Below are 72089 nucleotides of genomic sequence, written 5' to 3'. Positions count from 1 at the left end.
CTGTTTTTTGTTTTGATTTGGTTTGGTTTTTTGGTGAAGGGAGGGGAAGCAGACATTAAATAATTGTATTTTCCTTTTCCTCATCCAATGCACTTAATATGTGCTTTTAGGCAAGTAAATATAATTTCACACCTATCAACCACCTCTGTTTCAAGAATCACTGGGGAGAGACAAGCTTGTTTTCCTGGAAATGTCCATGCACTACCACTTTCTATCCCTTGAAAATCTTCAGTGCAAGAGCTGCCTTGAAATAAGGCTGTGCTGTTTTCTGCATTCTATGAGATAATTCTCCTCTGCCTGCTGCTCTGCCCCTGGGAGGCCACCATGGTGCTCAGTGACCTGCAGAACCACAGGTTTCAGGGCTGGAAGTGGAGATTCTGAGCATCCAAATGGATTTTCCAAATTATATACCACGTTCCCCATCCTGAGCCTTAAACTTCCTCTACAGCCAGGGCATAGCCAAAGTCAAGAGCTGAATTCACAGCTTTTGGCTCCTTGCATGTTGCCAAAATAAAATCAGTGGTCGTTTTGTGCTGCCCAGCTTTTTACAGTTGGAGCAGACCTATGTTTTAAAGGCAGTTGCTTAACATTTTGCAGACCAAGGGAGGGTGCATGGACCACTGAGGGAGCATGGAAATCTCTTCCCCTCCATAACCTGCCCTGATTTCCTACAGAATTCCCCTAAAAGATTCTTGTGTGGATTTGAGCCCACCTGGAGTTGTTGTTCCTGCTCTAACTCATTCAACCACTCTTTTGCTTCCATCTCTGGACCCTTAATCACTTCTGTGGTGGAGGCTGTGCTCCTACACAATGCATCGCTATGGGCAATTGGCAGCCTTGGGAGCTGCTACAATAAATTCCCACCTGAGCCCTTTGGCACAAATTCAGCCAGGCATTTTCTTCTTTATTTTCCTTCTCCACACTCCCAGTTAAAAGTAATAAGTCATTAAATTGTCTTTATATTTGTGTTGGTGGGCCCTTCAAATGCTTTCACAACAGCAGCTCTTATAAAACGTGAGACAGAGTCCCACTCGAGCTGGCTGCCCTCTGACACTTCACTACAAAAGTCCTGCATTGTACGCTAGGCCTTAATAAAGAAAACCTAATGAAACATCGGAGGGGCCCCCAGAAACATGGGGGCTGAGGTGGGGAAGTGTGGTGGAGGGGGCTTTCAAATCTCTGAAGCATAAAGTAGCAGGAGTTATTTAACTGAGTGGAGCTGGTATTCACCTCCAGGAAAAGCTGGCTGAGCTAGCTCAGGACAAGGATTTCCAAAACCACCTCATGGTGGAGGCTTGATGTCTCCTCTTCTGCAGAGTAAAGCAGCTCCCCATCATGTGTCTGCAGAACAGGAGTGCAGCTCTATGGGATCTGTGGGGGAAGATTTCCTACTGAAAGCTTTGGCATATCCTACACATGCTGCCTTATGAATACCTTGCAGTCCACCAATGGAAGATGGAAGGATGATTTATTCCCCATTTGACTGAAAAGAAATCAGAGAATGAAGAGATTAAGGAATACCAGAAAGAAGACTTTTACCCTCCTCTCCTGATTTAGACGTTAATTAGTGTCTCTGGGTGTATCTATGTGGTGTCTGGAAACACAGATGAAGTCACTGCCCATGCAAAATACTCTGGACACAAGAAGAACCAGATCAGAGCAGGACTTGGGCTCTACAGCTGGATCATGTCCCTGATATTTTTCTCTCATGCTATGGCACAGCACTGTACTGTGTGGGTTTTGGGTCAGGGCTGCCCAAAAGCTGATGGATCAGAATGACAGTATCATCAAGGCTGGAAAAGACATAGAAGACCATTGAGTCTGACCACTAACCAGACACTGCAAGATCCACCACTATTCCATGTCCCTAAGCACCACAACTGCATTCTCCTTGAGGCATTGAAAATCTAGTGATGAGGAGGGTGCATCTGTGGTGGCTTCAGAACTGCAATCTGTGTTGACAAGATGGTCTGATTGGAATGCACAAAGATACATGGGCAGAACATGGTCAGCTGAGGATGTGACTCAGAAAGCAGCCCAGAAATAACTTTTATGTGTTTAGGGCAGGCAGTCCTACTCCTGAGCTGCAAACCCTTCAGCCTCATAAGTCAGACCTTGTTGCCCTGTTGGAGTGTTGTAGCTGGAATCAAATGTCTGGCTGAAAAGGTCTCACGTGCACTGGGCCTGTTCCTGAGCAAATGAGCTCTGAGGAGCTATGAAGTTCTACTGAGATCAGCAGGTAGGGGTTCAAATCTCATCTTTGAATTTGCACTCAAATCTGTCTCAGTGAAGCACTTAGGTCATGTGGAATGTTTGAGGTGATCAGTGAAAAGTGCTGAAAGTGACTCATGTTAATTTTCAAGAAGTAGTGATTAAATCCAAGATATTCTTTTGCCAGAAGTGAAGGAAACCTACTCTTTTTAGGTGGAGGTTGTGTCAGGAAGAGGGGGGACTGACAGCGCCTGCCTTCACCCGCTTGTCATTGTTTTTCATAACAGGAATGAGCTAATCATAGCCTCAGGTACATATCGCCCTTGTGTACTGGAGAATCAGGGTCTGCATGTGGAGGCAAAACAAAAGAACAGCTGGACAAGCACATGTCTGCTGTCATAGATCTCTTGCTGAAAAGAGGCTGAATCCCAGTGCCCTTTCCTGTCTACTAACCATCCTTAAAAACTCTCCCCATGGAGAAGCTGGGCCAAGGTGTGGTTTGCTGTATGAAGTTACACAGCGTGATGCCATCGAGTATCTCTGCCAGAAACCAAGAATTTAATGACTTCTTGCATTATCCCTGTTTTATGAATTACCAGAGTTCTGTGTTTGCGTAGCTGTCATGTAAAAAATATGTTCCTGCCCCACCCTAGCAAGGAGATTTGCCTTATGGTGAGCTCCCAGCTCTGAACCAAGTCTGTTGAATCAGCCCTGCAGGGACACAGTCAAACCAAGCCAAGCAGCTACTCCTGCACAATTCATGGATATTGTTCTAGTCCAAATCCTACTTCTAGAAATTGTCAAGACTGGTTGTATTGAGGGCGATGCATCAGCCAATGCACAGTGCACATTGCGCACGGGGAGCTGAGCACATCATCATCATGTTGGGCAGCATTTCATGTAATTTCATTTTCAATGAGACCAGTCAGCATCATGCTCTGGCCAGGAAAACTGGATCCTCCTCCTTCTGGCATGCAGATGTTTTTAACAGCTGCAACATTTTGCAGGCTTTAAAGCCTGCAACCGAATTTTAATTCAGCTTCTGTATCACTCAATGACCAGGCATGAAAAGCTAAAGGAGAGGATGAGCTATCTTTTTGCTTCAAATGTATTTTCAGTGGCTGACCAACATGTTGGAAGATGGTCACAGGGGGAAGTGGACAGGTCCTGTGACTCACAGATCAAGTCTGGCAGAAAAGTAGTTTTGCTTACAAGGAGCTGATATTCTTTGTTCTCTCTCATCCCTGTTTTATAGTTGCAGAAACTGACTGAGAACAGACTCAGATCTGTTCTGTTTAACAAGCCCAGTTTAAATTCAAGTGTACAAATGTGATCAGATCTCTTATAAACAGATTGGTTTTTGCTGGCAAAGGTTTCCAGAGGAACTTTTGGTTTATGGTATCTGGCAGTTAAAACCCGGTGAAAGCTCCTGGAGGACTGGACATTCATTCCTCATCCAAACTGTAAAACACACCCAGCACTATAATCCATCACATGTGTTTGAAGCCAATAGGCAAATTCTGCACTGCTTTATATCCTGTTCCTTGCCCATTGCCTCCAGGCAGTCACTGTGCTGTCCAGAACTTTGTATCTGTTTTGAACTTTGTTTTGTATCTATGAAATTTGTTTCCTCTGGTGCCCTGAGGAACAGGGCTGTGCTTCACCCAGGTGATGAGCTGTCTGCCTGGGCAGAGATTTGGAAGAACTTTGTAACCAGCCACTCAGTGTAAAACAAAGCCCAGCACAAAACAATTCAAGGGCTGTATCCTGAGGATCTTGGCTTTGATTCAGCTGGATCCTAGGACCAAGGCTATAGTGAGAAGCCCCCTTCCAGACCTTGCCCCAGAGCACTCAGTCAGACCACCACAGTCCATCACTAGAGTTTATTTGAAAACTACCAACTGCAGTCATGAATATTTAAAGATTGTATCTATTTAAAACACACACACACACACACACACACACACACACACACACGAAAGGGAGCTAGAAATAGCAGGGGTTGTGAGGAATGGGGGCTGAGCTTGAATTCTTCCCTGTCTGAACACATGGCAGCTTGGATGCTTTCCATGGATGGTCCACAGCCACTGCTCCTGGACTGCCAGTAGCACGGAAAGTAACATCACCCACACATGGTGACAGCCCCTCTGCCATTACACTTTGGCCCTTTGGTTTATTTGCAGGTTGTTATCGTACTATTTATAGCTGGCTCCTATTTCTAACCCCACAGACTTACTTGCCACTTCCAGAGTCCTTAGAGAGCCAGATATGTTTGAAGTGTGACATCTGTGAGGACAAATGAAGAGAAAGCCTGACACAAAAGAGAGATGCAGAGGGCAGACAGGGCACAAAGTATCTTAGGACCATCACTGAACTGATACTGAGGGAGTATCTCCCTCTATATGATGCCATCTGTCAATCCTGCCTCATGGAGTTCACAGTCTGACCATGGTGACAGGAGAAGAACTACCCTGGGATAACCCCCAGGGTCTTTTCTTTTTGCAATATTCTTCTCTCTGTCTCCTGGCTTGTCTCTTCAGGCTCAATTGCTTCTCTCAACATTTCTGCCACTTCTGGAGACAGTGATTGTTGTGGCCCAGTAGGATGAACCTCCCTTGGGAATGAGGACCACCTTCTCATTCCAGGTACAGCTGGGCTGTCTACAAGCACTGGCTTCCCCTGTGAGATGTGCTTCCCCAGGAGCTGCCTGACTCCCAGCCCGAGCAGCTGCAACCCACAGGCTCTGCACCAAGCAGAGACGCGGCATCCGGCATCCGTGAAAATGTTGGCTGCTGCCTGAACTTCTCCCTGCCCGTTATAGCACAGCAGCTGTGAAATGCATTACTCACAGATGTCTATAATTAGGGTCTGCCACTGCCTTCCAATGGCATCTGAACCAAAAGGACCAGTGAAAATTGAACAGATTCTCCTGACCCACTGGATGAAAGAGTCATGCCCCATAGACCCCAGTCATACAGTTTTACTGACTTAGCTTCATCCTAATTGTGGCGATCCATGCGAAGAATCCTGAATCCAAAGAGACCATAGCTGAGCTGTTGTTTGCAGCAAGGCATTCCCATAAGTTCAGGAGGCTTTATGTCCTGGAGCTGTATGGAATCCTAAATGACAGAAGTAGGTCTTTATTGCTGAGTTTTGGGATGATTATTTGTGCCTTCCTTCCTGACATGGAAAACTAATTTGCATCTTGACTAACACCAGCTGTTTGCTACTGTTGATGAGCTTCAGTCATCTGTAAGTTTTGTCAACAACATCCCATTTTATACATAGAGCATTTTCCAACATGAGCACCAAGAGCCTTTCCATCCACCACAGTATCAGAAAATCTATAGAAACAGAGAACACAATTAAAAAATTTCACAGTTATTCTAAATAAAGGCTACTTAAAATTGTGATTAAATACCTACATTTGTACCTATCTACATTAAATGCCTACTTAAAATTCTGAATAAAACCTATGTTTGTATGTGATTTAAGAATACAAGCAACCCCAACAGAGGGTCTTTGTTGGGCTAAGATAACTGGCAATTGGTGGGACAGGCAGTAGTGCAAAAGATGGTATTTCAAGCTTGGTGGTATTTTCTGATGAGTATCCGTACATTTTTGGGAGGAGCAGGAAAAGGTCAGCATGAATTCAGAATGAATGATGAGGAACAAGAGGCAGGAAAATGCCAGCACAGAAGAGAGATGGTTAAAATGAACTCTCACCAAGGAGCCAAACCAGAGATTTTATCTTTATGTTCCCTGCATGCCTCATCTATGCACTATTATCTCTATCTTTGCTGCCATTTTCAATTTATTGCTGCAGTTTTATAGAAGCAAATAATAAAGCCATGTTGTGCTTTGGGAATTTTATTTTATTTTATTTTATTTTATTTTATTTTATTTTATTTTATTTTATTTTATTTTATTTTATTTTATTTTATTTTCTATTCCATTTTGCAAATAGACTATGCTAACTTCACAGCCGTGGATAATTCCCATTTGTGGCTCTGCTATTTCCAGAGATAGGATATCCATCATTCTTGGAAGTATATGCAAGCTGACATTTTCTGTTAGACCAAAATATAATTAGATTTTCACATATCAGGCACAAGGTTATTGACCACAAAAACAAAAAGACATCACACACGAATAGGGAAGAACATCTGGAGACACATCAATCCATCTAGGGACCAACAGAAACAAAACCTGAATAATAGATGGGCTAACACAACACTACCAATGTCCAGTCTGATTAAATCTACTTCATCAAACATCACCAAGGACAAAAATGTCCCCTTTGCCCATAGTTGGATGCATGATGAGTAAGAAAAAAATAGATGACTTCTTACACATTGCCAAGTTGCTTTAAGTCCTCTGCATTTTGCAGTTAAGTGCTCACAAGGTACCTCTGTACCCTGGGCATCAAACTGATTTGCAAGTATCCCAGTTTTAGGGATGTTAATTTGTTAGATATTGCATCAAACTGGGAAATTTGCAGGCAAACTCTACTTTCCAGTCTGCCATGCTGCCTGTCAGTGGACTGAGGTAATGCTGAAAGCTGGGAGAACTTGGGATCTTCTGGTCGTGTACATCCCGGAAGGTATTCATGTTTGTCTTGATGTCTTCATGTTTAATGTTTGTGCAGTCACTAAGTTTGGTCTCTCTAAAAGTGTCAGGCTGCCTCTGCTAAAACAGTATGAATTCACTCAGTGGGTCTGTGGCAATTGATATTGTACCCACTGTGTGGTCTCTGCCTCAGGCAGGGGGGCTCTTGGTTTGGGGGGACACATGTGATATCACCAGGGGAAAAAAATCAACCTCAAACTAGGTCAGATTAAAAGGACAGAAAGTGAGTTATAAAAGTCAGTCAGTCAGCAATTGACCAAGGACTTTGTTGGCACACTTTTGCTTTCCTGGGGAGCCAAGGAGGGATCTCTCTCTGCCTGCAACTTGGTGACTGACAGAGATTATGCTCATGTTCAGCACATCTTGGACAAGATGAACTGGCAGGTAAATTGGAAGTATTGGGTGAGACAATAATTCAATTTCTCTCATCAGTTCAGTTAATGGCTTTCATTTAGAGGGTTCATGGAGGATCATTACTCTCCATTAAGCTGCCACAGCTAGACACAGACAGATGGCAAACCAGTTCTCTCAAAGCACTCTACTAAAATTGTCTACCTGGGCACAAATCCCTAAACCTGGGTGTCAAAAGAACCTGTCAGGCGCATGGATGAGAGTCTGGGAAAATCCCAGGAGCTGGTTCCAGTGAGCTTGGATCTTGGTGGGCCTGCAGGAGGTCTGCAGCGTACAAAGGTTGAAGATGTCTGCTTAGGACCAGACATGCTGCAAGGTAAGGGTGGACAGAAACTCAACCCAGAAGCTCTGATATTCCACTGCAGAGAACTGTCAGCCTGAAAATCCTTTGATGCTGAGTGTGTGAGGCTGCAGACAGCAGGAGAGCCCCCTCTATGGGTCCATGTGTGCCATCCCTTCTGTATCCCAGGAGACAGTCAAGAGTCCTTAAACCCAAGATATTCTTCTGATCTGTGTTTTAGGTGTTTAAACAACCTCAGAAAATTAGAAGCTCTGCTGATCGGAGTCCCTGGAACCTCTTAAAGCAATGATGTCTTAGTGGAGTGGACAAAATATTGAGTTCAAAAGACCTGCAGTCACACTCTTTCTACTACGAGGTGAGTTTGAAAAAAGCACATTTGCTTTGCATGAAGGATGGACAAAGAAGTACAGTGCCCTCTGCTCCTCTGCTTTGCCATGTGAGAGCTGGCCTGGGTCTAGTCACAGTATGAGAATAGTGTAACTAGCTATAGAAAAAGAATCATAGCTTCATTTTTGGTGCCTGATCCCTTGGCTTCCCTCCTGCAGTTCCCTCATCATAGCCCAGGGCTAGTACAGGCTATATGGCAGAGGACAGAGGCACCACACACTTTCCTCGAAGGATCTCTTAGGAGATTTCCCGGGAGGTAAGTTTTAGCCAAGCTTTACTAAACTCTCAGAAAAGGAAATTTTAAAAGGCTGGTGTTGTATTTTCACCATCACATTGTGTGAGGTTTCTTGGGTGGAAAGGATTTTCTTTGAGTTGTTTTGCACTGTGCTACTCAAAATTGCATCAAGCGCTTTTGAATGGCTCCACCTTTTGCAACATGAGGTCATATTTCCTGGATGGGACTTGTCATTGCTGAATTATCCTGGAGGAGAGAACTCTTCAAGACTTCCAGAAGGCTTTGTTAGGGACTGTTGGGGAAGGCTGTATCAACACACTAATAAAGGATGTCTTGTGTGGGCAAGCAAATCCAGAGCCAGAGCTATGCCAAGCTTAATGACAAAAGATTCAGACTGGGATTGCAGATGCAAGTGCTAGAACGGCCCAGTCCAGATGTCTTACAACTCTTTGTAACCTCACAGCTTCTTGGATGGATTTGACAAAGATCTCTTGGACATTCCTAAGAAATGAGATATGCTGTGGACACAAATAAAGGCCTATCTGAGCAGCTGAACTGGACTGAGGTCACAGAGCAACAAAAGCCATGACAAGGGGGTGATCTGTGCAGGATAGATGCTCAGAGATTGCTGTTAGAAAGCGTTCTCCCTGTGGACACCCCTCTGCCATGTGACCTCCATTTCTTCATTCTGTGACCTGATGCATGGAGTCAGGAAAGCAGCAACACGACACTGGAGAGAGAGAGAGAGATATGCAATAGGAATATCCACCTTTAGAGTCTCACACACACCCTGCAAGTATCTTTTTACGAGTAAAACTCACCACAGCCCCTGAAGGCTGTCGTTAGTCTCTATGTCATGTACTGGAACTGGCAGACAAGAAATTACTTCTGCCTTGGAGGTAGACATCAACTAGCTCTATAAAAGTCAAACCAAATTCTCAAAGAGTGTCACTTCACAGGAGCAATACCCTACCCACTTACTGCAGGACAGGGCAGCTCCAGGGTAACCAGAGAAGGGCAGTGCGGGTTGGGCTGCAAGGGACCTTAGAGATCACTTTGTTCCAAACCCTCCTGCCATGGACAAGGACATCTGCCACTATACCAGGTCACTCCAAACCCCATCCAGCCTGACCTTGAACACTTCCAGGGATGGAGCTGGGCAACATGTGTTAGTGCCTTACCACTCTTGTAATAAAGAATTTCTTCCTAATATCTTATTTAAACCGCACTCTGTCAGTTTGAAGCCATTGCCACTTATCCTGTCATTCTATGCCCTTGTCCAAAGTTCCTCTCCATCTTTCTTGTATCCCCCTTCAGGTATTGGAAAGCCACAATAAGGTCTCCCTGGAGTCTTCCCTTCTGCTGAACTTCTCTCAGCTTGTCTCCATAGCACAGGTGCTCCAGCTCCCTGATCATCTTCATGGCTTCCTCTGGACTCATTCCATCATGTCCACAATTTTCTTATGTTGGGGATCCCAGAGCTATACTGCAGGTGGGTTTTCACCAGAGCAGACAGGGAGAATCCTCTCCCTTGACCTGCTATGGCTGTGCTGCTCCTGATGCAGCCCAGAGTACAGCTGGTGTTCTGGGCTGAGAGCACACATTACTGCTTATATCCTCCTTCAATGTGTTATTTTTTAGTTGCCTTTTGCTCAAAGGTTACTTCATCAGTTGTTTGTACCACATTTCTTTTAGGATTGCAGGGGTTTGTTACAACTACCACAATACTACTAAAAAACCACTGAGTTAAAGGTCCTCTAGATCGACTGTAATGACTTACACAAATGAGAAGAAAACCCAAAACAAAATAGAGAATTGTCTCTGCAAACTGCTAATATTGCCTGAGGTGAGTTGACTTGGACATACCATTTTCCCAATGGAGACAAGAGCTTGTAGTGTTTCTGTACTTCTTTCCTTCAGCCATATTCAATACAGTGATGGCTCACTCCAACATGTGGTGTTCTCAAAACCTGCCTTCCTATGGATCTATGTCTTGTAGTTGATCCTCTAATGCCTTGTGAGGTTTCAGGCTTTTCTACAGAATTTCCCCCTGGACAACCAGTAAAGGTTTTCTCCATTGACTATGAGCAGAAAATCTTTAGCTCTAGAGTACCTCTGAGGTATCCTACTTTCTGTCAAACGTGATTGAAATTTTGAAGCTTGTTCAAAGGTACTTTGGGAAAAAAGAAAAGGACTGCAAAGTTAAGCAGGCAAAGACACTTACAGGGAAGCAGTCGCAAAGGTAGGAAAGGATGGTGCTCCTTTCCCTATGAAACTAGGGCAAACAACATTTCCATTGCTTTTTATTATGTCCTGCTGTGCACTGCCATCTTCCATCTGCAAACATCAAAGAGCCACTGCTGTAGTAACCACACATGACATCTGATGCTGAACAGGAGGAGTTGAAATCCTCAGCAACAGGGGACCTATTTCTATCTAAACATCCCAGGCAATAACACTGGAAAAGTGTTTTATAAAATGTGTAACATAATGAGAAGCTGAGAAAACATTTTCCAAAAATTTGTTTCCAGTCTGCTCTAACAATTGCCATCAAATCCTGAAATTTTTTTCTCATTTCAGCACAGAACAAATTAAGTTTTAAATAAGGCCTTTATTATGGCCTGAACGAATAGGACAATGTTTGCATTGAGACCTCTACCTTCACAGGGTAGGAGAAACAGGCTCGTGGCCAAAAAACCAAGACTGGGCAGATGGTAATGTTTCGTAGTGCTGTCGCTAGACAGCCCCATATCAGTTCCACGAACTACTGTGCAACTTGACATATCAGAAGCTGCTGAGCATCACTGCAGAGGGAAACTGCTACAGGGATGTGAAGGTAGCATAGAAGATGTGATAAGCAGTCCTTCCTTGGAAAGAAGCTATGTTACACAGGGATGGATTTTGATCTTGTTGCAGATGAATGTGTCACCATCACTTTTGCTATGAACTATCTAATGCCTCAGGTAATTCTACATCTTTCTTAGCCAAAACCAGGGAATAAGTGTGTCCTTTACTACTGATTTGCAGGAATGTTTAATTTAAGTGCCACATTAACAGGAAGAACCAGCAGGGAGCCCTTAAAAAGCACAACTGATCTATGTGCTTCTTCATTTCAAATCTTGCCTCTTACAGTGGTGAAGGGATGGATTACATACCCTTTATGATGCCATGGTGTGCTGAAATGGGAAAATTTGATCACACATATTTCTGTGTATTAGCAGCCTTCTTGAGAAGGTTGTTCAAGTCCTCCTCTCCTGAGTGCAAATTCTTTCCCATTGCACTTATTATTGCAGCTGGACTCACCATTTCCATCCTGACTCAGACCTCTCCTTAGCCCAGGAGATGCTCAAGTGAGTCCTGTAATTGGATGAAAGAAACTGCACCTGGGCATAAGATTTCCATTGTGTACCTTGGAAGAGGTGATTGTGCAGCTACAAGCACATCTGTGTAAGCCCTCAATCTGGAATAGGAACAAACATTGAAGAAGCAGCTTCATTCTGTGGCAGAGAATATAATTTGTTTCCTGATGGAAACATATGGCCACATTAATAATAATCATTGATTATGCCAGTTTCTAATTGGGCACAAGACACCTTGGCATGCAAAATAGGATAAAATTACATTAGCAGATGATCTAAGGAGACAAAAGCGAGAATTGCGTGGGTTTATTTGGGGATGTGAGAGTCTAGTAGAGTGAACCAGAGTCTAGCTTGACTAGTCATCTGCCAATCACACCAAGATGTCATTTTTTATTGCAGCTGAAGAAAGGCTTGCTCACTATTTCTTTCTTACATTTGAACAATACTCTTTTCAAAAGTATGAACTACATTGTGGAGTCAGACTCATAAAGGAAGCCAATAATTAACAAAATTATTGGTACATCTATTAACCATGGAGTCATCCTCCCAGGTCTTGGCAGTTGCCCATCAGGGTCATAACTTCCCAGGCTGTTTCATTTTGGCAGAATTTTCAGACATTCACTGCTGGGACACAGAATGACACATGTTGTCTGGAATGACAGCTCTAAGGACATTGCATTCATCACTTAAAAGTTTTTATCACAGCTAAACACTCTTAATTTCTTCATATTATAGTAGTGTTTCGGATGGTGATTTCTGGGAATGAGAGAAATTTGGAAACTTGGAATAAAAAGCCAGAAAGTTTTATCTGGGTCAAGTTGTCCTTTCTCTGACATGTCAAGAACCTGTAGGATAAAGTGTAATGGATAAAGTGAACCTTTCCTAACAGACCTTCTCAGCTTTTAGTAGTGTTTTAAAGACCTCCTGAGCTGGAGTTTGAATATGGGCTACACTTTGTGTGCAGCTACCACAGACACATGGAGTTTTTTATGCCATCTAGAAGCAGATTTCTGTGCACCAAGTGAAAAAGAAACCTGCAGTTCCTGCTTGTTTTAAACCTGACACCAGGAGCTTTGTCAGAAGTCCATTCATCGCCAGTGAATAATCTCACCTTTCTCTGCACCACCCATGGTGGTACAGATGATGATCCTAAGAGCAGCCAGGTAAACAAATTCCTCTTCAAATTACCTAACTAGGATTTTGATAACCTTCTTCCCTTCCAAATGATTATTGTTATTTATATTTGGATTTTGGTTTCAAACCAGCTTCATCTGACTTGGCAAAAGCTGCTACTGTGCTTTGTTTCCAAGGAAATATTTGGATCAAACATAGCAACCAGAAGCTGCTGTTACTATTCTTTAGCAAAGAGCCCAGACCTTTGTTTTCCATCCAAGCATCCCTTAGATTTTTAAGAGTTTGGAAATCTAATCCCACACTGCATCTTTGCAAACAATGCCTCTCTTTAAAATGGGCCAAGCCACAAAGCCAAATCCAATCCTGCCTAACCTTCACGTTGCTCAATACTTGACATGAGCTCCAATCACTGCCATCTGTTTCGAACTCTGTTATCCATTACTGCTGTTATGCTGTGCCTCCTGCCCCCTGTATCCATAGGAAAATGCATCAGACCAAAACTGAGGAGGCTTTCTAATACTGCCAATGGTGTTATTGCGAACTGTATTCTTTATGTACCTTGAAGCTTATTAGAAGCATCTGGAAAGTTATGCTTCAAGGGTGTCAAGAAAGGCTTCTGGGATTTCACCTTCTTCCTCTTACACAAGCCTGTTTTAAATTTCTTTTGGGCAAACAGCTCCAAAACACCTCTGTTTCTTCTCTAGTAAAAATATCACAGTAGGTAAACATACCCCATTTATATTCAAAATTTCGCTTGCTAGCTTGTTTTTTTATTTTTGTTTTTTTTCCCCCTCCAGAATTGCACAATAAAAATTTAATGATCCTCTGCATATATTATAGACTTATATGGAGATCTATGCTGCTTAAAAGTTAAGCATAAGTGTTCGCTTCATAACAAATTGCTGCAGAGGTTTAGAAAGTCTGCAAAACAGCTCTCAGCATGGGGCAGTGATAGCCAGGAATAGGCATTTATCCTTTGCTCTTTAGAGATATGACCCACTTTAACCAATGTTAAATGGAAACCCATCCTCTCATACATGAAAAAGTGTAAATCGAAAAACATAATCAGGGCCTGGTTCCTACATACGTGCATGTCATTGTTTCTTTCTGCCTTCTTGCTTTATGAGTTTCCAGTTCTTGTGGGATTGGGGCTTTTCTGCTGAATTTTAATTTTGAATTTTTCTATAATCTTCTGGGAAGATGTGCCTTCTCCTTGCTGGTTTTCCCTCAATCTCTTTGGACTATGTTGTTTCATCTGTTCTACTAAGGAATATTCTTCACTTCTAAGGCCAAATAGTACTGCTCAGACTGTGTCCAAGACAGCAATGCCAGGACAGTTATCTCTACCCCTCTTCCAGCTCTGTTCCTTCCTTCTTCCCTTATTTCCTACATCCAGAGTGTGCCATGTTCAAGCTCCCAAGGAAACCTCGATGTTGGTAGTAAGCCTGAGCCACAATCTTTGCCTCCAAAAAGACCCAAAAACCTCAGCCTGATGAATCTGCCCTCAAGCATCACATTCACATAGCACAGAAGTCTAAGCCACCACTGTTGAGCTCTAGGCTGCTGCTGCTTAGTTTCCTTCATCATTATAGACTTATATGGAATCAGTCCGCTGTCCTCATTTCCCCCGAACTATACTAAGTGATAATTGAATATAAATACGCAGGTTTTGACACTGAGACCATGCAAGCTAAAATCTGGTTAGCAATAAACTTTATCCTCCTTCATTACTACACCTCATCTTTGCTTAGTCACTGCTTGGTGTCAAGGGTTTGTTTCCCTGGAACAATGTGTCTTCTTCCCTGGAACAAGGCTTCCTTGTGATGAAATGGATGCTGTAAATAAAGATGTCCACCCAGCTGGAGGGTTCAGCTCCAGGGGTGAGGGTTGGACAAGTTTTGTGCAAAACAGATCCTTTAACATGGTCCTTTCCCCTACTGCAAAAGTTCGCTCACAGCAGAGCACAGTCCTTTCTGTATTCCTTGCTGGGAGCTCCTTCAGGATCAGCACAGATGTCCACTCAGGGGAATTAGTTGCCTTTCTTCTGTTTATCTGTTTTTCTGCCAGACAATGAAATAGCAGGGGTTAGCACTAAACAAACCATGGGGGAGAGGTGTATATTTTACAAGACCTCAGAAACATAGAATGTTGATAAAGATAGATAAAAGCCTTGTGGGAGACCATGCCCTCTGGCCAGGGAGTGGAGGCAACCTTTTGTGTTCTGTTCCTGGAATAGCACAGAACAGGAACCAGTGGGAAAAGACCTGTATAAACAGTGAGCTGGAGACACAAATGCATTTCCATGATCATTTTGACTTGACTACATCCACCCATAATTCAATGGCTTCTGTTGCCATAGCAATGGAGTGTCTCATCATTTTCATGTTTTTTTCTTCACAACAGCCAAAGGAGTTGAGGAGGTATTGTCTACACGTTACAGACATGGCTGGAGGTGTTTTAATCTCCCTCTTTTATCACTCAGTTGAAGGGGTGCTTTCATTTCCATACCTTGGGTCATGGCAGGGAAGGAGCCAGACACCAGCACCCCATCCCAGTGTCTCCCTGCTCAGGAGTGGGGAATTGCAGGTAGAAGGTGCTTTATGAGTTAAAGAAGTCTAAGCCGAGTTCTGAGAGACAGCAGCTCTGGGCTAGGAGGATGTTTGAACATTTCTGGAAGATTTCAAAGTTGAATGCTGACTCAAAGCAATCCCTCCTACTACATCCCTGATTGCTCAGATACAGCAGTACTCACAGTATCTGTGTGTGCTTGGACCTGGAGCCACCATCTCAAGGAGATTAACTTGTAGTCCCTCCAATAGCTCCATCGTAGTAGTATGTGGTAGGGTTTTCTTTTAAACCCTTCTTTATGGGCAGCTAAGCTATGTCAGACCCTCACCTTAGGGCAGTATCCAAACTCCAATTACCATGCACATACTGGGCCCTCAGCTTCGAAAGGACTAGTTAAAGCACTGTATGAACAAGAAATTAGAAGATTAGAGTAATTAGAGTAAAACAGAATGTTGAACCCCATGCCATCAAAAACTCAGCAATTAGCATCTTCACCCTTTTTTTCCAACAGTGGTTTCAGTAAAATCTGAAGATGATCCTTCTGAAACATAAAGAGGGTGCTTGCAGCTGTAATTTGCAGAAGAAATCTCTTATTTATACCCCTGCTTCTATGAATTTAGTGTTTGTCTTGGTATATGAGCATTGTAGCTGGTTACTCAGCCTGGCAGGACAGCAGGCCGAGCATCCCAATGCACAGGGACCTAGAGGCTAGAGGCTTTGCCATCTGCTCTCATCCATAGCTGAGCCATCCCTCTCTGGTTTTCTCATTTGAGGCTGTGCTTTGTAGAATCACAGAATGTTTTGGGTTGGAAGAGACCTAAAAGATCATTTAGTTGCAACCCCTCTGCCCAACAGCAACGACACCTTCCACTAAACCAGGTTGCTCAGACTCCCACCCAACTTGGCCTTGAACAGTTCCAGGGATGGGGCACCTGCAGCTTCTTTGGGCATGGTGCTGATGATAGGTGTGACACAGCCTTTGAAAGAGCACCGGCTTTTTTAGATGTCAATGGCAGGCAAGGTGGGACACCTTGGGGAGGTCAGAAGGCATTAGGGAGCAAAAGAGGGTTGATTTGTGAGACCACTCAAGTGTGGGACAGAAGATGGTCTGGGGCAGTGAAGGCCCAGCAGAGCTGGTGATTCCTACCTAAAGTTTGTCTGACACCACTTGGATATGTTAGACCCAGAGGACATCATATATGTCACTATGTTTTAGCAGGAGCTAAGCTACTTTCCAGCTCCCTGATGGCTCTAAAAACTCTCGCTTACATGGAGCTCAGTTACCCTGTGGACAATGAAATGCATCCTGGCATCAGCTGGAGGGTTCGAATCCCAACAGTTTCACTGCAGGGGACATATCTACCAACAGGCACAGCTGGGAGGGGATTTCTTACAGCTAAAGGGCTGTACTGGGAGGAAAAGAAACTTCAATGGATGTTGGGAAAGGAGGGTCAAACTCAATGTCCAAGGCATTTTCGGAGGCCCTGGCTTCTGAACCGATGGCCGTTGGTGTTTATCCAAAGAGATGAAGCCCAGGCCAGCCCCAGGACCCACTGCTGGGCCCCTCATCTTCCCCAGTTTTATAGCAGAGGCTTACCTTGCCATCCACAATGTCCTGGCTGCGCTGCTCTGAAAAAGACAGACCTTCTTGCCCTTTCCCAGTGCAGCAGGATCATGGATCAACCACAGGCTCCACTGCTGTCCGACGCAGAGCCGTGTGCGAGAGACACAGGACACCAGGCAGACTAAACCATCCTCTCCCTAGCCATTAATCTAGTAATTCGCATTCCCTGGAGGAATGAGCGAGGTGTTTTTCAGGCATCATGCTTCATTAAGAGTTGTCATAGCATCACTTTGCAGCTGCAGGGTGCGGTGCTGGGGGGCTGCAGCTCTGACTTTCTGATTAGCGCCAGGACTGTTGTGCACACAGCTCGATGAGACCCAGAGATCGTCTGAGCGGAGAAAAATCCTCAGAATAACATAAAATCAGGAGTGGTTATAAGCTTGGAATTTAGGGAGTCCTCTGAATTGTTTGTCATACTCAGATGTTCACCAAGTGGGAAACTTAATTAAAATGAGTGCTGAGAGAGGCTTGTCACTTTTCTCTCCAGAGCACCTCACTGCTTAATTGGAGAAACAAACTGTGTTCAGTGACTTAGTGGAACAACCAAGGCTTTTTTGGACAGGAATATGAGAAAGAAGGCTGAGGACAGTGAAATATATTTTACCAGCACTGATTTCAGCTTGGCTTAAGTATCAAAATCCTGCTAGTGATGGTTTAGTCTGGATGATGAACTGGAAAATCACACTTACACATGGAAAAATGTGTGACTGGGATAACAGAAATCCCCTCCCTTGTCACGCTCTCTTGTTTTGCTTGCAAGTGGTTGTACCCTGCAGAAATCTCTTTCCTGGAAAAAAAAAAAAATCCCCCTCTGACAGCCCCGATGCTGATGCATTATGTCTGATTCCCAGGCAGCTGGTTTTGGTGGTATTTGAGCATGATCAGGGGATTAGAGGGGAGCCCAGGGATCAGACTACCCCAGCTGAATTGCTTTCCAGTCTAACCAGTTGGGAAATGTGCAGTCTACCAGCGAAGGAGCGCTCTCTTGTGGGCTACGCAGAGTGTGAGTAGAGCGTGTGTCAGCTATGTTGGCTCAGAGGTGATTAATAAAGAAAATAAGGACTGAGGAAGAAAGGCATGACATAAACCGGCACAGCAGCTAAGTGCAACCAGATGTTAGGTTGTTTTGATCTTCTCCTTGCAAAACCAAGGAAGAAGGAGCACAAATAAGCCCCCCTCAAAGTCAGAGCCACTTTAAGCACCCACTGTACTGCTTGAGGCCAATTGAGATGAAAGGTAGGGTCCAACATGTCACATACCCCTGGCAGGGGGCCGTGAATTGCACAAACATGTACAGCTGGCCACAAGGCATAGGCACACTGGGTTTGCTCTAACTACTCCTGTGTTGGGGCTTTGGTAAAGCAGCCAGCAGCTTAGGATGGCAGCTGGACCAGGCAATTAAAGGGGGATATTCTTCTGCCTATAGTCACGAGAATGTGGTGAACACAAGGAAGAAGAAACACAGATGATGAATGAGAAGAGCCTCTTAATTGACACAAGATGGTTTGTTCAAGGCTGACAGTCATACTTGTCTTTGCTGGGTGTGTGAAATAATTTGCCTCTGGACTTAGATAAAGCTTATAACAAAGTGCAATAGCCTGAAACAAGTTCTTTCACCCCCTGGAGTACCCTCCACCTCTTTGGACCTTCCTTGGTGTACTGAGAAGAACTCTGTTCACACTGTACCCACATAACCATCTCTGCTGCATCTCATGGCCCAGGAGTGTTTGAAAACTAGAATAGAATCATAGAATTTTTAAGCTTAGAAAAGCCCTCAAAGAGCATCAAATCCAGTCATTAACCAGGCACTGCCAAGCACACCACGCACCCAAGTGCCACAATTACATGCATTTGAACACATCCAGGGATATGACCCCATCACTTCCCTGGGCAGTACTTGAGAACTCTTCCAGGGAAGATTTTTTTCCTAATATCCAGTCTAAACTGTCCCTGGTACAAATCGAGGTCATTTCCTCTTGCCCTGTAGCTTGTTATTTGGGAAATAGCCACCAGAAAACTCCAGGGAGAAAACTAAAGCCTTTCCCAGCCCAGATGCAATATGGATGATCCATGGAGCTGAACTAATGTGCAAAATACTGATTCTTACAGTTAAGCATATCCTTACACACTTCACTGTAGAATGCTTACATACTTTACTGTATTGACATTCCTCCTGGCTCAGGAGAATTTCTCCCTGGCCTTTCCACTCAGAGGATAATGCTCAGAGCTTGGGATAGGACCAGAACCAGAGTTTGATACTGCTGTAGATGAACATCTTCACTCCTCACCAGCTGAAAGCTGGTGGAATATTTACATTGATATTTACCTTATATATTACACAGATACCATATATATCATACAGATGGAATACTGTTGGCATATTTACACTCCTGCTTGACACCCCTCCTCCCAGTCAACCAGATAGGAAATAATTTGGCAGATCCTCATCTGAACAAGTCTAGTGCTCAGGAAAAGCAGCATAAATTACTCAAGAGGGGGTAAAGCATGGCTTGTACGTACACCCATGGTATTAGGGAAGAAGTAGAAGTGACAGCTCTTTGCTGCACCTGCTGCATTATGCACTTGGTATTTCAGTCACTCAGAGTGATGTTGATCCAGGTGCAGGCTTGGTTGTGTTTTGTGCTCTTTAAAACAGAGGAAAAGGTAACCCAGGTTCCAGTGCCTTATTGCACAAGACCACATGGTCTGCTTTAGAGACAGCTGCAGAAGGTAAAGTGATAGAAGAAAGGAGGCAAGGACTGTGTCCCTGTTTCACAGTGTGATGCTGGCAGTGATAGTAGGAAAAGACAAGCAGTCCTCCCCTGTGCCTTGCTCCTACTAAATCCATCTGGGAAGGAGGCAGTTCTAGAACCCGGGGAGGTGGTTTCTCACCAGACAAAACACCAGGTGTTTTACCCACCTTTGAGCACTGCAAGCCTCACAAAAACACTCTGATGTGGTTTGAAAGGACAAATGAGAACTGCCCTTGCAAGGGTTGGAGTCTGGGCTCAGATGCTTGTGGAGCCTCTTCATCTGTAATGGGAAGAAAAGGCCAATGAATCTGGAACCATGGGAAGTTTGAAACAGACCATAAGAACCATGGACAATTTGGGACAGGGCTTTTCTGGTCATCCGCTGATAAATCTCCCTGCAGTTCTCTCTAAACTACCTGCAGACACTAGTGCCACTGGATCTGCCCATGGCAAGCTCAGTGGTTCCTAGGGCAGCAGTTTTGCTGCTTTCCCAGACCTGGATGCTGCCCTTTTTCTCTCGTGGCTCTGAGCATTCAAGATTTCCATTCTGGCTTGCAGAGCTCCCAGCAATGACTGCCTGTGCCTCGTGTCTGCTCCTCATCCACAGCAATGCTGGAGGTATCAGAGCAACAGACCGTCAGCCTGAGAGGCTTATCATTATCAGCTTAGGAGATGTAGGTCGTCAGGGAATTTTAATCAGCAGAGACACTTTCACATCCAAAGAGACATAGATATTATCAATTCCCTTAAATGGGCACCAGAAGAGATGAGCTGCAGCTCTTGGGACTCTTCCTTTCTTCATCCTGTCTGAAATAAATTGTTCCATGAAACGCAGTGATGCCGTGTTGATCCCCAACCGTTAATGCCCTGGTTTTCAGCCACAGATGTGCTTAGAAAGTCAAATTTCTCTGAAGGCCTTTCTTTTCCATGAGGAACATGCTGTTTATTTCTTTCACTGCTCTGGAAGGCACCCTTCATGATGGCCACCTGGAAAAGCTGTACCAGGACACAGCAGGCTGCTGGTATTTAAAAATGCCTGTCTTCTGGGTCAGTGCTTATTTCCACAAACAGTTTTGATCTGTTTTCCTCTCCTTCTCTCTGAGGGCATTCCTCACTTGCCCTGCTGTAGCCTTCCATGCTGTGCAGCAGCAGCTAATGGGGACTTAGCGAGGTGTTAGCCTGGATGTGTGTGTTTCAGATGAAGGGATTAATACCTGGGGGCTTGTTTGGGACTCCTGCAGACAGCAGGTTTGAAACATGGCAAGGCTTATCATTTGTCTTGCATTATATTACAATTCAATTTTTAAAAATCACACTGTTGGCATGAAGGAAGATACAAACAATTGGTAACAGTATTTTTTTCTCCCTTCTGTGGTTAGTTGAATTGCAGGTATTGCACTTTGGGTGGCAGTTAGGACTGATTAATTCTATAATCCCAGAAGGCAAAGAAAAAGTGAACCTGGGATATGTTTTATTCTGTTATCTCTGGTCTTGCTGAAGAGCTAAAGCATGTGTTTAACAGATGTGTTACTCTAGATGGGTTAACTAAGTTTGAGTAGCACTGCAAATAACCATCTGCAACCATCCATGTGGTTCGAATGTCCCCTGGAAATAGTCATGTCAAGGGTTGCCTTTATAAATGACAATTAATAGGCACTAAAAAGTAGTTGTGCTCTGATGCCAGGTACATTAACCCTCGTTAAGCTTTGTCCAGGCTCTGGAAATGATGAAAATACTTCCTTTATAGAGGGAGAGTTGTCAGAAGGGCTTTAAATACAGTTTTTAAAAACTGCCATTAATCCTTCAGATTAGCTTTTCTGTCAGTCTGAAATAGGGCCAGTTAAATTCCAGCAAATTGAGCAGGCACTGGTCCAGCCCTGTGGATGTAGAGGGGATTAGTGGGAAGGCTGGGGCAGACCATAGGTTTTTCATGGGAGAGGGTTTTGGAGGGAATCAACAGAACCAGAGTGCAGAAAGGTGGTGACTCTCCTGCCACAATGCAATGCAAAGCTGTTGTCAGGCACTGCAAGAACAGCCCAGAGGATATATATACATATATGTATATACACACACACATAAATAAGAAGGATGTAGACCTGTTGGAGAGAGACCAGAGGAGGCCATGCAGGTGCTCAGAGAGCTGGAGCACCTCTGCTGTGGAGACAGGCTGAGAGAACTGGAGAAGGGATGGCTTTGAGGATCCCTTAGAGCCCCTTCCAGTACATAAGGGGACTACAAGAGAGCTGGAGAGGGATATCTGACAAAGACATGAAGAGAGAGGACAAGGGGGAATGGCTTCAAACTGATGGAGGGCAGGGTGAGATTAGATTTTGGTAAGACAGTTTTCCCTTGTGAGGGTGGTGAGGTACTGCCATGGGTTGTCCAGAGAAGCTGTGAAAGGGTTCAAGGCCAGGTTGGATGGGACTTTGAGCAATCTGATCTTGTTGAAGGTGTCTCTGCCCATGGCAGGGGAGTTGGAACTAGAAGGTCCCTTCCAACTCAAACTACTCTGTGATTCTATGACTCTATGAACTGAAGATATATATATATATTTATATATATACATAACTGAAGCAGAAGAGATGAAGGCATTGGGTTGCTGGAGGCTGCTACCTGCTGAGACCTTCCATCTACCCAGGGAAGTTCATACCTCATAGCTCATCCTCCATAGTAATTAATTAGTTAATTCATTGATATGTGGATTTTCTGTAGTTCCTAATTATGGCTAGACATCTGGGTATCGTGATAACAGAGAACAAATTTTCTGATAGGCAAGGTGAGAGCTGGAGGAAGGTATTATACCAATACTGGGTGGCCTGTGCTGTGGTTCTGTATCCAAGTTATAGTCTGTCCCAGCAGATATTTGAAAGCTCAGATATTTAGATAAGATTGCAAAACTGGCTATTTTCTTCAAGATGCCAGAGGATGGGAAAGACCTATTGGTATAGAAGATGTTCTAGTGTAATTTCCTCTATGGGGTTTGTAAAGCCCTCATGCAAAGAAAATGCAACTCACTGTTGTTTCCTGGCTTTATTTTAGGGATAAGTGCCAGTTATCTGATCTGTCAGGATCTGATGAATGCTCCAGTGAGATTATGTGGTTATGGGAAATTTTGCAACATAGCATAGGCTAAGACATCATGCAGAACGTCAGCAATCCATGAGACCATTGATGCATTTGGAAGTCTTGTCATTCACTGTGTGCACGCTTGGCCAAAACCCATCATTCTTTGTCTGCCAGATTTATGGTGATATTTTTTGTTGTCATTTTTTTGTTTGTTTGTTTTTGGTTTTGGTTTTTGTTTTTTTTTTTTTGGCCATGCTTCATTTAACCCATTTACTTTTAAAATATGCAAGAAAAGACCAGCTTCCTGAGCACTACAAGTGCTGTGTGGTTTTGCTGTTCCCCTGAGGCTTTCTGTCGAGGCCACTAATGAAATTGCAGTTGTCACTGAGTGTGCTGGTTTTGGCTGGGGTGGAGTTATCTTTCTTCCCAGCAGCTGTTATGGGGCTGTGTTTTGGATTTGTGCTGAACACAGAGTTGATAATATGGAGTTTTTGTTACTGCTGAGCAGGGCTTGCACAGAGCCAAGGCATTTTCTGCTTTTCACACTGCCACGCTTGTGAGGAAGCTGTGGGTGCCTGGGAGGGTGGGAGGAGACACAGGCTGCACAGGTGATCCCAACTGACCAAAGGGATACTTGAGACGGTGTGACATCATGCTCAGTGTATAGAGGGGGGAAAGAAGGAGGAAGGAAGCAACATTTGGAGTGAGATTTGCCCAAGTCACCATTATCTGGAGCACCTGCCTGCCCATGGGAAAACATCTCCTTCAGTAGGTGGCTTTAACTTGCTCATTAAAAGTCCTGCCTGGCTAAGCCTCATGTAAAAAAAAAAAAGAAAAAAAAAAAAAAAGAAGAAAAAAAAAGAACAGTAGCCACTTCTCAGACTGAATAATATTCTAAAATGTTTGGAAATGCCCCCTGGAAGAGGAGTGAATTTGAAGGCTGTCAAATTCAACACTCAGGTTTCGATGCCTAAATAAATACATGTATAAATATCTCATCTGGTGTTATGAGACTCTTTCCTGCCAGCTCTAATATTGACAATCTAAACCTGCAACATCATATATTCCACAAATGCCACTGCCAGAGACATCAGATTTCACAGGCTACAAAATCTGTTTCAAATAAAATCAAATAAATCTAGCCTTTTTTGAAAGTGGACTCGCTTGAACTTGACTCTGCAGGACTCAGGGATGACCTGTTGGCATTCTGACGCAAACCAGATAATCTGGAGAAAAAGGGCTTCCAAATGCTTGACTGTATATTGCAAATAGGATAATATGCCACAGCAGGACAATCCTTCCCAAAAATTCCAGTCCCACCAAAACCATGGGCTATCAGATACTTCCTGTGCTGCAGAGTCAAGAAAGTGAGCTCAGATTGGGTTGGCATCACGCAAACTCAATGTCATGGAAAGGACAAAGTGGAGAAGAACTTCTAAAGAATGAAAGAGTGAAGGTTTACCAATGCCAGACCATGAGGCTGGACTGAAAATAAATCTTGTCAGTCAGACTTTATGTAACTTTTGTGGTTAAGTCACAATTCTGGCATGTAAAGTCAAATGGTGATGCTGTCTTCCTGAATACCTACAAACTGGCATCCTACTGAAAGGTGATACTGAAGAGAAAATTAGTGTTACACAGTCACTGTATCTGCATCATAGAAAAATAAATTAATTGCTATTTTGACATAAAATAGTAGATGAGGACTCTCCTTTGTTAGTGTTTTCTAGTGGTGCCTCTGGGATATAATTTTTTTCCCCAGTGCTGTTCAATAACTCTACCATATTACCTGGAAGAGAGAGAAAAATCATTATTCATATAACTTGCAAATTGGTCTGGACCTTTGATTAAATGGAAATATTTGAAAAGCACCTAGTAAAGCAGATGTGTTTGTAAACATCTGGGAAGAAAAATGTACACCACACTTCCAAGGCAGATGTTTGCACTAAGGAGAGCAGAGAAGGGCTTAAAAACAGGGGTTCTGCAGCTGTGTTCATCCAAGCTATAGAATTAAAGTGTAGAAAAAATCAAATAGGTGATAAAGGACACCATGACTCCTATATTCAGCACTAAGGAGTGAGACTTAATAATTGATATGGTTTTTAATTTAGCCAAAAAAATTAAAAGAAAATTAAAAATGAATGTTAAAAGAGCATTGCAAGGATGGAATCCTGCAAGCATGCTCTATGGCAAGAGTCTTAACGAGCTGTTTATTTATTTTGCCCAGAGAATGACTAGGATGTGAGCCAATTATGGTGTGCAAATGTCTACAGGGAGGTGATATTTATTGTGCTTCCTGTTTTGTTTTTTTTTTTTTCCTCAGGCAAAGGCAGAGTGAGAGGCAGTTGCAGGAAGCTGAAGCCAGACACTGTAGATGTTAAGTGGGTATTTTTAATGTTGAGGGTAATTAGCTCTTGGAATAATAGACATAGGAATCTGGTAGATCCTCCAAGGTTGTAGTTTTTAATTAGGGCTCAGAGGACATGAAGAAAGCCTAACGTGATTGTTGCTGTACTGCTCTCCCTCAATTTTCTCTATAATCAGTTGAGATATGGGACTTTTCTTCAGGGAGAGCAGAACATGAATCAAGCCTTTTCCCTGTCTGTCTCTGCTGACAGCAGAGACTTTCCAGAGAAATCAGCTTTATTGAGTGGCACCCTCTGGTATAATTCATTACAAAACACATTTTGTATCCAGGATGCTGGAAGAGCTCAGAGTAGCAGCAGCTCCTGGGAGGCTGCTTGGCCAGGCGGATGAGAGAGGTCAGACTGAGAGATTAGAGCACCCTCTCCTGCTCTAAAAATTAAAAGCAAAGCAATACAGCTGTGGCTTAACTTTCCCATAGGAAATGTTGTGTCACTTACATACTTCAGTGAGCACTGAAGAGTGCTGGGAATTAATCTGATGGTATGCAAATAACACAGCATTGCAAAGAAATCTTTGCTTTCTAGTGTGGTTGTGGCAGTAATGATAAGCTGTAATTGTGGGGGGGGGGGCGGGGGGGAAGCAAGGTTTGGAGATATAGGCAGGGTTTAAAACTTCAATGGTTATTTCAGCCAGATGGGTTATGTAAATAGTTGGGGTTTTTTGCCTCAGCTGCTTGATTTACCTTCTTTGTTTATTAGTGAAACCAATCAGGCAGTGCCACGACCTGAGTTTGTTTTGCAGAAGTAGGAGTGTTATCCCTAGTCTTGGATACCCTGAGCATGGGAGAGATGTGCTGGAGCCATTTGGGATAATCAGCTTTTCCTGGGGAGGATGGATTACTGCCACAGTTATTACCTAATGGAAGGAGGGTTGTTACATCTGCAAACAGAAGGAGAAGAAAATGGAGACAGTGATTAAGTTCTCAACCCACTTTGCTATGGAAAAGTATGAAGTTTTAAGGGCAGAGTAATTATGCTAATGAATAGACTGCCAAGATTATTTTTTAATCTTTCATTGCTGAGATTTGAATGCTATAAACAAACATCCTCTAGAAGTGAGTCATTGGAGTTTTGCAACTTCCCTTGGAGACTTTGAGTCTGCTGACCTGAAGTGGAATTAAACTGTGCAGCCCCATTGCTGACACAGAAAGATAGCACTGAGCATATGACATATGGATAGAGATATAGCTACATCTGTAAGTGGATAAATCAAACTTATAAGTTCAAATTAAAAAAAAAATACTCCCAACTGAAAACAACTTTATATAATGTTATTTTTTGAGTAAAATTTGGTGTCAAAACCTGATGCACTGGTAGCATACAAAGCAGTGTTCTGAGTTCAGGCTTGACATTAAAGTGTGTCTTAGGCACTTTCCAAATATGAAGCTATTTTATAATCCCTGATAGCTATCTTGAGCTGTAACAGCCTTCAATGAAGCACATGCCCAGGACCCTCCCTGGATCTATACTGTGCAAGGAAATAAATGAATGGGAGCAAATAAATAAAATTAACAGAGGGAGCTGCTCTCCCCACTGCATCTGAAAGACTCTGTGGCTTCCCTCAATCATTAGTCCTGAGGAACTGCTCCTGAACTCACGCCAGTGAGATGTGTATAATTTATATGATGTAGTTGAATTACAAATTATTCCCTCTAGACCAAAAATGCTGGGCCTCTGACCACAGCTAAATTATTGCAAGGGGCTTCCCAGCTAGGACAGGCATGGAGACACTTGAGGCTTTTCCAGGATGATAATTGTATTGCCAGGTCCAGGGGGGAGGTGCCTGGGAATGGTTTATTGGAGGGCTCAGCTCTAGGAAAGTATATACAGGACCCAGAGAAATAACCGAGAATTGTTAAATAATGGAATAGTTTGTATTGGAAGAAACCTTTAAAGGTCATCCAGTCCAACCCCAAGAAAGACTTTAATGCAAGTGTAAAAGCTCTGTATGTCATGATTGGTACAAAAAAAAAAAAAAAAACAACAAAAACCAAAACCAAAACCAAAACCAAAACAAAAAAAAAAAAAAAACCCAAAAAAAAAAACCAAAAAAAAAAAACCCAAAAAAAACAACAGGGAAAAGGGGAACATGGCACATCAGCAGAATGGTGAAGCCAAAACTCAAATATTCTGCATACCCCAAACCTAAATAGCTCAAGAACAGGAGCCATCTCTGCTATGGTGCAGAGAGATTTAAAAAGCTGTTTTGCAGAGGCTGATCCCAGGAGCTAAATCTCACTAATCCGAGGGCAGAGCTTTAAGATGCCATCCCTACAGCTACTGGGTTAGACTGGAGTACAATCTGTACTGAGACAGTTCAGTGTGAGGCAGACTTGGACCTCAGCAAAAACCCTCAAGGAACTAAGGGCTTGGGAGGTTATAGCCCAAGCTGTGAAACCCTCAGGAGAAGAATTGCCCTCACCAAAAGGGACACAGGAAGCTTTTGACAAGGCACAGAGAATCCCAGAGCACCCACCCAGCTGGCATGGCCTGTGCACACAAGAATTTGAAGGAGGTGGGCCCCAAAGCAGGGGAAGCTGACTGTGCATTGCCTATCCTCATGGTGATACCCACATCCAAGGACAGCCATTGACTCTGGAGAGAGGCTGCTCTGCTGTGGGTGGCTCCTTCTGGAGGTCTCCCTCCATCAGGCAGAGGAGCTCTGGGTGCATTTACAGCACATGCTGCACTGCGGTGCTCCGTGCTGCGTGTCCCTGAGCATCCAGGATAAAATCACTTTTCCAGTAATGAACAGGTAAGCTGGAATAAGGGGGCTGCTATTTTTAGAGCACAAACTTGCTGGGATCAGCAAAGTTTTCTAAACCATGGGGTGACACTGCAGATGGAGGGGAGCCTGCTATGGCCTTGGTATTTCTGTACTTGGCTGTGAAGGGGGAAATTGTTATTCAAAAAAACCCCAAACAACCCTGTGGCTCCTAGTATTTAACCAAGAATATTTTAAGCCAAGAGTGTACATAAAGCTTTTGACCTGACAGTTATTTAGCAGTTCTTTATCTAAATTCAAATCATAATACTCCTTTCCCCTCATTTTCTGATTATCTGTTTATCCACCTTTCAATTTGCCAGAATTAAGAAACTCTGAGTTGCCCTTGAAAATTTTTCCAGGAAGTTTTAAAATGGTATGCACATGCATACGTATCCCTAAGTATATGAATATGTGTGTCTATACACGTGTGTGTGAGTTTTTGTCTTTGTATGGGCTCTGATTTATATTCACAACCCACTGAGGATTTTTGAGGGAAGCTGATGGCCTAGGTTATTTCACTTTTTAATTTTTTTTATATGGGTGTTTGTCTGTGTGACTTTGAAACTGTCATTCTTAGGAACCAGAAGCAAGGTGTATCCATAGGTTGTGCTTACTGCTGCAAACAAAGCAGACTCATTCTTCACTGCCTGGTTTCAGAGTATACTGCAAAACATATTAAAATGTTTATGTCAGTGTGCATTTAAGGGTTATGGCACGTCTGACACTGGTTGGACACTTTTCTGCATGGTGAGGTGGCCAGCGCGGTGAAAGTCCACGTGTCTGTGTGTGGGTTTGGCTCCTCAAAGACTTGTGCCTTGAGAGCTGTTGTGAAGCTTGGGCTGACTCAGCTGTACCTACATGCACAGAACAAACACATATGGTGAAAGGCAAACTTAATCTGCTTTCCTTCCAGCATCTGGTAATGCTCTGCCTGGCTTCCTGAAGAACTCAGTGCAGGTCTACCCACCTGAGAAACAATGTCATTTCTCCTGTGGGGTCCCAACAGCTCCTCCTGGGTGCTGTCGAGGCACATCAGAGTGCATCACTTCAATGCTGGAAATTCATTCAAGACATTTTTCCAGGATCTCTGGTGGCTGCTCTTTGGAATAATCCTGCTTTGTTCCCCAGCATGTTGCTCTGTCTTTAAAATTGGACTGCTTGGACCCTGGAACTGTGACCCCTTCTTTTCCAAAGCCTTTCCCCATGTGGCTGCCAGGTTAGCTGTGGGACGAATAAGCAGAGACCCTTCACTAGATCTTGGCCACCGGCTGGATTATGTGATCCTGCAAGAAGAATGTGAGACACCAAGAGCTCTGGTTAGATTTGTTGACTTTGGAAAGCTTTCCTCAGCTTTTATAGGCCCTCTAAACCCTGGCTTCTGTGAGGTGGCTGCACATTTAGGAAAAAACTGGAATAAAGCTATCTTCTCATGGATGTGCATCAATTATAAGCTGGATTCCACCATCCACCATAACGCGTTTGCAAGAACTCTGCCCTCTCCAACCCAAATTTTGCTTACAATAATGAAATATTTTAAGTGGGCTCATATTGGCATCATTGCATCCAGTGACGATATTTGGATGTACACAGCCAAGGAGTCAGCAACTGCGCTCAGGAACCATGGGCTACCTGTAGGCATTGTTACATCTGTGCATAAGGGAGAAAAAGGCATTGAAGACACCTGGAACAAGATTAAAGAAGTTAATAACATTAAAAGTAAGTGCTTTCAGTCTCATTCCTTTTTATTTTTTTTTCCCCTAGGGTAGGACTGCATTGTTACCCAATGGACATACTTTAGAGAATGAAAACTTAAAGTGATTTAAGTCAAGCAGAATTTTATCTCTGATCCTCATGCAGACAGGGCTTCACATAAAAGAATGCTGGGCATTTTGTATGTGATAAATATAGACCAAAATCACCTACCACAACCTGAAAGATTGGGTCCAGCTTGTCTGAAAAAAAAAAAATTTTGTAGATGGTTTTCTGTGCTTGGCTTGTGTAAAGAGGAGTTTATAGGAAGGTTTTATATTAAAGTGATTTGTATTGTGGAATATCAAAAATTAATATCAATATCAAAAATCTTGCTTTGATGCTGTGTCCTGTATTTCAGATCTCCCCACCAGATATTGGCCCCATGACATTTTGCAAGAAAAGGCACAGACTTTGGGACAGTCAAGCATGGACCCGATGTTTAAACACAACCCAGTTGTGTCAACCTAAAATCTGTATATTTGGTGGCAGGGTGAGCGTGTGGAGGTTGGGCACTGCTTACAGTGTGGTGTCTGTCAGCTCAGGGCACAGAGAGGGAAAGCTCAAGTCTTGGTCAATGACATCAATGACCACAATGCCCATCATCTTCACCTGTGCCTCACTTCCATCAAAACTTCTCTCTATTCCTTCTTTACAGCTCCGGAAATGGTTAATACCCACAACCTCCTTAATTAGGTGTTACAGACCTCTAGAGGTTGAACAAAATGGGTGTGACTCTCAGCTTCCTCAACACATAACATCAGAATCTGACCTGATAGAGTAGTTTAAGGGTGGGGGGAGGGCAGGAAAGAGCTATTTTGTGCTGAAAACCCCAGGCAGATTACTAACACTCTCCACTGTCCTTGTGTTCCAGTTATACTGCTGTGCATGCACTCTGCTCTCATCGGAGGGCAGGAACAGGCCGCCTTACTCACAAAAGCTCTGGAAATGGGACTAGCAGATGGAAGATACATCTTTGTTCCCTATGACACTTTGCTGTACAATCTTCCTTACCAAAACAACTCATTCAGTGTCTTTGATAATGACAGCAAGCTCCGGGAGGCTTATGATGCTGTGCTGACCATCACGCTGGAGTCTGGAGAAAGGACTTTCTATGATGCATTCAGGGAAGCTAAAGAAAGTGGTGAAATAATCAGGGATTTGGAAGCCACACAGGTAAATATTCTTTCTCTTGGGCTTTGCTGGGACCTGTCAATAGGAAACATAGCAATAATTACAGAAAAAGTACAGGAAGAGTCAATCCAGCCTGCACACTTTCATTTCGAGAAAAATACAGAGAAATTTTAATGTGCTCTGCACTCACCTGGAAAGGTCATTTTTCCCAGATGTCTGTCAATATAACTCACTTGGTTGAACTGTAGGACCATGATGGGAATTCAAGAAAAAGGGGCTGTGTCTGAAGCTCTCAGATTTGGGTTGCTATGTGCTAGCTTCAATGGGCTTGAATTAAAAAGGTATCTCTTAAGGTGGATGAAGTCCATGGAGTTTGTTATGAAATAAGATGTCCATATGACTGAGAATTTGAGGAGATGAGACAGACTAAAGAAATACTGGATGCTTCTAGGGGAAATATTTAAGACCATTGCTGTTGCATTCTTTTTAGCACTATAGTCAAAGTTACTCTTTGTCAGCACAATTATCTAAAAGTTGCCGGTATCCTATTAAAAACCAAATCAGTTTTTACCTTGAGAACATTTACAAGAATTGGAGAATCTTATACTAGTGAAGAGATACAGGACTCAGCTGAGCTATTCTTCAAATCTCCCTACGACATTTCAAAAAATTACAAGTACTTTTAAGGAATAATTTATCAGATCTGTACGGATCTACTTTAGAAGGAGATGAATCATATCTTGAAAGCATTAATTTCTTTCCCTTCACTTTAATGAGAGCCCAGGTTAACTGTGTTGAGTGTCAGGTTCTTCATTTCGGATATCTACATCTGATCAATTAATCCCACAAATGTCAGATTCTGTGGTTTCCAAGAGCACACCTCATTTTTCTCACAGGTGTCTGGCTATAATCTCTCTTCACCTACCAGCTGTGAATAATCATGTGATTGCAAAAGTCACCATTTGTGTTAAAGCTTCCTAAATCAAGTCTGGCATGGAAGGGAGCAATGCAAATAGAGAGGGCTCTGTTACCTCACAGAACAAGTTAGCTGTGGCTCTGCTCTGGGATTTTTGCATCTTTGGGATAAATAATATTCTGACAGAGAACACCAATTCTTTGGGCATGACACTTTTCCTGTCTTGGTAGGGACCCTCTGACTTTGATCTTCTATTTGTAGAAGATATTTTAGTGTAATGTTTTGAGACAGGATAAATTTGTGATAAATTTCAGCCAAACATCAGACTCAGAATCTTGGCTTTTCCCATAATAATGCAATTTTGTGTGGTTTTAAAAATATTTTGAAATTGCATTTTGTGACTCCACCATAAGAAAAGACAGATATTCAAAGTCATGCATATATTGGGTCTAAGATTCTTCAAACCCATTACTCGATAAGCCTTAATTTTCTGGTGTCTCACCATTTAAGTTCATAACTTAGCCAGGGGGAAAATATTTTTGCCACTATTCTCGAACTGAAGGTTAGAGGCAGTTTATCCTCAATTTCTCCTGTATTTTTAGGTTTCTCCACTCTTTGGAACAATCTATGATGCCATTTACTTCATGGCAATGGCTATGGACAGTGCACGGAGGAAAGGGGTCAGAACCTCAGGAGCCAACATAGCTGAGCACACGAAAAACTTCAGTTTCCCTGGATTTAGTCACCGAGTAGAGACAGACAGCCATGGGAAGGGGCTGAACAACTATGTGATACTGGACACAGATGGTCATGGGAACCAGCTTTTCCCAACCCACCTGCTGGACATGTCTTCAGGCTCTGTGCTGTCCCTAGGCCAGGCCATCCACTTTCCCAATGAAGTTCCACCCAAACCAGACTCCAGCTGTTGGTTTGATCCAGATGTTCTCTGTGCTGAAGGTAAGAAAGAAAAAAAGAACCAAAAATGGAGTGAAATGGCATTGAGTTCATGCTTCTCATTTCTTTCATCTTTTCTCTCACTCCAAGTGGTTATCCCTTTAAATTAGAACTCCCCAGCTAGAAAAGTCTAAATTCAATGATCTAATATAAAAATGCCCAGTCATCATGCTGTTTGTAATGGGAATCCTATGCAGAGGTAACACCATCGATCCATAATATTCTCTTATTGCTTGTTAGATCATAGAATAATAGAATCATTATGGCTGGAAAAAACCTCTAGGATCATTGAATCCTTAACCTACCACTACCAAGCCCACCACTAAATATCACATCTACACAATTCTTTCAACAATTCCAGAGCCATTAATCCCACTACTCTCCTGGGCTAATAAGGTTGTAACCACTGTTACGTGTTGAAAGGGTTTTCTGGGTCTAACACTCAACACCTGCCAATATTAATAGTAACCATTATATAACTGAGGCTCCACCCAGCACTGTGTCTCTGTCCTTCTGAGGGACAGGACACTAAGAGGATTTGACTTGAAGACAGCCTAAGAGAGCTGCACAAGAGCAGATGCTCTCAGCATCCTGCCTGTTAACCCCTGTTTCTTTATTCAGGTAGCAATGAGGAGTGAAGGACCATCAGAGTTCATCTCATTAAGAAAAAATGATAATCATTACTCAAAATCATTTGAGTTATTATAGGTAACAGAGGTAATAATCAAAGGCCTGGGCTCAGAGATATTTGTGCTGCTTCCTAGGTTTGTCAGACTGCGCACTGGATTTACCTATTGTTTTTGAATTGAGGCAACTATGGTGCAGTTTTAAATTTCACAGGGAAGCCAAGATCTCAGGGTAGGGTACTTAACATCCTCTTGACATATTTACTTATAATACTAAGCATTTACACCTATTGCTTCAGGATATGTCTTAAACAGATGAAATTAACCACACCTATGGCATATTTCATTCAGTAGCTGAGAAAACCGTTCTCCTTGGCTTAGCCATAAATGAGATGACACATAAATCAGTGTCACTCTATGGAAACTGGAGATGTACTGATCTTGTAGCAACTGGCAAGCAATAGAAGAGATAAGTACAATGCTATCATATATCTAATTTTGCACTGTCCCTAGGAACAATGTAGCAATTTAGCATTTCATTGCAGTCTATGGAAAAATCACACTGATTTTTAGAGAGATCAGATTTTATGTTCATACCTTTACAAAAGCATAAAGCTCTAGGCATCTGTCAATTAAACAGTAATTATGATTACTAGAATTTCAGAGACTGAACTTTATGGCTAGAATTAAATACAAGCCATACTCTAGCTTTTGTATGAAGTTAGGCTTGGAGGGGTGTTGGATGTGAAGTTGTCAGGCTGCTGTGCTTCCTTGCTCTAGGTTCACCAGGAGCAGGGCTGAGCTGGTGTTCCCAGGACACAGACACAGACACAGACACACTGCAGACACAGCCAGTCACTGGCAGAGTAACACATACAGGAGAGTTATGTCTTTACAGGCACCGCTACCCACAACCAGCACTGCAGGAACATGGACATCAGAAATGGCCTGGTGCTGCTCTTATGCATCTCATAATTAGGCTGCAAGCTTGATACCAGATCTCACAGTGTCAACTCCTTCAGACTCATAAATGCATCCTCTGGTAGATGGTCCAAACCTAAACTCCCCCATAGCCATCCCTCAAACCCTTCAGTCTCTGCAGGAGCTGACTCCAGGACTTATCTTCCCTGTTAGTTAGGTTGATGTTAAGTCTGTAAATATCATACACAGTCAGAGAGCACAGTTACCCAGAAAAAAAAATATGTAGATGGGGTTAAGAAAGTGGGAATGACTGCACTGATCAAGTGTGGGGTTTGCCTGGAAAAAATGCACAACATGGTTACGTGTGACCAACATCCCCATCCTCTCACATACTTGAGCATTCCCGACCCATTCTATCTCTCCTTTTACCCATGTTTGCCCTTTCCCCTAAAGATCCTGTAGGAAGTTTTATGTACTCCCTCAGTTCCCTTAAAGCATCCCCTAATGACTTTAACTCAAATCCATAAATTCCCTCAAGCATGCTGTAAGTTTGCTCTTTCCCATAAGCTCATAATTAGCTTACTTTCACTTCTGGTTAATTGTGAAGTATAGTATGGCTTGGGAGGGATCTTTCAAGGCCATTCATCTATTCTAATCCCACACTAGACTAGGTTGCTTAAAGTCCCATGAAGCCTGATTTTGAATACTGCCAGGGATGGAGCAGCCACAGCTTTCATGGGCAACCTCTTCCTGTGTTTGTGTGAGGACAGTCAGGGCCTGGACCCCTAGACTGAAGCAGTGAAATTTCAGCTAAAATGCTCTGACTTTTCCTGAAACACATACCAATTTTCAAAAATGCCTTCAGCTTTCACTGGGAAGCTCTAGGTCTTGGTGCTTGCAGATAGATGCCAGCGTAACATAGAGTCGTGAACCTTTCGTCAATCCAAATTTCTCCATGTTTGTTTGTGTTTATAGATTTCTGGATGCAAACAGAATAAATAGAAAAATTAGAAAACAGAAGATACAGATACAGCAAACAGTTCCCACTGGAATTTAGCTTATGCAGTCATATCAGCTTCCCTTAGCTCTCTAGTAAACACACTCATCAGCAAAGAATCTGTCTCCAGTATTTTCTGCTGATGGATATGTCGAGGAGAACATCAACTTTCTACTGCTCCTACTCTTCTTCTCTTTTCAGCATTAGAAATCTGCAGCAGAGAATGAAAAAGCCCAGATGGGCCAGTGACTCACTCTGGCTGGCTGTTGGTTTGACACCACAAGATAAAGATTTTTCAGCATTTCAATTTCTCAAGAGAAAAGGGCCCAATGTTAAAAAGTTCTGAACTTTGCAGAAGCTTCCTCTAAAACTTAATCCTTCCCTGTTAGTCTATTTATTTACTTGAAGAAAAACTATTTTTCCACTGGTCCACAGCTCTAAGTCTGGTTTAGAAAAAAAAGTGCATGGAAATAAATAATTAGCATAGCTGAAGTTTTATGTATGCCAAGTTAGTAAGTATTTGTGTATTCATAAACTAACATTGCATTAAAATTGTCTTCCGGCATTCTCCTGGTTGTGTATTTGATTTTGTAATCCAATGTCTTGATATTGATGTTTTTGATATTATTGCCTAAATCAAAATGATTTGCTAATTCACTGATTCTTTTCCCATCTTTGCACAGGGATTGAGCCTGCAGTCATTTTGTTGGGAGTAATGCTGTTATTTTTCCTGGTGTTGTGTGCTGTGGGCCTGGCTTCTCTCATCAGGTGAGAATTGTAACACGTATTTGAGTTGGTGCCACTTTTAGCTTCTGTGTGAGGCTTGTGCTTTAGCCAGCAGTTTAGACTATGCATACACAGAAGGTCTGATTTTGCTCTTGGCTCTCCAGCCACATATCTCTTCACATTTGTGGTGTGTTGGGCCTGGCAGTATGCCAGGCATCCACCAAAGGTTTTCTATCTCTCCATTCCTCAGCTGGACAGGGGAGAGAAAATACAACAAAAGGTCATGGGTCAAGATAGGGTCCGGAGGGGATCATTCACCAATTGCCACAACAGCCAAAATGGACTTGATGTGGGAAATTAAATTTATTACCAATCAAATCAGAGTAAGATAATGAGAAATAAAATAAAATCTTAAAAACACCTTCTTCCCATCTCTGTCTTCTTCCCAGGCTTGACTTACTCACAGATTCTCTACTTCCTTCCCACCAGTGGCACAGGGGCCAGGGAATGGGGACTGCAGTCAGTTCATCCCACATTGCCTCTGCTGCTCCTTCCTCCTGAGGGGAAGGACTCCTGACACCCTTCCCCTGCTCCAGCAGTCTGTTGCTGGATGTTTCTGAAGCATTAGGAAGGTGGTTATCACTTTGGAAGTGCAAAGGATGACATATAAACCAAAGACAGGAATCTGTTATGAGAACATGAGGGTTGAAACCAAGTATTTTTCTTGCTCCAGATCATTCTTGCCTGAATTTCTGTCTTTAATATAATCATGTTTCCTATGAAATGTGTGAGGCTGACCCTCTGTATTTTCTCCATGTACTAAAAAGAAAGAAAATACCTCTGGAGAGAATTTGAAGCAAATATTAGGATACATCTTTATTATCAAGTTGATTCACTCCCTGTTTTGAACTGGAGTTCAGCTCCCTGGCCATTCCCATTATATATGTATTGGTCTGGGTATGAGGTCTTTGGAGTAAAGGCAGTAGTGTTCTGGGAAAGTAATCATTTCCCATAATTGCATGTCATGTCTGTGTCCCAACTCTATATCCAAGGTAGAAATGTGCCAGAATTGATTGGTTGGTCCAGGAGCTCTGGATTGCTCTTGGCAAGGTCACTATAGCCCCTGGAGTAATTTGTCTCTAATTATTGATATCCACGTGACCAAACTTAGAGAGAAAATAGACTGAAATTAGAAGGCATATTTACTGAGCAGCAAGGAGTTCAGCAGAGCAGAGTTCCTAGAGTGTTCTCTCCAGCTTTGCCCCTCAAATAATTCTGAGATATGTTTTGTCTCCACTCCTGAGTCATCCCTCCAAACCCAGATATAAGGGCCACCCAGCAAGGAACACCCCAAACAGTTCCCCCTCTTTCAGCACACAGCTGCTTCTGATACAACTGCAGACACTGATGAGGTTGCCTCCATCCACCCACTCTTTGAAACCTTGCTCTGTTCCCTGGCCACCAGCCTCTACAATTAAGTAAATAAAAGACAATCTTTCTGCCTACTCTATTTGTAAGCTCTTCCACAAGCACCAGGCTGTGCTTGGGAAGGCTTGATCATGAGAAAAGATGTATGGCCATCTGCTAGGGAAGAAAAAGTCCAGCATGACTCAGACAATGATTTATATTAGGAAGGGGCATGTCTGGAACTAAATTTAAACCACAGCATGGTCTGAGTTGAAATGTGGAAGCTCTGGTCTTAGCTCTGCTGCATGACCTTAAATGAGTCACTGTACTCTCTCTGCTTAGCTTTTGGCACAGGGATGCTTTCCTCCCTGCTTAGGGAGAGGGTGTGATTTATCAAGCAAGGTTTTTCAGATGGACTTGTGAAAGGTACATAAGTGATGATTTTTTTCATGAAGATGAGTTGGGTGGCTTTGGACAGTGTGTTTAGAGAAATGTCATCCCAAGTAAAGCCTGTGGTTATGTGGCCAAGGCTTCCTCTCAGCTTCAAGAAGCTGCCTGTGCTCTTCTAAAATGTCCAGAATGATACATTGAGAGGAAAAGTGAATTGTGGTGATTTGGGGTTGTTTTATGTGGTGGTGTCCTTCTATAGTAGCATCAGCAAAAGTAATCCCTATTATCCACCTCATCAGGGAAACACTTAGGAGAGTGCAGATCAGTCATCTGCTGTAGTGTTAACAAAGTTCCTTAAGCAAAAGAAGTGACACTGAGGGCAACGGGGGAGCTTTCCCTTCCCTTCTCTGCTCCTGGTTGAGAGGTGTTGACTGTTTAGTAGATACTGCTGCTTTGTGCTCTGTTACACCCTGATGTCCATTGAAGCAATGGGATCAAAATGATGAGGTGTGGTGTCACGTGCACCATACTGCTCATCCCTTGCAGCTTTTCCCTCTGTATAAACCTGTGACCATTACAAGGGTACATCTTGCTCTGTTTCAAAATGCACCATGCTACAACATAGACACTCAGACAGCATGTTTAGATGGCAACTTGTGTCCAGGCAGCTCTTATAAATTAACTACAGTTCAGCTTCAGTCTCTAAGAAAGGCTGATGTGCCTAAATGTGGTTTGCTTATGACCAGACCAGCTAGACTAATAAAACTTGGTTTTGTCTCCTAACAGAGAATGATTTGGGATATGACAAATAAAAGCGAGCAAAACAAAATATGGCTTACATACACATCTGATTAATATCTGTAAGCAGATTAAATCCAGTTGTCTATTTGTGATGAGACCCTGTGAGATGATATCTTTTGTTGCTATCCATGTTGAAATAGGTAATTCATTGATGCTCCTCGACTCGCATTTTCTGTCCCAAGCATGTCTGTGCTGGAGACACACTGGGGATCCTGCTATTCATGACTTGTGATTTAAGTCCATGCCAAGGCATGGTGATTTGTCCACTGCTTTCACCAATGCCCATCCCCACTCCTACACCATTTTAGACCTTAAAGATCATGTCATTCCAACCACTCTGCCATGGGCAAGGACACCTTCAACTACACCAGGCTGCTCAGAGCCCCATTCAACCTGGCTTTGAACTCTTCCATGGGTGGGGCTGGCACAGCTTCTCTGGGCAACCTGTGCCAGTGCCTCACCACCTTTGCAGAAAATAATTGCTTCCTAATATCTAATCTAAACCTGCACTCCTTCAGCTGGAAACCATTACCCCTTGTCCTATCACTCCATGTCCCTGTCAAAAGTCCCTCTCCAGCTCTCCTGTAGCACTGGAGGGTGCTCTAAGGAATCCCCAAAGCCTTCTTCTGAACAGCCCCAGCTCTCTCACCTGTCTCCATAATAGAGGTGCTCCAGCCCCCTGATCATCTTCATGGCCTTCTCTGGACCTGCTCCAATGGGTCCACGACCTTCATAAGTCAGGGGCCCCAGAGCTGGGTGCAGCACTGCAGGCAGGGTCCAATAGTGCAGGGAAGCCAGGTGTGGGGAATTCAGAGGAGGTATAAACTGGCTAGCTACCTGGGTGCCAGATGCCCACTCAGTTGCTCTATCACTCCCTTTCCCACTGGGACAGGGGAGAGAATAAGCTGTAGAATGACCAGCAGGGTGAGACAAAGCAGTTTCATTGCAGCAAAAAGAAAGAAACAAGGGGAGATCTGTGCACGCAAGAGCTGAAGAGGAAAAAGATCAGTCTCTACTTCCCATAAGCAACAATGTTTGGACACTTCCTGGGAAGCAGGGCTTCAGCAAGCATAATGGTTCCTACAGAAGGCAAACATTGAAAACTCACAAATGCCCCCCTTCCTCCTCTCTCCCTTAGCTTATATATCTGAGCTGATGTCATGTGGTATGGAATATCCCTTTGACTAATTTGGGTCAGCTGCCCTGATTGTGTCCCCTCTCAGGATCTTGCCCACGCCCATCTCCTTTGCTGAGGGGAAGGAATGTCAGAAGGACACTGCTGCTCAGCTGTAGCACTGGTCTGTTATCAACACCCGTTCAGCTACCACTGCAAAGCACAGCACTGTAAGGGCTGTGAACTTTACCTCGGTCAGACCCAATGCACTACCTAAAATTGATAACTGTGACTCTCCAACTCTTGCAGGCAGAGTATCTTGAACAACCAGCTTTTCAGGGGTCCGAACAAGATCATACTGACCTTGGATGACCTCATCTTCATCAACCCAGAGCTACATAGAAAGGTGAGTCCTTCTATTCATGAAAGGAATCTGGTGGAACATTCTAGAACAGATTTGCTGTGTGATATTTTCATACTCATGAAGCTCTGGAAGGGTCATTTCACTTCTTCATGTCATTTTCCCCTGCACATTAGAAAATTTCCCATATGTTGAGTGCTTTTGAGTCTCAGATTAGATGTCAGACCCTTTATGACGACGTAAAATCGTAGCCTTGGTAATTCTTCCTCTAGCTGCCAGGGCTTATTCTTTATTCTTGAGGCTGGATGGTGTGCCATAGGGCATGTCCAAAAAGATAAACCATCTTACCATCTAAAATAAAGTGTCTGCATTCAAATGTACTGGGAACCATTCCTGGTCCATTCTGGCTCATACTGAGAGCTGGTGATCTGCTGGGGGACGCTACCATTATTTCCTTACCCAGAAATCCATGCTGCAAGGCAGAGCTGGAGTGGAGGTTTACACCCAAAGGTGGTAGCTGCCTAGCACTTGCTTTCCTTGCCTTCCAGAGGCTGACCTTGGACAGTCTGACTGATGCAAACAGCATAGCAGTCAAGAACAGAAGCCTGAAATCCGTAACCCGCTCTGCTTCCTTGAAAAGCACAGGTGCCACCCATGAAACCTCCAATGTGGCTTTGTATGAGGTAGGTAGGGACCTCATGCAGCCTTCTCTCACTGCTTCTATTCACTGGACTGCTCCAGGGGGAAAAGTATTTGGCTGAAATAGTGTAGGTCCCAGGATGGAGATAGTTTGAACAAAGCCTAAGTATGACAATAAGTTACTCCCAAGCATGTGTTTAAGGCAACCCTGTCCCAGCCCTCACCCTGACACTTGGAGTCATGTGGGATGGGAATATTCAACATATACATGTAAAATTGCCGGTCTGGTCCTGCCAGAGAAGTCACTACCTAAGGCGGTGGCACCATAAAGAACCTTTCTTACAAGACAGTCTTTATTTGGTGACATCTCTAATAAGGAACTTCCTTACAAGACAGGATCCAAATAGAGTAATGGAAGCTCAAATTCCTCTTTGTGTCAATAGGATTGTATGGAGCTTAGCAGAGGCAATGGCCAAGAAAACTCACCCCATCCAGCAGGTTTTTCCTGAAAATGCAGATTTTTGAAAAAATGACATGGTAACTTTTCCTGAAGAGGAGCAAAATAAATTTGATCAATCATTAATGCCAGAGAAAAGCTCTGGTCAGAGTTATTTTCCCTTTTAATTCATTTATTGCTGTTTATCAGACACTAAGAAACCTTCTAGGCATAAAATTGTGATCCAGGTGAAGGTCCTGCCTCACCCCTTACTTTGAGGGTTTGCTGTGGATATTCTTATTTAGGTTCAGTATATACGTAATCTGTTGCAAAGAACCTTAAAAATCCTCACCTACTTTCAAAATCAAGGATCTGAAATTGAGACCTGGATCCCAGTGTTAACTGTTGCTGAGAGGTTTGCTCTGTCAGTCACCCACCTTTGTTGGGATTAGGGAACTGGAGCTTCTCTCTTAAGAGGAAAGGTTGAGGGAGTTGGGCCTGTTCAACCTCAAGAAGAGACAACTGAGAGAGAACCTCACTGATGTCTATAACTATCTGAAGGGAGAGTGTCAAAAGGACAGAGCCAGGTTCTTCTCAGTGGACAAGAGGCAAAAGGCAGAAACTGGTGCACCTGAACAGAAAGTTCCACCTGAACATAAGGAAGAACCTAGCTGTGCAGGTGACCAAGCACTGAAACAGATTGTCCAGGGAGGATGTGGAGTTTCCCTCACTGGACATATTCAAGAACTGCCTGGAAACCATCCTGTGCCATGTGCTCTAGGATAATGTTTCTTAAGCAGGGAGGTTGGACTAGATGGTCCATCACTGGTTTCTTCCAACCTTAACCATTCTCTGACTCTCTGATTGTGGACAGGGAGACCAGGTGTGGCTGAAAAAATTTGAGACAGGAGCAGTTCACTATCTGAGGCAAAGCTCCACCAGCATCTTAAGGAAGGTAGGAATAAGGGATGATGACATGTGGAGGGAAGCTTTCTCAGGGGATGTTTTTGGCTTCAGGGTGTGTTTGTTGCCCTTGTCTCATGTCTATCCATTAAATCATGAATTGTGGTTGTCAATGAGTCTTGTCTGGTGAAACGTGGTAGAGTGGACCATGCACGACTGCATCTGACAAATTTACCAGAGATCCATATGTCAGTCAGCAGCTTGTAAAACCCCACCCTGGACCGGCCACTTTCAAGCTGGTGCAGTGTTAAATGTACAACAAACCCTTCAAGTGACCTTGCTTGCCAAGGCAGAGTGGTTTGGGGAACTCATCCCTCCACAGTGTGAGGCACTGGTAGATATTTTCATGTATTATATGTTGACAGTGTGACACAGACACAGTTGTGCATTTCTCTGGAGTTTGCTTTGTGTTTCTACCTAAGAAGCCTCTCAGATGCTTAATTTTGGTCTTCAATTTCATTGTTACAAATGACAAGAAAGCATACCTGTTTTCTAAATTCAAGGGCGTTAGTTGTTGACAGCTATTGCTAACATAGCAGTGGCATTTTTATGCATGTAAAAGCAACAAATTTACCAGGGCATGTCTCCGAAGACACCATTGATGGATGACTTTGGACTCTCTAGGTGTGGTATTGTTTCCAGTTCAGAGCAAGATCCACATGCTGAACTCAATCTACCCCAGCAAAGCCCTTCTGGTTTAGTGAAAGATTCAATACAGTTTGTCTAAACAAAACACAAACTTCTGTTTAGTTTGCTCTTGCTATCTTGCTATCTTTGTATAATGGATAGACTAAGGAAAACAAAGCTTGAAAAGAGTGTTCAGTAGCCAAAAATAAGCACCAGAGAGGTTGTTTGCATCACCATCTTTCTGTGGAAGGCTGTTTGGGAGTACAAGTGTGAAAAGGGCATCTAGTGATACCAAGAAGCTACCAAGCAGATGTCTGGCTGATCTGGTCTCACTGTGGTTCACTGTCTTGTTTCAGATGAAAGATCTGCGTCATGAAAATGTGAATCTGTTCCTGGGCTTTTTCTCGGACTGTGGCATCTTTGCCATAGTGACGGAGTACTGCTCACGAGGCAGCCTGGAGGACTTGCTGAGAAATGAGGATATGAAATTGGACTGGATGTTCAAGTCCTCTCTTGTGATGGATCTAATTAAAGTAAATCCATTGCCCATGCTGAGGCATGATCTGAAGGGGACTTTTATGATGACTAAGCTATTTCAATCAGAATGTTGTTTTTTTTATAATAACACAGGGAAAACAAATCTGGATATAAAACAAATCTGGATTGTATCAGTCTTTCAAGGAGACTTCTTATCCTTGTTTTGTTTCCATCTGAGAAGCACCATTTGGGGCAATAGAACTACAACCACACAGCAGGACAAGATGTTAAAATTACTTATCAGTCTGCAACTGATGACCCAGAAAAATAGATTTTTGTGACAAATTCATTCTTTGCAAAGGCCCTTTCTTGTCATAAATCAGAAATGCATCCACCATAGAACCAAACAGTATCCATCCCTTCTCACAGGATGGCTGCACACTTCCAATCATGTCCCCTATTTTCATGTCTTAATGGTGAACTACTAATCTGGGACAGGTGGATTCCAGAGAGTAGACCACCAGAACCATTCTTGTAGCCTGTGATCCCCCTTCTGAACCTCCTTGAGGGACATGGGTAGGGGCACCCAGCCCTTCATGACTTCCTTTGACCTAACTCTTTGGTAATACTTTTGTCCACTTTCTTATCCTTGCCTAAAAGCAGAACTTCTGGGTGCCGTGAGATGTAGGGCTACAGAGGGAGGCATCTGACTCTTCCTGAAGTTGTCAGACTTTTACTACTTTAGAGTTCAGACAAACCTATTTCATGTGCCTAATCAATTTCTAAACTTCTCTCATAGTTTGTTGTTTCAATCATTACTACATTTGACATAGCGTCAGTGCTGCATTTGATGCCATCTGAGGTGACAAATTGGCTTGGTGTCTCTGAGTGTTGATGGATAAGATAATTCTTAAGGAGCAACCTGGATATTTTTCTGTATTTCATAGGGAATCAGATATTTGCATCACCGAGATTTTGCCCATGGACGTCTCAAGTCTCGTAACTGTGTTGTGGATGGCCGGTTTGTCCTGAAGATCACTGACTATGGTTATAATGAGATCTTAGAGGCACAGAAATGCCCCTATATTCAGCCATCCCCGGAAGGTAGGTGTGATGAGGAAATATTTTTTTTTTAAATAGTTGTTCCATTGATCTAACAGATGTTAGTTCAAATGCAATTTCAAGGCCACACAAGGATTTTCATGCTCAATCTCACTACATCTAGTTTCCTCTATACCATGCATTGTTTTAAGAAAGGGTAAGCAAAGTTTTTTGCAGACTGCCTGAAAGTGAAGTGAATAGCAGAGTGATATGGTAAAAAATATATATTTTACTGTAAGCAGGGACAGAACTTCAGCCCGTTGCAGTTGGAGAAGGACTGAATTGTCTCTGAAATCTTATCAGTACTGAATTTCTGTAGAGATGTAGCTAGTAGAATGGCTTCACATCCTTAGACCCAATCCCATATATAGAGTTTTATGTTAGCCCAAATGCAAAGACACTTTTTTTGTTAAAATAAGTCATCTAAAACACAAAATTATGTAGGTCTCTTTGAAATAGGTCCTCTACATGCCAATCACCAAAGGTTGCCACATGAGATTCCCACCACTTAAGAACAGCCCTCATGGGACCAGGTTTGGAGTCTTGGATAGGATTTCTTTCACTTGGCCATTTTTGGGGGTTCCTCTGGTATCCCAATTTATTCTTGAAACTTGTTTTTGAATAATATTTCATGGTTTGATCACTCTCGCATGGGATTTGATGCCTACACCTTTTCAATGTCTCAGGGCAGTTGTCAGACAGAAGGCTTTCTTCTCCTCCCTTACAGAAGATAAACACATTTGCAGTGGCAGAAATGTTCCATATCCCCATTACTCATAATGCACAGTTACCAGGGTAACAAAATCTCAATTTGAAGATTCATGTCTTCATGAAGCTGGATATGTTTTACAACTGTGTCTTTTGTCACTTGAACTATTGGATTATAAAGACTGTGCGTCAGATTGTCATAAACTTCTTTTACAGGAACTATTTTCATCTAAAAAGAACTACAGAAAATATGTTGCTAATTGTCGCTTTATAAAGGAGTGACAACTCTAACAAGAAATTAAAGATTTGGTGCCAATATTTTGTCTCAGGAACATTTTCAATCAAAAAATGGTGTTAAAGCTTCTGGCAGTGGTGAGATGACATCTTATGTTGAAGTTCATGGCTGGTGTTTTATGATACGAATTGTTGGTATGGCAGTTTTTTAAAAAAAACCCCATAGAATAAAACTTGGATGATTTTTTTTTTTTTGTCAGCACAGAAGTTTAGTATTTATAACATACCACTAGAAGTAAAAGGCTTGATTCAGTAAACAATGTAGTATTTTCCAACCTTTCATCAAATGACTGAAATAAGGTATTCATTTAAGCACTTACTTTGCAATAGTCTGAGTTAAAGTGTAAGAAATGTGATGCTCTGAAATTTTTTTAGAATTGCTCTGGACGGCTCCTGAGTTACTGAGGGACCCAGACATGTGCAGAAAAGGCACAATCAAAGGGGACATTTACAGCTTTGCAATCATCCTACAAGAAGTGGTTGCTCGGGGTCCACCTTACTGCACATCAGAACTCTCAGCTGAAGGTAGGCAACTACTACAGTATATTTTTAAAGCTTCGTGCAGAGCACTTACAAAAGGCCTGGCCAAGTCCCTTTATTAATAATGCAACAATGCATTAGTGTCATGACCTTTCTCAGTGGCAGAAGTCTGTTTTCAACACAACATTCATAATAAACATCAAAATGTGTAGTTCTCATCACAGCCTTGGTACATATCTCATCACTGCTTTCACTGGGATTGGGGTTCTGGGTGCTCCCCAGGATGCTTCAGACCGCTGCAGCACCTCCAGCTCCCTGTGCAAACTCGGGCTTTTCATCATAGTATGGGGTGAAATCTGAAGGCAGAATTTCCCATAGCTTAGAAACTCCTTTGCTTCCCACTCATTGGCCCTTTTTTGTCCATCATGGATGCTGAAAGTTTTTGAGCTGGACCCCTTGCCAACATCCTATTTCGTCCATCTGCCCATCTATTTGTCCTTAATCCTTTCCTTTTTAAAGAGACTCCGTCTTCAACAGAGGTCGATGTAATGCATCATTTTGCTTATGTATATCATAAATAGCAAACAGGTGAAGTCTTTAGGAGCTGCTCATGGTCCAACCATGTTGTGCATCCATAGGAAGAACAAACCCACTGCAGTCAGGGTCAGGTCACAAGCACTTAAACAGGGAGAGAGTGACAATAATCTAAAATTAGCTGATTTCAGTGACAGCCCATTCTCAACACATTTTAAGCTGGACAACCATCAAGTGGGGTATGACAAATCAGTATGTGCCAGTTCAGCTGGAAAAATGGGGTCCTGACTTTTCTGTGCCTGAAGCTGCTGTCACAATGCAATAACAATGATGTTAATGATGTATCCCCTCTGTAAATCAGAGCTGGACCTATGATGCAGACTATGATGCAATTAGCAGGTTTCCCCCACCACATCCCTCCACAGGTCAGTTCTGTTTTCTAACCTGATAAAATGATGAATTTCTACTCATTGTGTCTCAATCCTAAGGAGTTTTAGCTTCTGAACTTTAAAACAATCTAGGGAAGGCATTTTCCCTTGGCTGTCCCTGGAAATATTGGGGCCAGATGTTTTGATTAGTTCATTTAGCAGAGTCTGGGGGGGTGAGGCAAAGATCTTTAAAGTAAGCTGTAAATGCTGAAATGCTTTGGTTACTCACAGCAACAGCAGGACTCCTGCCAGAGAAAAAGGTTTTCACTCCATTTGCCTGCTCTGCACTGAGCAAAATAAGATTTCAAATACAATAACTTTGGTGGGTGTTAAAAGACTGACTTCTCAGGGTTTGAAAACCCAAGCCCAGTTCCTTACAAGCCTCATTTCTAGGGAGGGAGCTCTAGACAGGGAGTCATTTCCCAGACACTGTTTTGAACTCAACCTCTCCCCTTTAACATACTTTCCACTGTCGCCACTCCCGCCAACCTCCTACGTCCTAGTTCCCAGTTAATGATGAAGCATCAGAGGCTGATATCCTTCCTGTCTGGGCTCAGCCATAAACCTCTGCTGTCTTAGAAGACTGCAGGTCCTAGTGGAGAGAGTCAGAGGCAATTTCATTAAATACAAGCCTGCAGGCTCACACATCCATCTGTCACACATCCTTCCCCCATCCAGCCACTTTATTACTCATAACCTGGTTCTCCAGGGACAAGAAGGCAGATGAATCTTCTTTAAATCCTTCAAGAGACTCCTGACAGAGAACAGCAGAAACCTCCAGCTTCATTTGGCACAGACACTGGGTGCTGGGGACTAAGAGTGACAGCTGAAGAAGCAAGCCAGGGACATATGAAAAGGTCCTTTGTCCCCATCAAGGCCCTCCATCTTACAGTGTGCTTCCCATTCTTCTCTTTGCCACAGAAATTATAAAGAAAGTGAAGAAGCCCCCTCCCCTCTGTCGCCCAAACATAGCTCCTGAGGTAGCCCCCCTGACATGCATCCAGGTAATGAAGCAATGCTGGGCTGAAGCCCCTGAACGACGTCCAACCTTTGAGGAGGTGTTTCATAAGGTCAGTAAATAAAGAAGCTCATGTAATCCCATTGTTTGTTCTTGGCAGGGAAGTGTTTTATTGGTTTTTGTTTGTTTGTTTGTTTTGTCTGTTTGTGTGGGTTTTTTTTTTGTTTTGTTTTGTTTTTTGTGTTTTTTTCCTTTAACTTAGTTATTAAAGAATGAAGAAGTTGCAGAGGCCTAGACTTATCCTGACTTAGGGGTGATGAAGCAGCCTGGACATGGGCTTGATGTCTTCACATTTGCAGTGTACCTGCACAGATGGTCTCATGGAGATGAAAGATTTGTAAATTATGCACCTTCAGAACAATTTTTCTTTTAATCTTCTGAAGTGTTTCAATGGTAGCTATTAGGAAAATTCGCCAAAGACTGTTAATGACAAAGATACAACATTTGGCATAGGAGGTCTCTCAATTCCAGAATAGTGGAAGCTTTGAGACTATCCCAGGGAAATATGACTATACCTGAGGCCTGTTTAAACAGCTTTCCCAGATATCTGTTACTGGCCAGTCACATGGACAGGTACTGGCAAAATAACCCCCCTTTCTGATCAAGCAGTGTAGTTCCTGTGTTCTTATAAGGTCATCGGATCATACACTTGTTAAGGTTAGAAAAGACTTTTAAGATAGTCAATCATCAATCCCGTACCACCACTACGTGTGATGCTAATCCATGTCCTGAAGTGCCACATCCACATGTTTTGTGAGCACTTCCAGGGATGGTGACTCCACCATTATCCTGAGCAGTCTGTTCCAAACAGGCTTTACAAACCCTTTCTGTGAAAAAAAATTCTCAATATCCAATATAAACCTTCCCTGACACAACTTTAAGGCATTTCCTCAAACCAGCTAAACAAATATCCATAATTTTTACCTTTCGGTTCTATGAATCTGTGAATAATTTTGAACCTCCTGACTCCACTGTTGAGTCTGAGTTAGCTTCTAAAGCCACAAATTATCCAAAAGTTCCAGCAGCTCAACTTCAGGTCAGGAGGAGAAAGCACAACTCAATGAAGAACTGGGAATGGAGGTGGCAGTACACATGCATGTCAGTGTGCAAAGATGGGTTTAAGTGCTGTAACATGTAAAAAGGTTTTAAGTGTTGCTAACACCCTGAACTTTGTGACTCTGAATGCAAAGTTTTGCAAGTTACCCTAAAGATTTTTCATTGAATAAATGGGGTTGCAAACCTGCAGCCTGACACGACTCCATAACAATGTACATGTTGACAATTACTGTAAGGTAATCTCACTGATTGATGCAAATTCACCTTCTAATTCACCTTTTCCTTTATCTTTGAACTCTTGCCATTGAAAAAGCCAGTCTTTAGCATGACACTTCCAAAGAAATGTTTGCTTTTTGTTCATTTCCAAACTCAGAGTGCTACAGTGGTGTAAAGAGACAGACAAATAACTCTCCAGTTTGATTTTCCAGTTCAAAACCATCAACAAAGGGAAAAAGACCAATATCATTGACTCAATGCTCAGGATGCTTGAGCAGTACTCAAGCAACCTGGAAGATTTAATCAGTGAGCGGACTGAAGAGCTAGAGGTTGAAAAACAGAAGACAGAAAAACTGCTGTCACAAATGCTTCCACCGTAAGTACTGGTACTTTAAGTGGTAAAAAGCCCCAGGCAACCAAACCAAAAACACCCCATAATAAGCCCATATCTAGTCTGAACAGCACCCTTCCCCAGAAATAAGCAACATTGTAGACCTGACCATCAATTTTGACAAGCACCTTCAAATCAAAGTAAGAAACCCTAATCAACGCTGGTTACAGCCATGTAGTGGAAGATCTGAACACATTAAAACAAGAGTCTGAGCTCTTGGGCATGCACTAGAAACAAACAGGGTTGTTTTGTGTTGCTATTTCAGTTCAGTGGCAGAAGCCCTCAAGACTGGTGGCACTGTGGAACCGGAGTATTTTGACCAGGTGACCATCTACTTCAATGATATTGTGGGCTTCACATCCATTTCAGCCCTCAGTGAACCCATTGAAGTAGTTGACCTTCTGAATGACCTTTACTCTCTGTTCGATGCTGTTCTTGGAAACCATGATGTTTACAAGGTGAGAAGTAATTTTATTCTGCGTTTCCTTCCCATCTTTTTCAATTTCTGTATTTATTTCTTAATGCAGTGGTATTTGTTAGGTGGAGACAATTGGTGATGCCTACATGGTTGCTTCAGGGCTCCCAAAACGGAATGGAAACAAGCACGCAGCTGAAATTGCCAACATGTCCTTGGACATCCTCAGCGCTGTGGGAACATTCAAAATGAGGCACATGCCAGACATTCCCCTCAGGATACGAATCGGGCTGCACACAGGTAGGCAACTGAACATCAGAGAGCTCCTTCTCAACTGCGTTTCTAACTCTGAATGCTTTCTTCATGCCTGCCCTCCAAAACCAGCCTTACAAGATACTTTAAAATCTTCCACATCAAAAAGGCAGTTAAAATGGAAAAAAAAAAAAGCCCAGAGAGGGTTTGTGGAGGAAAGTGGCTTAGTGTCGCTGTTGAGCAAGACTGGAACAGAGAACTCTAGATTAGAAGGCAAAGAGAATGAACTCTGATTTATTTCAAATGCACCGCTCTATATATAGAGAACATCGTGCGGATTAATTTCATTGGTCTTAGAGTAACAACATCTCACACCATTGGTGGGCAGTGAATGACGCGCAGTGGTAGAACATATCTATAAACAATGTGAACAACAAGATAGATTAGAGAATTATTTACATTCTTTCCCAAATGCTTCCCAGGCTTTTGCCTGGTAAGAAAACCTTTCTCTTTCTCTCTGACTGAGCTGAGAATATCCACAGCTTAGTATCATTTTAAGGAGAGATTTTGTATTTTGTCCCAGCCAGGAACTACATCTGGCATGTTAGTCACAAGGGTTTCATTGTATGGATAGCTCTTCAATGTGACATAGGACCTTCAGAGGTGGGATATCTTCAGAGGTGGGACATCAATGATGTCTTTGCAACTCTATTCTGAAATGAAAAAGCACAGAAACACTGGCATAAAGTGAAATCACAAAAAGATTGGAGATATTTATTACAGATAGGATATACTGGAAGAAAAATGTGATACAGCTCTTAAGAAAAAGTTATGTTATAAAGAAAACATCTCTGATGTAGAAGTCATAATGTATTCAATCAACAGAAAGGTTGCTTGTTTAAAATTAAAGGAGGAAGTTCCTTATATATATATATATATATATATATATATATATATATATATATATATATATATATATGAAATGTAATTAAACTCCAAAATAAAACAAAAAAAAAAAAATCCAAAACAGTAGAACTTCAGTTATATAGGTAAAAGTATTTTAAATATAGAAAAATATATCTGCCATTATCATGAATCAGTATTTGTATAAGATATATGAACCTTCATAATTTTTTACATTTTTTTAGTCAACCATTAATAGATTTTTCCCAGCTGTTTTTACCAGATTTCCTGCCTCTTCCTCTAAAGTACCAGGTGTTGCCCACTGTGGGAAGCCAAACAATGACTAAGAATGCCCAGGAGTCTGACCCAATAATATAAGGGGTTTTAGCCTTCTACTTATCTGATAATATCCATGCTTTTGGAGCCTTAGGATGCAAGCATTTTGCAGATGTCAGTATCCTGGTCCCTGATGTACGTGTTAGCAGACAGAAGCAGAGTAAAGGACGTATCTCAGTCAGAATATCCCAAGAACAGAGCTGTGACTTTAGCAGAGTAAAAATCAGTGTTGTGAATCCTTGACCTCATAAGATCCTCTTTTGGAGTTATCTCTGAAACACATCTCCCTACTGTTTTCTTTGAAATTTGTGATTCTTAGTTGACCCTTCACAGAAGTGTAAAGCATTAAGGAATGATTGCAGGAGTGTGTTTTATACTCTGTCAGAAATTAGATGAGATTATGGCTGCAGATTGTCGTGCCCAGAGCAGGAGTCCCTGGAGCACCAGCAGCATATTTTCAGCATGGAAAGAGAGGAAATTGCTGTGCAACATCTGCTGCTGCCTGTTGACAGCAGTTCTGCAATGTATCTCCCATGCCAAAAAATAGATCCCTAGGTGATGTCTACAGGGGGTATTAACATTTTGGATATCTGGAAAGCAGAATTGCTATGAACTGTTGTATTGGGTGTGAGAGGAAGAGGGCAGAGGACTCTGCAGATCTTGTTTTGCACAGATCTGGCAGTGTCATACTGTCATGGGAGCAGCCACAAACACATGTTCCAAAGCAAACCAGCTCTCTGAGCCACAGAGCTAACAGCTGAGTTTGATTAACCCTAGACCCCATTTCTCCTGAGAAAAGATGCATGAAGAGGGAATGATCAGCATCATGAAAGCCTTGGGGAAGCTCTTGGGGGAGAGGAGAACTTGGCTGACACTTTCACTGTACTGGAAGGGATGGAGTAAGGGTGTGACCTCTCAGTCATGTACTTTAGCTGCTTTCTGGAAACTGGTGCCAAGAAGAGCTCATGATGCCTCTCAGAAAAAGCAGTAAATGCATTTTGGCATAGGCTGCCCATGTCTTTTCAACTGCGAGGGAAAGCTGCACCTCTGGGAACTTCTGATGGCCCATGCCCATGTCTGCTTGTGGCAATGCATGGGTAAGGCAAAGAGGACAAGAAGACCAGTGCTTGGTCTGCATTTTTTCCCCTGCTTTAAACACATCCTGGAATCTTGGCTGTCTCTCCTGACTTCACTGCAGATCCCAGATAATTCGGCTGACTCAGCTGTTTCCCCACTATCCATGCCTGGGCTGGAGCAGGACAGTCAGCGAGAGCAGTGGTGAGAAGATAAGCTTTTCCACGGAGGCTGAAGATGATTTGTGTATCAGTCAGGCTCTCTGGCAGTCAGCCCTGCACTTTGATCTTGACCCTTAAACTCTGCAGCACTTCTGATGATCTTTGCAGAGTCTTAGCCAGAGCCTCTCGTTAACTGACCCTTGCAAGCCCTGGCAAAGAGACACTTCAAAGCAAACATATAGACCTGTGTAATTAAACAACTAGGCCATAATGTCCTCATCACAGGGTGTCTGGTTTCCTCTGAAACTTGTAACTGTGGGAGATTTACCATTGCAAGTTTTTCTTAGCCTTCTGCTGAAGCTGTTTGGAAAAGGGGGAACACGCACAGGAGGTGAAGGCAGTAAGCAAATTAAGTCTTAGATGCTTTCAACGCAGGGAATGTGTAATTTTGGGAATGCTTATATGGTAGGGTTGATTTTGAGCTGAGAGCCTTCTGCAATGGGACAGGCTTAAAAGCAGTATTCTAGAAAGGTAACACCTCACCCTAAAAATCTTGCTACTCCTATGTAGAAATGGCTGAGTGATTGCACCAACTAAATAGGGAACTTGAATTCAGGTACCCACATGGAGTTGTTTCCAGGACTTTCAGAGAGTCTACACTCATTTTGAGGACATATAAATGAACCCTGTAAAGCTGTTCATGAGCAGGAGTGGAAAAGGCCATATGGCTCAGTTTACCACGTTGACTTGGTTTCCACTGACTACAGTAGAAGCTCATCTGCCTTTATTTGTGCTTCTTAAAATGGAATGACAGAATCATAGCATACTCTGAGTTGCAAGGGATCCACAAGGATCATGGAGTCCAACTCCCAAGTGAGTGGCCCATACAGGGATCGACCCCATGACCCTGATGTTCTTAGCACCATGCTCTAACCAATGGAGCACAAATCCTTCTCAGTGAGGGCTGTTTTTTCAACATGAGCCACATGTTTTTGTCCTGTCCAAATCACATATTACAGAAGGAGCTTTGTTTCTTAGTGAGATTTGGGACTGTTGCTGTTATATTGTCACCACAAAAAGAAGAGAGGCGGTTTTTTGTGAGATAGGGTTTTCTCAGGGAAACCTTTTACTGAAGCATGAAGAAGAAGTCACCAAAAAGACCTTGTATTTGGTTATATGTCACATTAGCATGCACACAATAAAGACCATTTAGGGAACCATAAGGTCCTTGGCCGAGACTATCAACAGTGCCTTTATAGTTGCGTATAGAAGTGCGTATAGATGAAAACCTGAATTAAAATTCCTCTAGTGGATATAGTTCCTCTCCTGAAAAGCTTGAAACAAAGTAGAGAGTACTGATAAGGATGGGAATTAACTTGTAAGAGATTCTGAGGAACAGTGTTTTGTCTGAGGTACACTGACAAGAGTTGAAAAGAAATCCCCTTAAATCAGGTTTTCATGATCTCCAGCAGTCTCTGCCTGCTGTGTTTTATCCAGTTTGATCCATGCTGCTCAAGTCCTTGTAATATTTTTTGTATGAACCATTCTTCCTCACTCTTTTTTAAAAAAATCTTTTATCAAGCAATGATTCATCAGGCAGGAGTTAATACCTGTCTTACCTCCGAGTTTGCGTCCTCATGAAGTGTTTTAAAATCCGGCAACTTTGGGCAGCAACAACTTTTCAGAGGTCACAGCAAGAGAGGTTCTTGTGAAGTTCCCCATAGCTTTCAGCAATGGAGTTTCATTGTCCTTAAGATAGGTCTGAAAACTACATGAAAGATCAATTTTTTAAAATAACACTAAAATCAGCATAAAATTGCATTGTACTAAACTAAGTAACTGATCACTTCTAAATTAGGCCACAATTGCTACTATTTATATTATTACTGTTTTAAACACAACATTTTAACCTATAATCTTTTTATATTATGAAAACTCTAATCTATAGCATAATTTTAGGTACTGTTGGTGATGTACAACGTTCACATCTCTTGTAATCTTGCATGGGGAAAGATTTCCTAGATATCAGTTGTACTAAATATTCACTCAGAAGGATCATGACATTGAAAAGGCAGGCAAAGCCTGAAAAGGCATATCTTATAAATGCCTCTGATGGAAAATACAGAGAGTCCTGTCTTTTGTCTGCAGGAAGCCCCACACCTTATCACATTGCTTTTTATTTTTATTTTTGCACTTATTTTGCAGGCCCGATATTTTCTATTGTAGGCAATGAAATTTAGCTTCTCCTCTTTCAGAGTGCAGTCTAAACATTCAGTAAGCCAAATGCCCCGGATAAAAATTGTTTGTGCTGTTTGGCTTCCACGCATTTTATCTCCCAGTCTGTGCATGATCATGGGATCCTGCACACATACCTCTCCCTGACAACTTGGCAATGATCTTTGGAAGCTACTTAGGAAGTGAATAGATCTTGTATAAAGAATGAGAAAGAGGGAAAAAAGAGGTTTTGGCTAGACAGGCCATCTAACACTCTCTTCCTTTCCAAGGAGGGGACACAGGGTGGTCCAGAGTGCTGCCAGCACCTCTGGACTCCCAAGGCTGATTTTTAATCCTGTTTCAGCAGATTACAGGGCATGTCACAGGATCTGAACTTTAGTTTTCTCACATGGAAAAAGACCTTTTTAAAATGAGATTATGATTGTCCTTGAGTTTCCATGAACTCTGAACAAATTTCTCCCAGATGATGGTGAACTGAAGGCCTGCCACACAGGACCTTTCTCAGACATGAAACACCAGCATGAAATCCAGAGCAATGCTTAACTTTCAACTGATTGGAGCAAGCACCAAGGCCAATGAGATCTTTAGGAAACCTTCTCCTGTATTTCCAATAGGTTTTTTGAGTGTCAGAGGAAAAGATGAGATTTGTTTGTCAGTGAACCACTAGATTTATGCAGGGCCATCCAGGTAACGCTGCTGACGTGTTTTTCAGGGCCTTGTGTGGCAGGCGTGGTGGGGCTGACCATGCCACGGTACTGCCTCTTTGGAGACACGGTGAACACGGCGTCAAGAATGGAGTCCACAGGCCTGCGTGAGTATTTGGGTCAGTCAAAGAAAGGGGAAAGTCAAATGATAGAATTCAAAGCAGCCTGAAGGAGAGGGCACCATTTTTGCCATTGTAGGTTGGCCTTTAGGACCCTGCCTTCCAGCTGCAGTTCTGTGACTCGAATCCCATCAACCAAAATCAGCATGAATCTTGTCCTACTTTTCCTCCAATACGGTTTGGATCTTGCTTTCAGTCAGTGCTAAGAACCCTCAATTCAGAGGGTTCTTGCACAGTAAAATAATGCATTTACCTTCCATAACCAGTACAAAGCAAGGGTTGAAGGACAGGTGGGCACTGCTTCCATCATACCCTTGGTCATAGAAAGTCCCACTGAGACTGGAGACAGCAGGAGCACTGCAGGTGCAAGAACATTGTTCCACATTAATAGAAATGCATATAGATAAATAGGAAAATTGTAGGTTAATCTCTCACAAAATGTAGCTCATAGCTGTATGATCTTCCTCTACATATTCAAACTGATGTTTTTCTTTCTTATTATTATGGAAAAAAAAATTAATCAGCTCATACCCCATCCTTCAAAGGGGAAGGCAATGTGATTGACAAAATTGAAATAAAAGCTAAACAAAAAAAACAAAAAAAAAAAACAAAACAAAAAAAACAAAAAAAAAACAAAAAAAAAAAAAAAAAAAAAAAAAACAAAAAAAACCTATTTTGGGGGAAATGTTTTAGAAATATTTCCTAGCTTGTTCACACAAGCAGAACAATAAAAAATTTCAGTGAGTTCCAGCAGTGGCTGTAAAACAATCTGGGGAAGATGGGAATGCAATAAAGTTCTCCACCTTTGCCCTTTTTGTTCATAGATTAAATGGCAGCTCTGGGTGGGATAAATTACTAAAAATCCAGACATATCTACATGCATAGCCACATTTTCTTTATGTTCCCTTGCAAACTCCATCTCTTTGCTCTTCATCACAGCTTTCAAATTATGTTTGGTGTCTGGAGCAGGACAGTTGGCTATTTTTCATTTCTTTCTTATTCCCTAGTTATACTATGGCAATAGATAAAACAGAAATCTAGCTGACAGTGTTACTGGAAAACCAGTTGCCATCTTTATGAACAGATGGACTTCTACACTGAATGTGTTTGGTATCCTTCTCCAGGAAGCCCTCAGAGTATATCTCCTCTCCCCCTCCATTCTTTACAGCCCTGCCTGGAAGAACCCATCAGTCAGCATTAAACTCTACATAGAGGAACACCACACAGCAACACCAGCCACACACCTGAATTGGAACACTCCTGCTTTGGAGCCCTTTTCCTTGTTAGGATGAAGCAGTGGGAAATTCACAGCCTGTGTGCAGTGCAATGATCCAGCTGCTTTGCTCTCTGTTCCCAGCTTACAGAATTCATGTCAGCCAAAGTACAGTGGATACACTTCGGAATCTGAACGAAGGCTATGAAATCATACCCAGGGGAAAAACAGAACTGAGGGTAAGAAGGCCAGGGCTGTGTGAAGCACTTCAAAGGGGAGTCATCTTGCTTGAGGAATTTTCATATTAATATCTTTTTTGGCCTTCATATACCAATCTTCAGCTGAATCCTTCCAGAATTTTCCCTTTCATTTGTTTCAATACATTAAGTAGTTATTGAAGGACTGTGGGATCAAGCAATCAGCTGTATATGCTGAATATAAGTATTTCTATAGTAGTTTATTTAGTCCACCCTTGACAGAAGCTGCTACTTTTCAATGTCCAAACAAGACAGTACTAAATAATTCAAACATCATTTCTACCTTTACATAGTCAATGGACAGAAGTAGGAGCTTTGCTTGCCTTAAATGCCTAGAATAAAATGTCCGAATATGGCCTCAGGTCCCTCAACAATTTTGCATGACAAGTGGAATCATCCAAGTTCATATGTCTGCAAGTGGAGATATGGGGTAAATATTCCAGGTCTAGTCAATGGAAAGAAACCTTTACATAGTGGGGATAAATTGGCCTTTCAGGAATTTATTAGCCTGAAGTACTTTCAGGGTCTACTTTATGTGAAGATGATTGTTGGTTTTCCTCCCCTTCTTCAGTTAAGGGTGATTGACTCTCAAATAGGTTCATCAGATGCATCACACCTTACAAGCTAAACCATCAATGGTGGGAGAGGAAGTTATTATTCTGATACTCAGTTCAGAATGAGTTGTAAAGTCTCTCAATTAATAATGCTAGTGCTGACAAATAAGATGATTAGTGATCTTGTAGTTTCCAATTTCTGTTCAGCTGTGTAGTTTCAATGACCCAGATCAATGAGGGTAATTTGTAAATGACAGTTGGAACAAGGTTAATGAATATCCTCTTTCAGGAAAGTCAAACTCAAATGATCCCTGAGCTATTCTGAAGGACAGCCCAAGATTTCCAGGCATGGTCTGTCTCTGGATATGTATGAAACCAGAGAAACCAAGAGAGAAAAATTACATATCAAGCAGAGGGCAGTCAGAAAGCTGCTTTTTATTTGGATTTTTGGTTTTATTTTAGGGTAAAGGAGTAGAGGAAACATATTGGCTGGTTGGGAAAAAAGGCTTCCAGAAGCCCTTACCTAAACCTCCTGAAATAAAGCCAGGGTGAGTATGACTTCATCACTGTCCAAGACATTGATTAAAACATCTCTTTTGGAGTTCACAGGCTGAATATCTGTCTGTCCATGTTATCTGTTTGCAAAATCTATATCCTGTTCCTTCCCTGACTTACATGTTCAGGCATAGTACAGGGACTCAGAAGGGATGTGATTCTTTCAGCACCTCTCCTTATTCACAGTTCCCAAGAAGTGACATGGAAACTTCCTGCTTCTCCCCTATAATCACTTGGAGACTGAACTTGAGAAAGAACTTGAGGGTTCCTCCCCGAATCTCCTTCCTGCTCTGTGTGCATATATGAGAAAAACAGGTAGGGACACTTTCAGGTCTCTGGTGTCATCAGTGTATGGGAGACACAAGATTTTTCTCCCCTTCCATCAAATTCCTGCTGAAAACATCAGCCTCATTAACATATAAACACATTTCTTCCCTTTCATTCTAACAGAAGAATGAGAAAGCTTTGTGTTACAAATGTATGGCACTGTTATGCAATCAAAGATTTAATTATGCTGCCTTCATGAAGTCATTTTGTAGCTTTGTAATGCCTGACTTTGCAAACAAAGTACTCCCTGTTCAGATGTCACCTGCTGGATGCCTGGAAAGGATGTTGTGGTCAGGACATAAAAACCAGGAATCAGATTTGTTTGACAAGAACAGCGTGGTCACCCACTTTAAAAGCAGTCAACCTCGACTCCCTTTATAGACAATAAAGAGAAATACTTGCTAAGGGTCTGATTCAATTGACCCTTGCAAGATGTTGTTGCCTGTTTTGATGAGGTCCTAAAGTAACTACTTCAGAGATCGGTGTCTGACAGCAAACATGGTCTGTTTTAATGTAGCTCTGACTTCTGATCAATATCGTTCTACATGTGGCCCCATTCACTCTTAGTAAATAAAAAAATTTCCCCATTTCCCCACATACTCAGGATCAGAGGATCTTGCGCATCCATGTGTAATCTCTGAAGAGTCCACCTTTAACATTGCAGAGACAGAGGTGATCTACTCTTGTCCCGAGGCCCAAATCTTCCTTCTTCTTTTGCAGTATCTCCATCCCCACAGGTCACACAGCGGTTGAGTGATCTTGACAGTAATCAGAGGAAAAAAGTAAAGTTACACAAAACCGTATTTGTCCTTGTGAGGGGGCAAAATGAAACTTATACCCTAAAGGCCAAATGTCAAGTTACAGAAAAAAGCAACTGGATGTTGAAGCAGAGCAAATATTTGGAGAACTGCCTCAGGCATAGGCTGTGCTGTTACCAGATAGATATTAGACATTATGTCCTGCTTTCCAACCTTATCTTGATGATTCATATTTTGGCACAAAATCAAGAAGCAGAAAGTTGTTTCTCTCTAGCTGGCCAATATGGTGGTTTCAAGTCACTGCCTCGTATAATTCCATAGGGATTTCCTTATTTGTAGGCTTTTGAGCTGAAGAAGGAAATACTGAATAAATTCCTCTTCTACTCATTTTTTTCACTCTGTCCTAAGGCAACTTATCTTCTCTTGGGTATGCCCTTACCATGAGGTCTATGAACACTTGTTTTTATCTCTTGCTTTATATTGTGACTTGGGAAGCCTAAACATCTACAGGTGGGCCGTTGTGGCGGCCATGCCGAGAGGTGTTTCCTACTAAGTGAAGGTAACTACATTGTGCTTGGTCTTATATCCATGCTATGGAATTGAAAACCTGTCGGCCATAGATTTAAGGGTCAGATCCTATGGATGGAAGTTTTTGAAGTTCCTATTCAAAGGATAAGTCCTTTTTTCTTGGTCTGATCAAATCTCAGTTTTACCTGGTTTTCATGGGAATTTTGGGTTAACTTCGCATAACATAGTACAGTGCAGGACAGTTCTATAGCCTCTCTACACCTTCCCTTGCTTCAAGTCAGATTTCTATACATACACCTGGTACTGCCACGGGAAATAATGGCAGACTGGACATAGAGAAGGTGTAACAAAATTAAGAGACAGCAAAGTGTGCCAAGCAGTCAAGCAGCAGTCTACCTGTAGGATAGACATTCTTTTGAGATTTCAGTCAGATAGGTTTAAAGGAAGGCTGTGAAATTTCTTTGAGGATACACCAGGTGACTATCTGGGGGGTTGAATTATGAGACAAGGAAAAAGCACAAAGTTGTGAGTATATAATCATGGGATATTTGAAGTTGGCATCCTGTGATGCTTTGGAACAGGCAGCATCTTTTCAACTCCAGTGGAGCAGTCATCTTGTCCAAAAAAGCAGAAAGGATAAGAGGTTATACAAAACTACCAGATGCAAGCCTGACCTGGTCTAAATCTCAGATGCATTTTGCAAAGCACTGAAAACATATCTAACACTAGGAAAAATTCAATGGCTAATGAAATTCAGAAAGAAAAAAACCCCAACCAACCAACCAACCAACCAACCAAACAAACAAAAAACCCAAACCAGAAGAAAACCAAGAGCCAGGCTGATTTTCATTTGCCATTCCAAGGAGATAAGTGACATTCTTGGTCTTCTGAATTTTCCAACATTTACCATCCTGGTTCAGAAATTCTTTTCTTTGATACTGAATACAGTGTTTGAAAGCATCAGAAGTCCTCTATCCCAGCAGGTAGTTTTATTCAGAAACTTTCCCTTAAAACTATTTATGGAAAGTTAACTGGGGGGAAAAATTAATACAATTCAACAAAGATACATATTGTCAATCCTCTCAAAGGCTTTTAACCATTAACCCAGTGCCTAGGTAAAGAGCATATGAAAGTTTTTGATTTTTTGACATAAACCCAAATCCCTTACCTTGTATAAATTCATTAAGTCTTAAGTCCAGAAGGGTTGATAGGTCTTCTATCCCACTACCACTCACAGTGATAAGTGCAACCTGATGTGCAACATCACTGAACACTGAAGATACATCCAGGAATAGGTGAGAGTCTTGGGGCCCTCTCATCCTCGCATGAGGATCAGCCCTGGAGGAAGCACTGAGATCCTTGTTTGAAGATAAATGGGTGAGAAACAGTGAAGGATGCTCAAAGAATCCATCTCCCAACCCCAAGTTATAAACACCTTTTTATGAGCTAGGAAAAAGACACTCAGTAGGACAAAATTATTTTTCTTCTACCCTGTACAAGGCTGTCATTGCTTTGTCTGTGCTGGAGCACCCTTGTAGGATGGAACTGTAGAGAGTCTCTAGTGTTGCTGTTGCTGCTGATGTGTCTTTCTGAGGAGAAAACTGAAAACATTTCTACTTGGGCTCCTATCTGAAGTCTGTCAAATCCACTTTTAAATCAAAATTAAAAGAACTTGTGGACCAAACAGCAGTGAAAAACTCTTGTTGACTTCCCATAGCTGGAATTATACAACAACATAAAAATATTTCCTAAATAAATTTTATATATCATTTAACAAGAGCTATTCAAGGAAATCAAAGCATCCTCTGTCTCATAGGCTTGACCATGCAATGTCAGGACAGATGTATTTTGCTTCACACTCAATCCCTTCTTTTCAAGCTATTTCTGACCACCTAACACAACAGCAAAATGAAGGCAAAGAAGTATTCTGATCATGGCTGTGGCATAATGACAATGAGAAAGAAGACTTTTTTCTGAAATCTGATGGAGGATGAGAAAGGGAATGAACGTTGGTGACTCATCTCCCTTTCAACAAGACTGTTTGACTTGTGATGTGATTGCACCAGCTTTATATTTAAACAAGCTCTTCCTGAGCAAGCTGAAGTTTCTGGGAGAGTTGACTGGAATATTACAGAATTTGTGCTAATAGCAAGAAACCCTACATTCAGTGTTCAGAAAGGAAGTAAAGTCAGAACTTAATGGATTTTCTTCTGCTGTTTTTGCAAACAAGGTGATGGGAAGAGAGGACCTTGGTAAAATAACAGCTGTCTCCAAAAAGAGGGGTTTTGCCCAAAGCTGGGATGGATAATGCAGAATCAGACCTCACCAGTTGCTCAGACATTTGTGAGTTCAGGGGATGAGCAGGTCCTGTTTACACTGGATCTTTCTTTTTCTGCTGTACAGTGGTTGAAAGTCAAGTCACTGCCAAACATTTAATTGATACTTGTGTGAGCAGTGTCTGGAGGTGGACCTCAGGCAGTCTAATACTGTGCTTGATCATCAAATACCCTGGTCAGGCCTTTACCTTCTGTGGGTCACAACCTGCTGCACTGTTGTGCAGACACAGGCAGCAACCTTCTCCACTGCCCTGTGCGTGAAGTCCTGCTGGCTGGACTCAAAAACCAAACCCCTGATGCTCACCCATGTGTGGCTGAATTTTGTTACTACTTCCATAAAGGGTCTAGACACAAAGATTTCTTTTCTCCCTCCAACAGGCAGGATTTAATCTTATTAAAAGTTTTTTACCTCCATCTGATCTGGTCACCTTGCATGTCTTTGAAGAGTCAGTGCAAAGAAACAGACATTTCTTGGTGTTGATCTTCTTCTTCTTTGGGATAAACTCCTGCTGTGGCCCAGCAGCACCAGCTTCCCTCCACTATCTCAGAATAGAGCCCAAGATATTTGGCTTACATGGAGACATCTCTATTGCAGATAAAAAAAAATATCAGGGAGCTAAATCCCTCTTGAGTTGTAGATTCCCAGAAGAAGTCATTCCTCATTGAACCCATCAGGATTATATCCTCCTGGCTTCCCTGTCCTTGGGACCCAGCCCTAAAGGCACCATGACTCTTCAGGAGGTTTATAAAGAGGGATCAATGTTTCTAAGAAGAAACATGTTCCCAGAAATAAGAATTTAGATAAGGCATGGGAGGACAACTTGTATAGGCATTTCCATTTGTAGAGCAGAACTAGCCAAAGACCTGAAACTTGACTCTACTCTCCCTCAGGAAAGGCTGTTAAATTTGTGTTCAGCATTCAGAGACAACTGGCTTTCTCTAGGGACTGTTAAATAGGATTTCCACCAGGAAATGTGCTCACAGCTTAGTGAGCTGAGAGCTTCTAAAAGCAACATCCCTGGAAGAGCAAAAGGCACTGAAGCAGGAACTAAACTAACAAAATGCAAGATCTTCACTGCTGTTTTGTTCTATTCCTCCCTTTAATGAATGTGGTCAAAGATGAGTGTAATAATGGAATCATTCTCCCAGGATTCATCTTTAATTGATTCTGGAAACAGCCTTGATAAAGATATAGTTTATACTCCTCAATCAACAAAGTCATTCATTTTGTCCTGGCGGAAGTGTCTAAGAGTGCCAAGAGCCCTCTGGACACTTAAAATTTAATTAGCTGACCTCATCCTTTGCAGTAAGTTGAGTGGTACAAGAGGAGAATTAATAAAACCAGAGCCAGGACCCATATTTGTTTTCCTTTCTCTCACCAGAAGACACTTACCTTTTCTTTAGTCTCCATTACGGTCTGTTCTTTATTTCAGTTGAAACCGAATTGGTTCTTTCTCTAATGGCCTACCTGTTCACTGCAGGTATAGAGCTCATGGGTTACTCCCAGAAGAAATTGCAGAGTTCAAAAGGAGGAAAGCTGAAAAACTCCTTGGCAAAAGAACCTAGATCTGAGGTAGTAGTTGTAGGACAGTCCCCATGTAGCTCTGCTGTTTAGTGTCTGCTTGTGTGTTATTTGTGTGCATTTTACTGGTTTTAGTGTCTTTTCTTCCCCCTTTCCTTCTACTTTTCTCCTTTTTTTTTTTTTTTTTTTTAATATGTGTTATTATTCTAACATGTCTCATTCAAGAGGTGCTTGGAACAGCAGCAAAGCTGTAGAGCCTTGTTGGGTGATTTCCTAGTGAATTTATACCTAGTATCCTATTAATTCCTGAAAGACATTGAGTATTACTACGTTTTTCTGCAGTGTACTATCAATCCACTCTATGTTGATGTTCATGATGTTCATGAAGAGCCCAGTACATGGTAAATACAGACATAAAACTGGAGTTCAAGCCTGGAAAAATCCAAATTGCCTACTGTTGCTTTTGTGTAATGTACATCTCCTGCCTAGTGTAATCCCATACCTCATGACAATAACAGGATGCAGCTTTGATATTCATCATTATGGTACTGATGGGTACAAGAGATAATGGATTTAAGGTGTGGGTGGAATTTGGAAGTCATGTGGAATATGACGGCATGACCTGATCAAGTAGGTGTTATCAGAGCAAGGCTGGCATAGAAGCATGCACAAGTGTGCACACTTGCACAAGTGTGATGTCCCCTGAAAATGATGTATGAGCTGGGATTTTGGATAATATCTCTAAAAACAGCAGTAATGCTTCTGCTCAACTCCTCTGGACTAATGTGCATTTCATTTCCACTCCTCTAACAAAGGAGGGGTGGATGAAAGCTCAGAGTACCTAGATACAGGCAAAATCTAGTTACAAACGCCTAAGACACACCAGATCTGGCTGATAGATTGCTATGAAGACTAAAGCTACATCCAATTTTCTCACAAGGATAAAACCCAGCAGGTAACTGTTGGCTGTGTTCCTTCTTCCCAAATACATCTTTTAAATATTCAGGGTGTGTTACCAGGCTGCTTTGTCTCTCTTAAGCGATATTTAAATTTTGTCTGAAGTTCTCCCTATCAAGGACCTGAGGGCAGAAAATCCTCATTAAAAAAATAAAATAAACAAAATTATTTGAATATGGGACACAATCTGAAGAGACCTGCATAAGCACTACCATATGTGAACACCCACTGCTAAATACAAGTTCTGAGGCACAGAAGACCACCCTGCTGATTTACATCTAAGAGTACCAGCTAACCCTCCAAGGCCAGAGACAAAGAGGATCTCACACTTGGATTAGCCCTGCTTGACAAAACCTGCACATATAGTGGTATATAAGTATTTAGTACATCTAAAACCCACAGACACAGACTTCCACACTGAAGCAGGATGATCAGCAGTATATATTATGGAGAACAGAATGTCCTCATTAGGCAACTTGGCTTAATCCATTGGAAATAGCAGAAAAATCATTACGACATTCATAGCTAGATCTTTTCAATGGTCCTAGTTCAATCATTCTTGTGTGCAGTAAGCTTTCAATGGAGTCAATTATGTCCTCAACAGCCACTTATTCCCACATGCCTGCTTGGTGGTTTAGTGATGTTTCTAGCTAATCTATCTTAGATGCTTCTGATGAAAGGGACTATGCTACCAACAACCTTGTTTTTCCTTGGTGGCAATAAACACTATACAAGGATCTCAGATGTGGTGATCTATAGTCCATTCACCCAGTTTCTGGTCCTTTTAGTCTGGGACCCTAAAATGCTAACAGTCCCAGAGGGTTCTTGCTGCAGTACAATAGGGATCCCCATCTTGGAGTAATTATGTATTTTGGAGTATTCATCTGGCCTGGAGTCTAGAGGAAGGTCAAGACTCTGCTTCTCCTGCTCAGAGTCAATTCTTTAACCTTGAAAGGTTAAAGTCCTGTGGATTCTGCCATCCTTGATGTATTCTTGATTTCAAAGAGAAGTGATGGTTCTGACTGGATCTTGATAAAAACACTCAGCAAAGCATGAGGAACATTAGAGCATACCTCCTGTTATCTGAAAATAAATCTCTGGGTTATATCATTAGTGGCCCTTCTCTTTTGTCCTCTGGTAGGGTCTGTGAACTTAACATGGACCTTTTAACCCACGCATGCAAGTGGGATTCAGCCCACAGCACCATTGTTATCACAGACACTTGTGTAAGACTGGTAGATTAAACAACAGCTGAAGACTATGTAGGATAAACCATGGCAGCAAATGCTGCTGGACAATATCCTCAGGCAGATGAATCCCATCCACAGCATCTTAAAATACTTCTGAAAAGGAGAAAGGGATTTCTCTCTTTAACTTCAAAACATAACAGAGAACTATGTCACAGAGAGGTCAATGACTCCCTAGGATTCATGGATAGGTCTCAGTTTGTAGATGAGACTTAGACCCCATGCAAATCAATCAGAATTCCTTGTGGAGTTCTCAGGGGTGAGATTTCACCCATGTGATTGGTAGTGGCTGTATTTGTGGAGGGACCCATTGTATGTGAATTTTAGTACAATCTGTACTGCTCTCTGCTGACTTCTAGCTGTGTAAGAATTCAGGTGGTGTATCCTACATGGACAAAAGCACCGGCCTGGGATTACCTAAAAGTACTGAGGCTCAATTTTTCAAGTTATTTTCTCTCCTTTTTGTTGTTGTTGTTGTTGTTTGGGTTTTTTTGTTTTGTTTTTTGTTCCTCAAGGATTTGACTCTCCTTGCATTATGACCCCTCATCCTATGAACTCAACTTAGTGACAGGAGATCCCTTGACACTCTTTCTTGTTCAAGAAATACCCAAATAATTGCAGCTTGCTGGCCAAACCATTGGCTAGCAAGGTGCAGCTGACCAGCAGATAAGACCATATTATCATAGGATAGCTTGGGTCGGAAGGGATCTTTTAAGGTCATTTAGTCCAATCCCCCTTGCAATGAGCATCCTCGACATAAAATTTCTTTGTTATATCTAGTCTAAATCTATCCTGTTTTAGTTCAAAAACATTACCCTTTCTATTATTTCTACAGGATACCTGCTTCATGTAGTTGGTTTTTAACATATATTTCTATTCTAAAATAATTGCATATTCATTGCACACAATGATGGTGTGTACAGTTTAAACCATACATTTATGTATATCTACAACTATTAACTATTTTTTTCTAATCTCTATATAATAGCAATGGTGTTATTACTAGGGATTAGTATTAGCTCTTTTTGGTTTAAAAGAACTGGAATTATATTTTCTATTATATGCAGTAAATCCTATTCCATATGATGCTTTATCCATGACAGGGTAGTTGTAGATTTAAGACCTTCCTAAAGCCCTGCCATTTGCTGAGCTTCTGGCCTCTTACAAGTCCTTGGTGTTTATTTTGTCTCTGAGAAACCCATTATGTTATAATGAATTTGCACCCACCAACGGATGGTGGCCCAGAACCTGGGTTTGATGAACTCTTGAAATATTGCAGCAAAAGATCCACTTCAACTCCATCATTTAACATTTCTGCTTTGGCTGACACAAAATGATGCTAAATGAAAAGTCATGCCTTGGTGAGCAAAGCTGCTAACTCCTCTTTTCTTTTCTGTTTCACAGCCACAACTGGCCAGATGTACTGACCAGGAAATTGAAATCTGTCCTGAGGGACACAAAGAGGACACTAAGAAAGCAAAGAGCTGGGAAGCATGAAGGAGAAATAAGTTTTGGAGAGGATGAAATCTGAGAAGAACACGGCAAAGAACTAGTAAGATCAGGAGGGACACCGTGAAGCCAATCCAACAGAGCTCACACTCTCCATTTATTTCCCAGCCAAAGCAGTATAATTAATGAAGCCTCTTAGGTCTTGCAGAGGGTGAACCTGAGCAGGCAGATGAATCCTGACCATCACCTCTTGTGAAACTGGGCACCATCTCAGAGCTGTATATGTGTGTTTTTGGGAAGGATGCACTGGGGAGGAAAGTGAGGGTGATAATGATGATAGTTCCCACTCTTCATGAGCAACTGTCACAAGGATAAACTCAAAGAATATTTTAGCTAGGTTTGCATGGCAGCACTAACAAGTCCAGCTCCCCTTGGCCTGGATTCAAACAATAATGCCAAGTGCTAGAATGGTTCAACTGTTTTACATTAAGTAGTTGTTTTCCTGTTGTTATTGTAGGAAGGTCTGGTTTCATGAAAATGAGTGCAATTGAGAAAAAAAATGTTTTGGACAACAACAAAGAATATTTTTACTCCCCCACAGAAATTTTGAATCAAAATGTTCTGTTCCTGTATGTCAACTTAAGCTGGAATATTTTCTTTCAAATTGACATTTCAGCTGCAAATGCCAATTTAATGCTATTTTCAAAATGAAATAACAGTTTTGAATTGAAACAGTTTGGTACGAATCAATATTTGTTTCAAATGCCAAAATGAGATTCTGCTCAAAATGTCAAAATATGTTATATTTGCAAATCCAGATCTAAATTGCAAGAACTCTTTTTTTCTGCTTTATACACACATACATACAGGATAGCTAAAACATGTTATGCTTCCTATCCCAAAGCCAGATAAAAATGGAATGCCAAGATATTGCAAAACTGAACTGCAGCTCCATTAGCTGAGTAGTACTAATAAAATATATACTTTTTTCCTGCAAAACTGGAGCTGAGGGAATGAAGAGAAAATCACTGAAGCAGTGCAAAGCCTAAAACCCATCACTCTTTTCCTATCCAGTCTCCGAGTGGTCTCTAAGGCACTTGTCTATAAAGTAACCCTCCCTGTGGGTAAAAAGTTTTCTGTAAAGGGTCAACATTTGGCCTGTAGGCACTTCCACCAGAGCACACTTCCTCAAAGTCAAATAGTTTTGGTATTGGGCCCTTATTCTTCCAAGTTTTTTACTCCTGTTCAACATCTGGCTCTTAACAACCTTCTGGGAATTGTTCTCTCTTCTGCAAGGCTGAAGAGAAGAGTGGGTATAGTAACACAATGAATATTGCCACCAGAAGGTGTTAACTAGAACACTGAGACCTTTCTCAAGCTCAATTTGAACTCTTCTCATCAGACCAATCAAAACAGATTTTTACCATTCAGATAATAAATAAGAATCAACAAACACTTGGCAAACTTTCATTAGATATTGAAAATATCATTATGAAACAAAGTGAGTCTGAGTTCACAGAGTTAAGGAACACAGTATTTTCACAACTAATTCACTGTATCGAGTATAAAACATGTACTATCAAAGTAAGATCTGTTTGAAGTATAAACATCTAAAAAGCAAAAACAGAAGGGAAATTCATTAATGCTCTTTAATAATGAGCTTTCACTTTGTGGCACCTGGTTTTGTAAAAGAAGGTTTTGCTTTTTTAGTGATGAGTTAATATTCCGTGTGGGAGAAGTTGGCCCTTGAAGGACGTCTGTCAAAAGGCTCATACAATACTCAAGCTGTCAAACAGGGATTAGGAAAGCCTTCACTTTCTGCTCTGTGCTAACCTTCTGTTTGAAAATTAGTTCAGAAAAACGTCCTATGGAAGAGACATGGGGCAGGTAATTCTGACACAATACACCTCAAAGTACATTTCCAGAGGGGAATGTTAGCTGGATTGGTCTGTGCAAACATGGGTTTAAAATCAATCAACTTCCGCATAATTCATGTTTTTTCTATTATTTTCCCATATGAAAAAAAACCCCCATCTATCAGTGCTATCTTGTTACATAGCAGAGTGGGTTTTATCAACTTGACTTTTCCATGAAAATGACTGAAATAGGATTTCAACCCACACTTCAGCACATAGTTTTGAATTCTTTCTTCAGCCTGTAGTCTTCTAAAATAAACAACATTCTTTGAATTCCTTTTAAAAATTAAGTTACTAAATCTGTGGGAAAGGGTAGGAGAGAAGCAGAGTTCTAGTCACTGACGACTTTAGTAATCCCAGGATAATTCATTATTCTCTTTGAAGTCAGTGGTAATTTTTCCTCTTAATTTCAACAGGAAGAGGCCAAGGACTCATCCCTGAGTGTGATTACCTCTGCTGTTAGAAATATAAAAAACATATTTCTATTTTCCTGGTATTGTTCTGTTTAGATAGATTTAAGTTCACTTATGAGATTTCTTCCCATACTGTATAATTTTTTTTATTATTACTTTGCTTCTAAAACTAGTGTTAGAATGTTGTAATAAGGAAGATGTGGGCTGGAAGCAGCAAATGGAAATTTCTGTAGCTCCACATCAGACTTCTCGGGTGATTGTGGACAAGGCACTTGGTGGATTCTTGGATAGGGAAGCACACATTTTAGTAACCATTATCAACAAGAACTTACCATATGATTGCTAGAAGCTTTACCACTAATGTTACAGAGTGAATTTTAATGTAATCATGCAAACTCCCTGAGTGCTGTAGATGTATTTGCATACAACAAACAGTATCTGAATATAGTTTGTATTTCATACAGTATTTTTAGCAGTCAATTTATGGCATATGACAATAAAGATCCTTGAAGACCTATCCCTCCACCCAAAAATCTCATTCTAGTTTGTATATTTACCTTCAGCTGACTTAGCTTACTTTTCATCTCCCTGTGAAGATAAGACACTTTCACATATTCACTGGATTATGCAGTAACTAAAAGCAGGTCTCAAGATGTACAAGCCAGTGGCAGGACAGTCAGGCAGAGAAGGTGTGAGATGCACAAAATCCAAGGAAGGTATGGAGCAGCCACAGCATGGAAGAGTGCCCAAATAGCTGCAATGGCCCAAGTCTGGGAAAATTTCCCAAGACAGGGCATGTTAATGTGAGCAGGGGTCAGTATCACTCCCCACAGCACTTTTCTCATTAAAAAATGTGAAGCTCCCAGCTCCCCAGCTCCTCTGGGGTTTGGAAATACATGTGAATGCAGGAGTAGAGCTGAGAGTAAGTAATCCCAGGATAATTCTATGATTCTGTGATTCCATCCTCACACCAGCAAGGAAGCTGTCAAATAGATACATGAGAGACATCACATCAACTGTCTCCTTTAAATCCATGCAATGGACATGGTCTGGCAAGGTCCTGTGCACAGGCCAACTCTTACCCACCTTTACCTACCCACTCACACACAGTGGTCATCAGAGGGATGCATCAAGTGGGCTGGTGAAGATGGGCTAAGGGTTACCAGCTGCTGTAGCCACACATCCTTTCTTTCCCCTTCAGCCATGCCTGAAAGGCCTAGTGTGGCACTCATCACCAGCCTCATCTGTGTTAAAAATAATGGCTTGAATCATACCATGGAATTATATCACAGAATCATTTAGCTTGGAAAAAACCTCTAAGGTCATCAAACCCACCCATTAACCCAACACTGCCAAGTCCACCACTGAACCATGTCCCTAAAAGCCACATCTACATGTCTTTTAAACACCTGCAGGGATGGGGACTCCACCACTTCCCTGTTCCAATGCTTCACAATCCTTTCAACGAAGCAACTATTTCCTAATACCCTATCTGAGCCTCTCCTCGTGCAACTTGAGGCCATTTCCTCTTGTCGTATTGCTTTTTATCTGGGATAAAAGGCTGACCCCCAGATACAGCCTCCTTTGAAGCAGTTGTAGAGAGTGATCATAATAAAAGAATACATGGGAGAAGGCAGAGAAACTACAACTCATCATGCACAAACTGAAGCTGTGTGAAATGGTGGTATTACAGAAAGCTCTTACGGGTAAAACCCAGCCTGATGAAGAGCTATAGGATTGCTAGGTCAGCTATAGGATACAGAGTTTTATGTACAGGGAGGTTGGGTCAGCACATGGAATTGAAACAGACCTCCCAAAATGAAGAGAGACATTGCACTAAGGATTATTTCCAGACCCTGGGTGATTGCAATCCTCTCCTCCAGCCTCCTGCAGCTTCAGTGTGAGTAGCAAAACAAAGTGCTCCAGCTACTGAGACAGGTGAGCAAGGGGAGCTTTTCTGTATTCATCTCACACTAGGGTACTCCTCCAGCATTCCTAAAATGACCACAAGAGAGAGTACTCTGAAGCAGTTGAAACAGAATCCATGTTCTGTGCAGTGCAAGAAGCACATAATGCTTTTCCTTTTATGCTCATTACTTTACAGCTGCTGGTATTAAATTTCATTCACCAGCTTTTTCCTCATTCACTAGAATTTCTCACAATCCTTCCCAAGCCTGACTTCATGATATTTGCAGATGTCAGCATCCCATGTTTCTCCTTCCTTCCTTGAGCATCCCTAAATTCTGCTGAGCAGCACAGGACCCAGTGGAGGGACTGTGAGGACCACCCACAAAAGTTGTCACATGGTGCATCCTGATAATGCAATTCTCTGCTTTAGTTTTTGACTCCACACCTCTCCTGACCCATGACATTTCCCCTCCACTTTGTCATTACTTGGTGTAAAGTGTCATCCTTTCCTGCACTGGACCTGTTTAGTCAAGAAAATTTTATCAGATTCTCTTTTATTGACTGCTTTCATGACACATTACAATTCCTTTATTCAAAGGAATTAACCCTCCTTTT

General features: G+C 42.1%; 1 protein-coding gene across 1 annotated transcript; it reads left to right on the top strand.

Moving 5' to 3' along the window:
* The first annotated feature begins 28848 nt into the window (after positions 1 to 28848).
* Positions 28849 to 67319, top strand: GUCY2F (guanylate cyclase 2F, retinal). The gene is made up of 18 exons (XM_053969807.1): positions 28849 to 29587; positions 30495 to 30796; positions 32273 to 32627; positions 35852 to 35936; positions 39916 to 40012; positions 40516 to 40650; positions 41917 to 41997; positions 42989 to 43165; positions 44057 to 44213; positions 45588 to 45737; positions 47576 to 47724; positions 49157 to 49320; positions 49601 to 49793; positions 49876 to 50050; positions 55424 to 55522; positions 56892 to 56986; positions 58021 to 58106; positions 67193 to 67319. The coding sequence occupies exons 1-18, from the start codon at positions 28849 to 28851 to the stop codon at positions 67317 to 67319; spliced, it is 3366 nt and encodes a 1121-aa protein (XP_053825782.1).
* The last annotated feature ends 4770 nt before the right edge of the window (positions 67320 to 72089 follow it).

The sequence above is a fragment of the Vidua macroura genome, chromosome 2, assembly GCF_024509145.1.
Source record: "Vidua macroura isolate BioBank_ID:100142 chromosome 2, ASM2450914v1, whole genome shotgun sequence".
Lineage (NCBI taxonomy): Eukaryota > Metazoa > Chordata > Aves > Passeriformes > Viduidae > Vidua > Vidua macroura.
Note: the sequence above shows the minus strand (reverse complement) of the source record. Positions and strands in the feature narration are given on the sequence as shown.

Coding starts and splice junctions, on each gene's coding strand:
- GUCY2F (XM_053969807.1), top strand. CDS start 28,849: ATGTCATTTCTCCTGTGGGGTCCCAACAGCTCCTCCTGGGTGCTGTCG. Junction 41,998..42,988: donor CCACCAGCATCTTAAGGAAG/GTAGGAATAAGG, acceptor GTCTTGTTTCAG/ATGAAAGATCTGCGTCATGA. Junction 58,107..67,192: donor CCTCCTGAAATAAAGCCAGG/GTGAGTATGACT, acceptor TCTGTTTCACAG/CCACAACTGGCCAGATGTAC.